The sequence below is a fragment of the Bos grunniens genome, chromosome 12, assembly GCF_055505025.1.
Source record: "Bos grunniens cultivar Pamir isolate PY7600 chromosome 12, Bosgru_T2T1.0, whole genome shotgun sequence".
Lineage (NCBI taxonomy): Eukaryota > Metazoa > Chordata > Mammalia > Artiodactyla > Bovidae > Bos > Bos grunniens.
Genome location: NC_141176.1, coordinates 79838656 through 79910744, shown reverse-complemented (window position 1 = coordinate 79910744; position 72089 = coordinate 79838656). Strand labels below are relative to the sequence as shown.

At 38.9% G+C, this 72089-nt stretch overlaps 1 long non-coding RNA gene across 1 annotated transcript; it reads right to left on the bottom strand.

The window, feature by feature from the left end:
* Nucleotides 1–14348: 14348 nt before the first annotated feature.
* Nucleotides 14349–60627, bottom strand: LOC147361966 (uncharacterized). Its single transcript, XR_015138412.1, has 3 exons — nucleotides 60434–60627; nucleotides 16347–16468; nucleotides 14349–15881 (listed from the first exon to the last, which is right to left on the bottom strand). It is a non-coding gene; the product is annotated as an uncharacterized LOC147361966 (long non-coding RNA).
* Nucleotides 60628–72089: the final 11462 nt, after the last annotated feature.

The window sequence follows — 72089 nt, the reverse complement described above, 5'->3', positions numbered from 1 at the left end:
CTTGTCATCTTTATGTAGCCTAACACTCTTCAGGAGCTTCTAGATTTCTTGCCTTGGTTAGAAAGGTCTTTACAACCTATATATTACTACATGAACTATGAATTTTGTTCTAGAATTTTATTTTTAAATTTAAATATTTTACTCAGCTTAAATTAATTTATATATGAAGTAGTGTAGCCATTTATTGTGATTTCCAGTTATGTGAGCACAATTTATTAAATAAATCATACTTTTCACAACGAAATAAAATTTAGCTTTATCACATATTAAGTTTCCCCATCAATTCCCACCCCACGTATTTCTTATTAAGGTTATTTTGTAGTATATTTTGGTATCTGATAAGAAAAACAGATCTTCATTATTCCTTTTCACATTCTAATTTTTCTCAGATATTCATTTTTTGTAATCTTAAATTTTGAAATTAAATTCCGAAAATAACTTGAGATTTTAAATGAAATTGCATCAGGCTTATATATTATAATCAAGATATTAGTTCTTCTATTTATTTTTATCTTTTTTTATATACTTCACTGAAAGTGAAGTCACTCAATCGTGTCCGACTCTTTGCGACCCCGTAGACTGTAGCCCACCAGGCTCCTCCATCCATGGATTCTCCAGGCAAGAATACTGGAGTGGGTTACCACTTCCTTCTCCAGGGGATCTTCCCAACCCAGGGATCAAACCCAGGTCTCCCACATTGCAGGCAGACGCTTTAACCTCTGAGCCACCAGGGAAGCCTAAAATATTTCTTTGAGACCGTTTTTTTTTTTTTGGGAGGGGGGCAAGAATACTGGAGTGGGTTGCCATTGCCTTCTCCAGGAGATCTTCCCGACCCAGGAATTGAACCCGGGTCTCCTGCACTGTAAGCAGACGCTTTACAGTCTGAGCCACCACCTTATAATTTTATTCATACAAATTTTGTGACTTTCTGGTTAAAAAAAAATACTTTTACCGGGGTCCAGCCTTGATGGATCCAGGGAATTCGAAGGGGAGACGGCTTCGGCGATCAGGATACGATAGAATTAAAGATATAAAGAGTGGTTAAATAAGGATAGCTCAGCGAAGAAATTCAGTAAAGAAAAGAGGCTGAATAACTTGGTTTACGTGGAAAACCAATAAAATTCCAAGACAAGGAATTTGCGCCATCTACATAGGCTGCAGGCGTCCTCCCATTCTCCCAAAGGAGAGGAGACACTAAGGCCTCCCCGGTCAGATCTTAGAAGCCCAGGCATAATTAGTAGGCTTGGCAAGCCTCCACGCTCCAGATGGGAATTCAGCCAGAAGGTGAGAGAAAGAACGACATGGGGAGACCAAGCTTCGGTGAGCAAGGCCAGCACTTTATTTTCCAAAGTAGTTTTTATACCTTAAGTTGTGCATAGAGGATAATGGGGGAAGGGGTAGAGTCATGCAAGGTCAGCAATTGAAGCCAGGCTTTCTTCCTGCAAACTTATTGTATGCAAAAGTTTAGGTGATTTACATCGTCTTCTGGCCAGGAGGCCTATTAACATTTTATGACCCTTTCTTCAGAAAACTTATTTTTCTCTAAAGGTGATTATTCTAAAGTCAGGCGCCACCCTCCAAAAGCATTAGATAAAGTTGCATTCCTATAGGGCAAAGGTGTGGTAGGCTATAACAAGAAAAAAATTAACTCAAGGGTCCAAGGTTACAAACATTAAAGCTAACTTACATTCCTATACACCAATTATATTAATCAATACACTCCCAGGGACACAGTAGGTAAGGGATATGGAAACTTAGCAGCAAACATTGGCCCCAAAAGTGAAAAACCCTTCATCAATACAATTTCTAATCAATCTTTTAACTGCTCAAAGGAATCTGTATTTAGACAGTTTAGAACATCTCATGCCTCTCATGGTTGGGAAGCTCTGAACAATCACATGTGGCCAGAAGAACTGTTCAGGCAGGCTAGAGAACTCCCAAAGGAGTTTGTGAACTAAAACACTCTTGTCATGCCCAGGAACTTTATTAACTGGAGTTATAAGTTAACTCTTTTTCAGAGAGAGGTGGTAGGGGACAGCCCCCCATAAAGTCAGACATGTAGGTGAGAGCACAAAGCAGTAAAGTAGGCAGACTCTGGTTTTGGGGGTAGATGCTCGAGAATTTCCAGGGGGACTCCTTAGGCTCAATCCTGCCTTTGCGTATGCCAAGCCTCCTTCCTCATGACCTTTGCCACGGGCAGAGTTCCTCACACTGGCTCCTGGCATACTTTACATTTTTTGTCATTCCTGTGACCGAGATACTTTCACTATTTCCACTTTTTTTTCACCAGGGAAGTCCTTTAATAACTTCTTTTTTTTTTTAACTATTTCCATTTTTAAGTGGCTATTAGTAGTATAAAAGTTTTTAATTAATTTTCTTAAAACTAGACTCTTTATAAAGTTCCCTTATCAATTCTAGTCGTGTTTACTAGAATATGTTAGGGATTCTAGGCTAAGAAAAAATATCTTCAGCAAAAAGACTTGTTTTCCTTTGTAGCTATTATTTTATTTTCCTGACATCTTGCATTTACCTCAACCTACAAAGCAACATTAAATGATAGCAGCAATAGAAGATATTTTTCTCTCTGTCCTGATTTCAGCACATGTGGATTTAGTGTTTTACTATTTAGGATGATGTTTGCTATTGGGCTTAGTAAATAATCTTTATCATACTGTAGTATTTTTGCTTTATTCCTATTTTGCTTAATTTTTTATGAGGAATGACTGCTAAATTTGTCAAAAACTTTTTCACAGCATGTATGCATTTTTCTCCTTTAGCTTATTAATGCAGTAAATTATATTAATAGTTTTCTAGATATTGAGCCATCCTTATATTCTTCAAATTAACCATAGTTGGTCATAGTGCATATTTTTAAAAATACATTATACTGCATTGCTGATTTCTAGCTGGTAACGTTTTGAGTAATCTAGTCCACAAGTATAATATATTTTCTTAAATAATCACAGGGGTAAACTATATGGAAGTTATTTAAATCCAGGAGTTTTCCATAACTTTTTAAGAGGCAAAATAAAGTGTAAACCCTACAGGAATAAATTCAAACATGTATACTTATAAAAAGGTTAAAATCAACAACAAGAACACAATTTTCAAATTGAGTTAAGAGAAGAATGATGCGAGAGGTTCTCAAAGTGAAAGCAAAACTGTTAGTTGTTCAATCCTGTCCAACTTTATGCAACCCCAAGAACTGTAGCCCAGCAGTCTCCCCTGTCCATGGGATTCTCAGGGCAAGAACACTGGATTGAGTAGCCGTTGCCTTCTGCAGGAGATCGTCCCAACCCAGGGATCAAACCTGGGTCTCCTACATCGCAGGCAGATTCTTTACCATCTGAGCCATCTGGAAAGCCCCTCAAACTTAGGCGTGGCTGAAAATCACTGGAAGGATGTGCTAAAATACAGATTGGCAGGTCCCACTCCCCAGAGTTTCTTATTCTGTAAATCTAGGGTGACACCTAAGAATCTGCATCTCTAATAAGCTCCTAAGTGATATTGATGCTGCTGGTCCGAGGACTACATTTTGAGAACCCAGTGAAAAATAGCAAACACTAACATTTATTTAATGTTTACCAAGTGCTAGGCAATGGCAACCCACTCCAGTACTCTTGCCAGGAAAATCCCATGGACGGAGGAGCCTGGTAGGCTGCTGTCCATGGGGTTGCTAAGAGTCAGACACGACTGAGCGACTTCGCTTTCACTTTTCACTTTCATGCATTAGAGAAGGAAATGGCAACCCACTCCAGTGTTCTTGCCTGAAGAATCCCAGGGACGGGGGAGCTTGGTGGGCTGCCGTCTATGGGGTCGCAGAGAGTTGGACACGACTGAAGCGACTTAGCAGCAGCAGCAGGCTCTGTTTTCATCCTTTGTGTACACCAGGTTGTTTATTTGATTCACGTAGTGATGAGGAATGCTGGTTATCAGATGTTAGGTTGATGCTTCAAAGTTTAAAGCCTCGAGTTCTAAGAGGTTAGCTGCTAAGAAGGCAGACAAACACCACACCTAATACCTGTTTACTGCTGCCATTTTATGTCAATATCTAACATACAAAATTAATGGAAAAAGAATTAAGAAGAGAAGGAATATTCATCCCTGTATGAACTGAGGATAAAAAGTATTGTAATGACTTTCAGCCACTGACTTTTAAATTCTGTGTAAAGGAAAATAAAATAAATCATCAATGTTACTTTAAATTTGACGTTAGGTATTATTCCATTTTGAATATTCACTAAATTACTTTTCACACATAGCTCGATATTAAGTAATGACTTAATATCGAGCTATATGTGGATAACGTTCTTTAATGATCTTAAAATATCTCTAAGGAGATAATGCTCCTTAAGGATCTTAAAATAGCCAAAAATTCAAATATTTCACGGTATTATATAAAAATCTCCTGTATATTTTTATGGTTGAAACTACTTGAAATGAAATAACTTGGACTTATTTCTTAGATATTAAACATTTGGAAGTACACCTTAATAAAAGAGATTCATTTAGGTTTTTAATTAGGAATTGGACAGGGACTTGTAGGATGTTATATAGAAGCACATCTGATTTACTTTTATGAGAAAACATTGGGGATTAGGGAATATGACTGTTGGAGTCCATTTCGACGATGCTGTGCTTTGGCAACAAAGACCCCTTTGTGGTCTGAGGTCCTCCAGAGAAGAGCTTAGCCCGGTGGTGCTGCCACGGGGGCTAGGGAATTTGATTTCTCTCCCAGATCTCTTTCCCTGCTTTGCACAGCTCAGCCTGGCACCTCTTCCCCATGACACAGGCACGCACACAATCCATCTCTCCTCAGGCATAGTTAAGGCATGTGCTTGTACCATCCTGAAAGCAGCAGTATTAGGCAAAAGTTTACATAGTGAAAGTGAAAGTTGCTCAGTCATCTGACTCTTTGCGACCCCAAGGCCTATACAGTCCATGGAATTCTCCAGGCCAGAATACTGGAGTGGGTAGCCTTTCCCTTCTCCAGAGGATCTTCCCAACCCAGGGATGGAACCCAGGTCTCCCACATTGTAGGCAGATTCTTTACCCAGTATTAAAATTCCCAGTCTTCCTCTTCACTCAGCTCCTAGGGTAATGGAGTGAAATATACAAACCTATCTTCCATTAAGAGAATGAAGAGACCTTTTCTGGCAAGCGTAAACTGTTCAAGAGAAAAACCTTAAGGATACTAAGGTAACTTTTGGAATTAGCATTTTCTTGACTATCAGTTCACTTCGGTTCAGTCACTCAGTCATGTGACTCTTTGAGACCCTGTGGACTCCAGCACACCAGGCTTCCCTTCTTGGCTATGATCAGTTAGCTCTTTAGAGTCCTGGATATCTTTGCTGTTATTTATATATTATTATAGCTTCCCAGGGCTTCCCTGGTGGCTCAGACAGTAAAGAATCTGCCTGCAATACAAGAGACCCGGGTTTGATCCCTGGGTCAGGAAGATCCCCTGGAGATGGAAAAGGCAATCCACTCCAGTATTCTTCCCTGGAGACTTCATGTATAGAGGAGCCTGGTGGGCTACAGTCCAAGGGGTCTCAAAGAGTCAGACACGACTGAGCAACTGAGCACGCACACATATATCATTATACCTATCCACCTAGATATTCTACTTGCGTTTTAAAAGATATCATAGTCAATGGCTATTTGGGAATCAGCTCTTTCACTTAATAAATTCTGAACAGTTTTACATTATATTAACTGTTAAATAATAGCATTTTTACTGGTTACATCAACATACACTATCTTTCCCTACCCATGCACACATTCTGAACTTCCAACCATCTTAGGTACACAGAGAAAGACAGGAAATAATTAAGGACTGAAATAAGAATACATTTTATTGATAAATAAGAGTGATTTAAGAGTTAAAGGATTAAGAGTTAAATAGTTAAAGGAGGAGAAGAGAAGAGGATACAATAAAGGATAAGACAGAAAGCACTAAGCGGTTCAGCTACTCAGAAAATAGCTCATTCCACTCTCTGAGATTGGCATTTAGCAGACAATGTCAACCTCAAGCTGTAGATGGCCAGCTTGGCCACTCCCTTCAAAGAATGAAGCCATCACCAAGGAAAACAGAACTGAGTTGCACAGAGAGAGAGAGAGTTGATAACTTGATTAAGCCCTGGATCTACCCATGCCTGAAGCTAGAGAACCAGAGGAATTTGCCAATCATATGAGCACAGACATTTCCCTTTTGGCTTTATATGTGAAATGGGTTTCTGTCACTTGCAACAAAATAGCACCTTGTCTTTAATTAAACTTCCACTCTTGTATCTCTGAACAAGCTAGAGAGACTCTCAAAACTACAACATACTTCTCAAATTCATCAATTCTTAGAATAATTGTAAATATTGTGTGAAGTAATTCACTACTTTTTCCTCCAAACACTAATGTCTCTCATGAAGGTAAACACCCATTAGAGCCAAAGAGCCCAATTCCCCATTCTAGACTGTGTTATTAAGTAACATGGAATATGTGGCCACATTTCCATTTCTCAAAGGCTCAATGGCCCTTCTGAAATTGGAAGGTGATTGTAATTTTACAGCCTGACATTGTGAATTCAGAAGCAGAATAAATAGCACTAAGTAACAAGTATCTTTTAATCTCTCTGAATGTAAAACTATCGCGAAATTGTATATCTTTAAGAGGATCAGAAGTGTCAGCTGCTCCTTGAAATTGATGCACTGGGGAATACAAGAATGATAAATCATCTACCTATCAGTGCTGTGGATCTTTCATCTGAATCACATCGAAGTGACTCAAAGTTCTGTCACACAGCTCCCTGCTCTTCCCTTCCCCGCTGATTATCTTATACTATTAGGACCTCACCAAAGGCAAAGATTCATTTGCTGATGGAGTGCATGACCGGCAAGTAAAAACACCCCTTTGGTCTTAGAAGCCTCATGTATCAAGCCATACACAGCCAACACACATTATCATTGCCTGAAAATCCCAGCTTTCCACAAAATATGCCCAGAATTCTCCCTACAGGAACCGTGATAGAAAAGCATCCAAGAAAGCTATCACAGGGGGTAGATTGAGCATTTTTTAGACAAGGACATGGCTCATCATCGTTCTTAAGTCAAAAGGAGTCAGCCTCATAATTCTTTCCACAATCTCCATCTTTTCATCAGGTTTGGGGCAGAAATAAATGCAATGAAAATGTATATTTTCAGGAAGGTATGCTTCCCAGGTGGTGCAGTGGTAAAGAACCCACCTGCCAACACAGGAGACCTGGGTTCAATCCCTGAGTCGGGAAAATTCCCTGGAGTAGGAAATGATAACCCACTCTAGTATTCTTACCTGGGAAATCCCATGGACAGAGGAGCCTGGCGGCTACAGTCCACAGGGTTGCAAGGAACTGGACATACACACACATGCATGCCTGAGCTTATTTATTTTAGGGTAAGTCACAATCTATTAATTGGGAATATTCAGTATATTCCGTACCCTCTATACCTTCGTTGATCAAAGGGTGACAAACCAGAAGCACGAACAAGAAGACCTGGGATGCTGCTAGCAATACACAGTTCAGGTCCCACTATGAATGTACTGAATTGGGATCCAGATGCTTGTATGCTCTCAGGTGATCTGTGTGCACAGTAAAGTTTAAAAAGCCCTGGTGTAAACGAAGCAAATCATGGAGGCGTCTTCAAAATATAATTTTGTTAAAAAAAAAAAGCAGATGATAGAAATTGGATGCAACAATATCCATTCTGAAATTTAAAAATTAAAGAAAATAAATGGTATATTGTTTAAAGATTCAGACTTATGCAATTAAAAAATAAATAAATTACAAAGCAATTTAGGACACTGGCAGCCTCTGGAGGTAGAAGAGGTACAGAGGAGGAGTAGGAAAGGTAGACAAGATAAGGCAAAAGAGAGTCGTTTCTAGTTCATAATTGAAAGGGTGAATATATGGGTGTTTTTTATAATTAGGCTACATATATTTGATAGCTGCATATCCCTAATAGCTCAGTTGGTAAAAAAAAATCCACCTGCAATGCAGGAGACCCCGGTTCGATTCCTGGGTCAGGAAGATCTGCTGGAGAAGGGATAGGCTACCTGCTCCAGTATTCTTGGACTTCCCTTGTGGCTCAGCTGGTAAAGAATCTGCCTGCAATGTGGGAGACCTGGGTTCAATCCCTGGGTTGGGAAGATCCCCTGGAGAAGGAAAAGGCAAACCAATTCAGTATTCTGGCCTGGAGAATTCCATGAGCAGTAGAGTCCATGGGATTGCGAAGAGCTGGACATGACTGAGTGACTTTCACTTCACTGTATATATTTTGTATATTCAAATATTACACAATAAACACTTCCTAAAGTGAGGAAACATAACCTCAACTAGAATGAAGATCATGCTTTGTAGACATAAAATAGCAGCTTTTGCACAAGCCAGGTATATGGGGAATTGAAAAGGATCTACAGCGTTGTAGGGCATTATGAAGCAAGAACAATGATTTAATCCAGGTGAGTAATTAGGAATGCTTTATTAATTAAGAATGGAAAGGTGATAACATAAATAAATAGATCAAATATTCATTTGTATTTATCTGAAAAAAATTTTTTAAAAGAAGTCCACCATCCATCACTAACATCTCTCTGAAACGAGAAGCAAATGGTATGTCTGGGATAGCAGATGCTTGGAGCACAGTCAGGAAGAGATATTCAAGAGATGCTGAGCCAGGTTATCCATCAGGGGCTTTTGGAACCAGGGACAGCTGTGAAGTGAATGGATTTTTCCAGCCAACAACGATGCCCTCAGGTAACCAGGCATGTGTTCCTTGTTTGCAATCTTGCGTTAAACAATAACACATTTAAAAAATTCATGCTCATAACAACCCTGAATTTTAACACTATGCTTGCAAGGCAAGCAACCTGAAGAAGCAAACATGTAGCCTCAGATTTTCATGTACCCCTCCTAACCTGCACACTGCTTCACAACACTGCTTCCAACTCCGGTGCCTCACAAGAAAGTGAATCTTCCAACCATGGATCCCATGTTTTTCAAAAAACTTTACACGAGAATTTACATATTCTTGAACTAAATAGAAACTAAGTAGATTTGCACTAAAAAGATGTAGGTTTAATTCTTGGCATCCCGTGGCATGGGGAAGAACATCCTTAGGTAAGCTGGTTGAGCCCACTGACCCTCATGTGTTCCTCACTGGTTAACTGAGTAAAGCAAGCTTTTTTTGAACACATGGATCCCATAGTTAATAGGCACAGATGTACTGGGTTGGCCAAAAAGTTCATTTGTGTTTTTTCTGTAACATCTTATAAAAAAAATCTAACGAACTTTTTGGCCAACCAGTATCTCCTGAAGTGTCTTTTCTGAACTTCACCTGCTTCATTATTTCTTAATCTCTAGGAAATTGACCTTGACCTTTACTACTGTTTGCTTGTGCTTCTGCCAAAGCAGACCCAGCTGGACTCCTGGACTTCTGACCTTGGCTGGACTTCCCCACTGCTAACTTTCTTTCTTTTCATGGGAGACTGACTCCAGAAGACTGCCCTCATCCTCCCACCTCTACTGAGATTCCCCCCTAGTGAGAGCCCCCCACTACCCTGTGACTTGGTAGAACCGGCTCCAGGTGAAGACTCATGGCAAGTCTTACCCCTAGACTCACTTGGGCAGACTGAAGAGGATACTAGGTGTGAAGGCATTTTGAAAAATTTAAAATAGTCACTGAGAATAAGAGATTTAAAATACAACAGAGATTAACATGTCCATAGAATTCATAAAATTTATTGAAATTATCTCCTAACTATGACAGAAATTGAAACTTCACATAAGTATTATCATGACCAGAGGCCTGAAGTCCAGATATGTCAGCAAGTGGAAGATGCTTATTGCAAATTTTCTTAAGCTTTTCCTGGAGCATTGATTAGATATCATTTTAATTGTTGTGCAAGCAAAAGACAAAAGATCAGACCTATCTGATGCTTCATGAAGAAGTGAAATGAAAGTTGCTCAGTCATGTCTGACTCTTTGTGACCCTGTGGACTATAGAGTCCCCGGAATTCTCCAGGCCAGAATACTGGAGTGGGTAGCCTTTCCCTTCTCCAGGGGATCATCCCAACCCAGGGATTGAACCCAGGTCTCCTGCATTGCAGGCAGATTCTTTACCAGCTGAGCCACAAGGGAAGCCCCGTGCTTCATGAGGGAAGTCCAAAAGAACTCACAGATCTAATTAACCTTGGAGAGAATCCAATACAACTCCCTTGCTTTCCAGTTTTGGAAATATACCTACAATTATATAATGGCTATCAGAACCAGAAGTAGAATCTAGGTCTCATCCAAAGACGAATTCCAGTCATTTCATGATGTCTAATAAATCCATCTGAATGCAGGCAATTTAATCACTTTAGCCTGGTGACACTATGCTGTCTTTAACACCATTAGGACACAACTTCCACAACGGCCCTCCGAATTCTACTGTAGTGCTAGAGTGACCTCATTGCTGGTCTTTTTCCTCACAGTTCTCTAAATTACTCTTGTGGCAATTTTCCCTGTTTGTTTCTGTTAGTACTGAAAAAAATCAAGCACGTCTGTGTTTATTCCTCACGCATGCAATACTCAGATTTATGGGAAACCGGCTGGTTTTCTTCTCAGAGCTCAAGGCATGAACCATCCTTAAAGATATAAATTTCCGTCCCTACACTGGAGTATGCTAAATAGAGCTGCCCTTAGGAGAAGCAGTACTATCAGAAACCAATATCTTTAATTCAAGAAGACGGGAATCTTATATTGAAACCATCATTTGTTGTATAAAGATATGGTGTCTGAATATGTGTGTTTTGCCTCTCTGGAATGTCAGTCACGTAGATCTCTTATTCCACCTCAATACTACCTCAATTCCACCTCAATACTAGCTGTTGCTTCAGAAAATGACTATCGTCTTGCAGTACAACAGGATAAATTTTGTTTAGGAAACAAAGCTTCTTTGAAGATAAGCTATAACAGACCTATCCTTTATATCACACTCCAGCTAAAAATACATCCAGCAGGTTTTGTGTTATATGATACAAGACAGATGAAAAACATAATTTACTGTATATTGATTACAAAATACATATTCTCCCACGGCTCTCTGATTGTTCAATTTAGTAGAAACCCACTTTCTATTTCACTAGTCGTTGAATGGAACACATCCTGAATTGTCGTCTCTTCTTTCTCTACACTAAGTCCCTTATGTTGAAGGTAATCGATCAATTGGTTTACAATATAATACCTGATAAATTACAGCTACACATCACTTCACTGATGGGAATAATAAACCTGGAATGGAGAAAGTAGATATTTTTTAAGTGAATAGAATATAAAGAAGGTTTCATTGGCAATTTTTGGCAAATATATCATCAAAGACTAGAATATATAGCCAAGAAGAAATGGTTCATTTCTTGAGGAAAACATATTTCATCACAGCCATTAACCACCAGGTAAGAGACATGTCAAAAAAGGAAATTCCTGTGACATATTCCTTTTGCAGAACCATGCAGGAGCAGATACTATGCACAAAACAAGCTTTGTGTTGACAGACAAAAGGAAACTGCCAGTGTAACATGCTGCAAGCGACTGAGAAGGCCAAGTCAAAGAATTGACAGACCCAGAAGCTTTGCCCTCTTACAATTAAAGCCACAAGAGCAAAAATTCACGTGTTAGGGAGTTGTAATTCCCTACCATTTGTTATACAATTTAACTATTTTTTCCAAAATATATTAGATCTCTTGCTGTTGTTTAGTCCCTAAGTCATGTCTGACTCTTTGCAACCCTATGGACTGTAGCCTGCCAGGCTCCTCCATCCATGGCATTTCCCAAGCAAGTGTACTGGGAGAGAAGCCATTTCCTTCTCCAGGGGATCTTCCCAACCCAGGGATCAAACTCTCATCTCCTACTTGGCAGGTAGATTCTTTACCACTGAGTCACCTGGGAAGCCCATTAGATCTCTTCTAAGAGTGAAATACAAATAATCTTTTAAAATTAAAATTAAAGTAGCACAACAATATTAGTGAGGTGACACCGAGAAGAAACCCCTAAGCACCAAACAACTGCAGACACAATTGAGAATTTCCAACCACTGCCAAATTGTGGCCAACACAAAATGAAAGAAATACATTGACTGAATGCCAACTACTATGCTTTTTTAAATTGAATTATATAGTACTTTGTCAGTTTCAGGTGTACAACATGGTGGTTCAACGTTTAAATACGTGGCAAAACGTCCACCATGAGTCCAGTAACCATCTGGCAGCATGCAATGTTATTACAGTATTATTGAGTATATTCCTTATCCTATATCTCATGCCCCTGTAACATTTACTTTATAACTGGGAAACTGTACCTCTTAGTCTCATTCATCTATTTCACCCAACCCTCCACTCCCCTCCCCTCTGGCAATCCCAGTTGTTCTCTGGATCTGTGAGTCTGTTTCCATTTTGTTTTGCCCATTGAAGCATTATTTACAATAGGCAAGATATGGAAGTAACCTAAGTGTCCATCAGTGGATGCATGGATAAATAAAATATTATATATATAGTTATATATATATTTATATTAGAAGTAATGAATTATTATTATAACTATTCAGAGAGGCAGCATAACATAATGATTAACAGCAAAAATTCTGGAGCCTGACTGCCTGGATTTAAATTCTATTTCTTTCATTTACTATTTATATGAACCTTGGAAAGTTTCTTAATCTATCTGTGAGTTTGTTTCCTTAATGCAAATGAGGTTAATAATGTTATTTTCCTTACAGGTTAGGAGAATTAAAGACATTAATATTTGTAACGTGATTAGAAAAGTAAGTAGCCATATACATGAGTATTAGTTAAGTAATTATATTTTAATGTTAATAAGATATACTTGTTTGTAAACAATACGAAATGAATTTTTTAAAATGTTAACTATGAAACCCAATTTGGCATTCCCAAGTATGACAGACCACTACTACCAACAACATGACATGTTCTACCCAATATAATTGTAAAGAGTAAAAGCAAAATCCCCCACTGAGATATCAAATAAGTTGTGAAAAATTACCTCAATGTTCCCAAACAATAATAAATAATACCTAGAAAAAGGTATGATAGTGGATGAGAGTGCAGCAAAAATGTCAAAAGATGTCAAAGACCTCCAAAAATTCTCTCTTCCATAAAAGTGATGAGAAAATTGACAAAAATGTCAAAAATAAATTTCTCAGAACTCTGCAAATTACCCAAATGTTCACAAAAAAGTGAAAAGTATTTCTTGAAGAAGAACAGCTGAGTATCATAAAAAAATTTGTGGCATTTTACTTGCCATCCTCTGCCCCCCAGGTCAGATTTGGGCTGAAAATCAGCAGCTTGGTGCACACCAGAGGAAAGCTGGAGCTCTTTCACTGCCTCATCCCCAAAGAGTTGTCCTTATTCACCTGGGATGGCACTTCCCTGGAAAACTCACTTGAAAGTCTGTCTCCGGTATTTGATCTGACTCAAAGCCCACTCAGAGCAAAAAAAACTCCTTCCCCAGATTCTTTTCTTTTTGGAATGTTTTTCAGTAGCAATTACAGAAAATTGTTCAACTTTGTGGCTGCCTGAAGTGGTGGACAACAACTGGGGAAAATAATATGCTAACAAAAAAACTAAAAGGATTTTAGATTTTTACTAAAAAAAAAAGAACACTAAAAGGATTTTAGCTTTTTGCTAATAAAAAACTAAAAGGATAATCTGGGGAAAGAGATGCCCACAGGGAATTTGAAAAGCTCCAACATATTCCTGAGAAACTAGAAGGCCAAGTACACGTGTAGGGCTGTGCATATGTCCAGGGTTGAATGTGTGCTCAGGAAACACACAGGAGCTCTCACTTCAGCTGATCTCTAAGCAAGCAGGAAGTGAAGAGTAAGGCAGAGATAGAAACTGCCTAGCTGAGTGGTGAAGGCATACCCCAACATGCACCTAGGCAAAAACTGGGAGGCTCATTCATTCCAGGAGTTTAAGGCAATCTCTGACCAATCATTTGCTGATGACAAAGCTGACTAGGTAGAAATTCAAGAAGAGGTACATGACAAAAAATACAGAGCTTACAGAATTCCTTCAAAAAAATCACTAAACAAACAACTACTACAACAAACAGTAAAAACAACAAACCTCAAGGAAGAGGGAGGGAATCTGATTTCCTGATTTGCCAGATTATATTATATAAATTGTCAATTTTCAATAAAAAGAAAGTGAGACATGCTTAAACAAGATATTCATTTATTTCTCTTATATACAAAATTCTCAGCTGACATGACAACTTTGTTTGCTGAGGGTGATGGGCTCAGGCTCCTTTTATCTCATTTTCCGCCATTTTCACATGACTCTAATATCATGACCCAAGCTGGTTCCTCCAGCCCCTAGCTGTTTTATCTGTGTTCCTCCCAGTAAGACGGACAAAAAGCAGTAAGGGGTGAACATACTTCTTGCGTTAATGGCATGATCTGGAATTTACACACCGTCCTGCTTACAATCCATCATACAGAATTTAGATCCACGGTCACATGTAAATGCAAAAAGCCTGAGAAGTATATCCCCCACCTGCCCAGCTAGGTTCTCTTCCTATCTAAAAGGAAAGGCAGATATTGGGGAAAACTAGCAGTCTCAGCCATACTATCACTCAAATATCCACTCAAGTTCCATGTCCCCCAAATAGCTCAAAGACTATTCCACCTTCCTTACTTTTCTGAGTCACTTTATCTACAATTAACATGACAGTTTGAAAGTCAGTTATTCTCTGATTATTTTGTATGTGTCCAGTATGTCTGTTTCTCCATTTATATCCTAAGGTCTTTGAGAATAGTATCCATACCCTCTGATGCTTTGACTCACTTCTCTGCCTTTATGGTACCTGGAAATATACTGGGTACTACTATACTATTACTTGATGGTTAAGATAAAACCAGGGATTCCCTGGTGGCTCAGACAGTAAAGAGTCTGCCTGTATGTAATGCAGAAACCCAGGTTCAATCCCTGGGTCAGGAAGATCTCCTGGAGAAGGAAACGGCAACCCACTCCAGTATTCTTGACTGGAAAATACCATGGGTGGAGGAGCCTGGCCCACTACAGTCCACGGGTCACAAAGAGTTGGACGTGACTGAGTCATGAAGATCATGGCATCTGGTCCCATCACTTCATGGGAAATAGATAGGGAAACAGTGGAAACAGTGTCAAACTTTATTTTTTTGGGCTCCCAAATCACTGCAGATGGTGATTGCAGTCATGAAATTAAAAGATGCTTACTCCTTGGAAGGAAAGTTATGACGAACCTAGACAGCATATTCAAAAGCAGAGACATTACTTTGCCAACAAAGGTCCATCTAGTCAAGGCTATGGTTTTTCCTGTGGTCATGTATGGATGTGAGAGTTGGACTGTGAAGAAGGATGAGCACCAAAGAATTGATGCTTTTGAACTGTGGTGTTGGAGAAGACTCTTGAGAGTCCCTTGGACTGCAAGGAGATCCAACCAGTCCATTCTGAAGGAGATCAGCCCCGGGATTTCTTTGGAAGGACTGATGCTGAAGCTGAAACTCCAGTACTTTGGCCACCTCATGCGAAGAGTTGACTCATTGGAAAAGACTCTGATGCTTTTGAGAGGGATTGGGGGCAGGAGGAGAAGGGGATGACAGAGGATGAGATGGCTGGATGGCATCACTGACTCGATGGACGTGAGTCTGAGTGAACTCCGGGAGTTGGTGATGGACAAGGAGGCCTGGCGTGCTGTGATTCATGGGGTCGCAAAGAGTCGGACACGACTGAGCAACTGATCTGAACTGAACTGAACTGAGTCACAGTCACTTTCACTATACTATTCCTTGATGGTTAAGATAAAACAGGTAAAATACCTGAAAAACACAAAATTACATTAACATTTCAATAAATATGTTCTACAAAGGTACTGAAAATGTGATTGCTGAAACTCATGAGTAAATTGGTAAGTTGTAGCTCCTCCAAAATACAGTTAAAGCATATACAAGGATTTGAATAAGGTTAGATAACCTATTACTTACATCATTGTAGCTATTAAAAAACCTAAGGTTAAAATTACAGTTGATTCATTTTATTCACAGTTGATTAATTATAAGACTTGATCAAAATTAAGCCGTCAATGTGAAACTTCAAAAGAAATTATTGATTCTTCTCATGAGCAACAGCCAATTAAAACAGTACAGTGTAAGACTGCTCTAGTTCTTAGTATTCTAATTTTGGATTTTTTTCCTCTTCGTTTTTTTTCTTTTTTTAAACAAAGAACATTATATAAAGACTTCAAATTAGCTCATGGCTTTTCCTATTCAATATCAACCACTTACCGAGTGCCAATCATTTTTCTGAATCTTCTTTAAAAAAGAGTTTTGCCAGTGGCACCGCACATGAAAAGAGATGATGAGATAATCGTAGCAAAATCTTACTCCAGCGTGCTGCCTTTTTCTCCCTGATGAAAACCCCATAGGACATTGTTATGTGGGGAAAGAACATGGTGATTCAAACACCGGAAACTGTTTCTTGTCACACAAACAAGATACAAGAGTCCCCAAAAGATGTGGATCTTGAACAGAAGAAGTTTAAGGAATTAAGACTGTCATAGGTCTTGAATTTCCCATATCTTACTGGCATTGCTATTTTTGGGGAGAAATTGAAATTGGAGCTTATTAGATAAGTAGCAGTATTCCAAGATGGATCTCCAAAGACATGGTAGCCTTGTTCTTAAAGTATCCCCTTTATTAAAAGAGTGTTCATTTTTGTTCAAGATAAAACTAAAGCAAAAGGCTATCAGAATCAGCTCATGCATTGAAGGCTTGTGAAGTCTATAGAACTCATTTTATTTTCCATTTCCAGAAACTGAGTACTTTTTTTTCCTTAGTTGACCACAATCCAAATTATTACCATATGTTTTTCAGTTATTATGAAAATAGCATCCTTGTATTAAAAGAAAGTAATTTGCCCATTAATCTATCACCTAAATATAACTGTCTTCATATTCACATTCTGTCCCAGCTTTGATTCACATTTTTCCATAGCTGTAATTGTAGTATAAATATAATTTTAATTATATTCTATATTCTTCACTTAGAATTAAAATAGAATCTGTGACATTTTCGTGTTAATATATAATCATCATAGTCGTAATTTTAATGAATGCATATATTCCATTTAATTAGCACAATATACTTAATCATCACTCTTTTCCCAGGACACTTGTAAAATCTGTCACCTATCTGAAGACTTGTGTTTTTTTTGAAAGATGGTGTTTGCTAAGCACCTAATGGAGGCTCCACATTATAACAGAAGTGGTATGAAGTACCCAAAAGGCTAACACATGGTCCCTGATTACAATCAATTTATAATAACAGCAGACGAGACAAAAGCAGAGGATAAAACTCAACTGAGACTTCATGGGGAAGCTAGATCCCTGGAACTACTGAAGCAAGGCTTCTCTGGGTAGGCTGAAGTTGTGTGGAGCCTGGAAATATGAAGAGCCATAGAATTTTCCAGGAGAAAATAGCTGATCAGGTTTACAGAGACTAGTTTTCAGCATAAATCTAGATGTGTACATTCAACGAAACAAAATAACTAACCTCTACACGGCAACTATCACAAGTTACACATTTTCACGTGGTTTACTGTTTTGAATCCTTACAACATCTGTTATGAGTTAGATAAGGTAACTGTTTATATTAGTCCCATTTTCTAAATATGAAAACGAAGGTTTAATTTGCTAAGCATCAAACAGGCAGGTTTGGGTACATGCTCAATAAATGTTTGCTGGATGTGGAAGGTCAAAGCCAATCAGTGGAAAATTAGGTGATGGAATTAGAAAGTGGCATTATGTTCCTGGCAGCTGGCCTGTAAACTGGGAGTAGGGTAGGTACCAGACAGGCTACTCTTCTGGGTCCTGCCAGCAACTGAGGGCATCAAGGCATGATGGAACCAGTGGGCAGATCCCATCAGAACCAGGCCAGCTCACTCCTACCCCGCATCCACAAGGCTGTATCTAGGCTGTGTTTAACAGGCACAAAGAGACTTTACAGATCTAATTTTATGTGTGTTTGGGAATTAATTCAGAACCACTACCACAAAAAAAAAAAAAAAGAAGAAGAAGGAGAATGTTACTGGCATTTAGATTATTTAACTTCACAGCTACTGACATTTCAGAAAAGCTATGATTGTCACCTTGAGCCTTACATAAAAGCTAGGGAAAACAAAGGAACATGACTTCAGTAAACAAAGATTTCAAAGAAGAATGCTTTTAACCAAAATGATAGCTTATGGATGCAGTCCTTTTACATAATTTTTACTCTAGATATATAATCCATTCTTAACATCATGTAGATAACTAGAGAAAGTACAATGTGATACTCTTCCTTGAGAAACATTATTCTGTTGATCAGTAATGTTAATAAGAAAAAAAAGAAATGTTAATAGGAATGGGGGAACATGAATACACAAAAACACTCTGAAAATGAGAATGAAAATGCACTGTCTTCTGCTGTATGACTCCAATTCCCCAAATAATTATTGGTAGGGTCCATTGCCATCCAGTTGTGTAAACAAAAATGAGCCCAAGATAACACCCAAAGCTCAAAGAGTAATGACAAAGGTGGAAGAGATGGTCTAGTCAGGCATGAAATTGATTTTATAATAACAAATATCTGTTGCCTTCCTTGTGCATAAGTAAATAATTCTGAAGCAGGGGGTAAAGATAATAAAAACAAAATCATTAACTGCTTCCACTAAATCAAACACAGAGAGAAACCCATTGTCATGCTGACCCCAAAGCCTGTTTAATAGCAAATTAAAGCAATTATTTTCATCAAGACACAGACCTTAATCATAGGTACCTTCAGAGCTACAGGAGACCTTGGCTGGTAACTTTGTTGGGAATAGCCTTTCTACTATATCCCTCAAATTTACATTGAAAACACAAATTTCACTGCTCATATGAGGCAGAAGAGGAGAATAGTAGGTCTTAAACCTAGTGCTGGAGCTTCAGCTGAATCATAAACCCCACAATTTGACCTTTGAAGGCTGACTTAAGATGATGTAGTCTAATTCTTTAGTGTTTTTTTTTTTAAGGACTAAGGTAACTAATTGCAGATGGACATTTAATATCAGCTTTAAAACGTCACTTTGAATGTCATTATGTCATTTATGTTCCCACAGCTCAGCTTGGTTGACTAGAATGTAACTCTACAAAGAGCAGAATTTCTGGTTCAATGCCCAGGTGGGTCAGTTGACTTTACTCAGTCTCTTGGCTTCACAGCTCATTTTTCCATCCAGCTATTTTCAAATATGAGGTTTTTATCTAAAAGGAGTCACAAAAGAGACCTGGGGAGTGGGGAAAGAAATGTCAACATTACTTTTTCAAAAAAATTTCAGCAATAACTATAGGGAGGCTCTAACCACATGACTTCCCAATGGTTTCCATCCAGTTCCATGAGTACATATGAAGTAAATATCTAGTGTGTTTTGTCTTGCTAGCACCCTACTCTTCTCCTCAAAGCTATTCTTCTCCTTGCCCCAATGTAGTTCCAGGGATACTGCCCTGGTCTATATTATGACCCAATCTCCTGGTCTCAGCCAGCTGATTAAGAAGTTGACATCTTTCCAAATCTACTGCTGCTGCTAAGTTGCTTCAGTTGTGTCTGACCCTGTGCGACCCCATAGAGGGCAGCCCACCAGGCTCCCCCATCCTTGGGATTCTCCAGGCAAGAACACCGGAGTGGGTTGCCATTTCCTTCTCCAATGCATGAAAGTGAAAAGTCAAAGTGAAGTCGCTCAGTCATGTCCAACCCACAGTGACCCCATGGACTGCAGCCCACCAGGCTCCTCCATCCATGGGATTTTCCAGGAAAGAGTACTGGAGTGGGGTGCCATTGCCTTCTCCATTCCAAATCTGAGCCAAATGGAAATCCTTGCCTGGGATTTTTGAAACTGGATTCAAAGAACATCTATAAGTCTGTCATTCTTAATGATGGAAGCAGTCAGATTTGGGAGAAGGCAATGGCTACCTACTCCAGTATTCTTGCCTGGAGAATCCCATGGACAGCAGAGCCCGGTGAGCTACAGTCCATGCGGTCACAAAGAGTCAGACAGGATTGAATGACTAACACACACAGAGTCAGATTTAGATTTAGGAGCTGCTGGCGGCCATGGTTTGCCCTGCTATGGAGGAAATTTGGCCTTAGTGAAAAGCAGGTAGGCCCCACAAAAATAGAAGTAGAAACAGAAGGTAGATGTGAAGGGCCTGACAGCATTCCATCCCACTCCACTCTGGTTGTGGCTGATGCTCAGCTCCATCTGTGGCCTAGAACTGTTTTATTTTTTAGCTTTTCTTGGATTCCAAATGCTACAAAATTCCTTTGCTTTGCCTCAGTGAGTTTGAGTTTCTGAGACTTGCAATCCAAATAATACATATATACTCACTTAAAGGCAATAAATTAAAAATAAGAATATCATTTTCAGTTCTGGCACTGACTCCATGTATCAATCTAAATAGGAGGTTATGCTGCAGAACAAAGAACCCCAATCTCAGGAGCTGAAGATAACAGAGAATTAGTTGTATGTGATCATGTGTCTTCGTTTGCTTAAACCAGTCCTGGTTTATGCGTCTTGCCTCAGCCAAATCATTAACAAAGCCTCTTCTAAGTGTCAACAGTGATCTGGTTTGAATGAAAAAATTGTGTGGTCACATTATGTACTTCTCACTCATTTTATCCATCCATCACAGAGACTCAGACCGACACAATGATCACTCTCTGGAACACGACATAGTAGAAGGAAAAGAAATGTCTAGTATCTTAAACTAGCAATTAAATGCTCCAGACTAAAAGTATCATGTCTCCTAACAACTCATTGGCCAGAGCTGGTCACAGCTGCACCTCCTGGCTTGGGACCAAGAATGCAAATTATTTGGTGAAGAGTATTGATTACAATAGATCCAAACTCTAACTCTGTCCTTACTGTATATCAGCTTTCCTATTTGTAAATCTATAATTCTTACTCATTTTTTCTAATGGTTTGTTATGTGAGTCCTGAGATTAGACCAGATTATTTTTATTTGTGCTTCCTTGTCTAAATGCATCTCTTCGACAATGTGCACTATTTTATTTGACAATCATGGGATGTCAGTTAGTTAAACACAGTGCTAATTGTTGAAGGATAACACAATGATTAAGACATGATCCCTGCCCCCAGAAACTTAAAGCACTTTTTAGTATTCTTTAGAGTATCTTTTAGTTCATTGTATCAGTAATTTATTAACTGATTCTTTTAAGAACTGCCAGAGTTAATGTCCCCAAGGTATGGTTCACTCATCTGGTAAGACCTACTATAGAAAATCCCTATGCAAATTTGACATAGCTTATTCTTCCAATTTAAGTTTAACTGTATAGCTTACATTCTTTTGCAGTGAAAACTCTGATTTTAATTAAACAAGCATAATACAGAAAATACTAACATAAAACAGTTGCTTTAATAGTATCATAGATTGTATGTAAAGTCTCTTAGATAGAATTTATTTTTCATTATAGCCAGTAGAACTCCCTCCCTACACTGAATTTCTGTCTCCAACTACTAGGGAACTCAGAACTTAACTTTCCTTATCATGACTAAATATGTTCCTATTCCTGTTACTTAAAGTTTAAACAGGAATTGGAGAGGAGGAATTTCTATAATTCTTGCCAGAGATGCAAAAGCAGAAAATGTGGGTTTGGAACCACAACTGGAACTTGAAGTACATTTTCTTGCAGAATATTCTATAAGATAGTGAGCTATTATATTATCGCTGTTACATTTCAGCAACATTATGGGTGAAATGGGCTTTCATGGACCAGTATAGAGACCTCAACACCATTTATAGGCAGAAATATGTTTTAAATTTCAAGCAAGTAAGTTATACATTAACTTTCAGAGTACTATTTCATAAGTTGGTTTATCTGAATGCTACAGGTACTAGGGAGGATAATTGAATTGAATGCAATGCCCAAATAAAACCTCTGCTGTAAAGTTGAGTACTCTTTATCATGGTTGTGTTATATACTTTCAACACCTAGGAGTCAATCATTTAACTAACACATACTGAATAGCTCCTATGCTTAAGAGAATATTCTAGGTGCTGGTGTATGCAGTGAGCAAGAGAGAGAGAGAGCAACTTGAAACCCTCTCTGCTCCTTTCTGTAGATTCTCTGCATTGCAGACAACAGCCTCTGAGCCAGACTCTTCAGCCCTTCCCAGCATGGTACTAGGTTAGAGTCATCCAATAGCAGATGCTCACAAGAGATGTGGACATCTTTGGTGGCAGCTGCAGGAAGACTCATGGGCAAAGGCTAGTTTCTGAGAACCTCTAAGATGAGCAGTAGCAGTTCCCATTGAGACTGGGAGAAGCAGAGACAGTTTCTTTTTGGTTCCTGAAAGTCAACTGCACCCAACCATCTGTTTCCTTTCCAAGGTGTGGTAAGCCTCTAGTTCCTTGTGTAAGGCCTTCCTATTTGGATAACTAGGTGGGTTTTGTTGTCCCTACTGCAAATGAGTGATCAGATCAGATCAGATCAGTCGCTCAGTCGTGTCCGACTCCTTGCGACCCCATGAACTGCAGCACGCCAGGCCTCCCTGTCCATCACCAACTCCCGGAGTTCACTCAGACTCATGTCCATAGAGTCAGTGATGCCATCCAGCCATCTCATCCTCTGTTGTCCCCTTCTCCTCCTGCCCCCAATCCCTCCCAACATCAGAGTCTTTCCCAATGAGTCAACCCTTCGCATGAGGTGGCCAAAGTACTGGAGTTTCAGCTTTAGCATCATTCCTTCCAAAGAAATCCCAGGGCTGATATCCTTCAGAATGGACTGGTTGGATCTCCTTGCAGTCCAAGGGACTCTCAAGAGTCTTCTCCAACACCACAGTTCAAAAGCATCAATTCTTTGGCGCTCAGCCTTCTTCACAGTCCAACTCTCACATCCATACATGACCACAGGAAAAACCATAGCCTTGACTAGACGGACCTTTGTTGACAAAGTAATGTCACTGCTTTTGAATATGCTGTCTAGGTTGGTCATAACTTTCCTTCCAAGGAGTAAGCATCTTTTAATTTCATGGCTGCAGTCACCATCTTCAGTGATTTTGGAGCCAAAAAAAAAATAAAGTCTGACACTGTTTCCACTGTTTCCCCATCTATTTCCCATGAAGTGATGGGACCAGATGGCATGATCTTCATTTTCTCAATGTTGAGCTTCAAGCCAACTTTTTCACTCTCCACTTTCACTTTCATCAGAGGCTTTTTAGTTCCTCTTCACTTTCTTTTTTTTTTTTAATTTTTTAAACTTTACATAATTGTATTAGTTTTGCCAAATATCAAAATGAATCCGCCACAGGTATACATGTGTTCCCCATCCTGAACCCTCCTCCCTCCTCCCTCCCCATACCATCCCTCTGGGTCGTCCCAGTGCACTAGCCCCAAGCATCCAGTATCGTGCATCGAACCTGGACTGGCATCTCATTTCATACATGATATTTTACATGTTTCAATGCCATTCTCCCAAATCTTCCCACCCTCTCCCTCTCCCATAGAGTCCATGCCATAAGGGTGGTGTTGTCTGCATATCTGAGGTTATTGATATTTCTCCCAGAAATCGTGATTCCAGCTTGTGTTTCTTCCAGTCCAGTGTTTCTCATGATGTACTCTGCATATAAGTTAAATACACAGGGTGACAATATACAGCCTTGACAAACTCCTTTTCCTATTTGGAACCAGTCTGTTGTTCCATGTCCAGTTCTAACTGTTGCTTCCTGACCTGCATACAAATTTCTCAAGAGGCAGATCAGGTGGTCTGGTATTCCCATCTCTTTCAGAATTTTCCACAGTTTCTTGTGATCCACACAGTCAAAGGCTTTGGCATAGTCAATAAAGCAGAAATAGATGCTTTTCTGGAACTCTCTTGCTTTTTCCATGATCCAGCGGATGTTGGCAATTTGATCTCTGGTTCCTCTGCCTTTTCTAAAACCAGCTTGAACATCAGGAAGTTCACGGTTCACATATTGCTGAAGCCTGGCTTGGAGAATTTTGAGCATTACTTTACTAGCATGTGAGATGAGTGCAATTGTGCGGTAGTTTGAGCATTCTTTGGCATTGCCTTTCTTGGGATTGGAATGAAAACTGACCTTTTCCAGTCCTGTGGCCACTGCTGAGTTTTCCAAATTTGCTGGCATATTGAGTGCAGCACTTTCACAGCATCATCTTTCAGGATTTGGAATAGCTCAACTGGAATTCCATCACCTCCACTAGCTTTGTTCATAGTGATGCTTTCTAAGGCCCCCTTGACTTCAGATTCCAGGATGTCGTGATAGGGAAAGGCAAATACAGTCCCTGCCTTTACACGCTTACATTTTCATGAAGACAGTCATGCAACAACCGACCACATTCATAATTATGTAATGTTAAGGTGTGCAGGTTGTCAGAGCTCTTGGCTGAATTTTTAGAATTGTGCAAGCCAGTCATTAAATAGGCAATATTAAAAATGAAACCATATAAATTTTCAATTAATTCTATGAAAAACAAAAGGAATAAATACCTTAAGCTCACCATGCTCTAACTAATTTACTGTTTTCTACACTCTTGAAACTACTTAAATATGTATTTTCACCTTTATGGTGGAAATTCTACATCATGACTTGCTACTGTACACCTTCTCAACTCTACTTGCCATGACATCACAGTGGTAGCTTGATACCACTGAACTGAGAACATTTACATCACTGAAATGAGCAAACACTACAAATCAAAGTATCTCCTATCTAACAGAGCTGGTTGTTAAACATTTACCAAAACACCACAAGTAACTGTGATAAATACCAGAAATATAAGTACATATTAGCCCAGAACTGGAAGACTCTTCCATAACCGGGGTTTCAAGGAAATGCCCAAAAGGAAGTAGTATTTGAGTTGAGCTCTAGCACTGGAATGGATGAAGAGAATTCTAGGGCAAGGAAAAACATGAGTGAACTCTGAGGAAGGAAAGATTTGGGTCCTGGCAAATGGCTGAAAAGTTGATAGGGAGAGACCTCAAAGAGACAGAGCCTGTTATTTAGCTTCATTCTGTCCAGACTTCCTTTCCTGCCAGTCACCGTGGTCTGACTTACTGTGCTTTTATGTCTGCATTTCTTTTCCCTGTTGCCCAGCAGATAATTCTGGTGAAGACAGAGATCATGTCTTCATCTTCCCCTTGCCAGGTGCCTACCTCAGTTTCTTCCATCCTCCGAGCATATTTCTAAATGAATAACTGGATGAATTCTCATAACGCTAAATTCAGCAAACATGAATAGCTAAGGTCCCAGAAATGAAGACAAAATTCATAATTCAACTTTTTAAATTAAACCAAAAATAGGTTTTATATGAAAAAAGACAATCAAATCTATATAAGTACTATTTATTTATGTTAGAAAAATTAAAACTGAACAAATAACTTAAAAATATTCAGTGTTAAAGGATGATATGATATGTATATTGGTCTGCTTGGACTGCCATCACAAAATACCATCAACCAGAAATTTACTTCTCACAGTTCAGGAGGCTGGAAAGTCCAAGATCAAGTGCTGGAAGGTAAGTTTCATTTTGAGGCCTCTTGGCTTGTAGGTAGCCACCTTCTCACCATGGGCTCATATAACCTCTTCTTTGTGCACAAGTAGAGAAAGAGAGAGATCTCTGGTATCTCATCCTCTTTTATAAGGAAGCCAGCCCTGTCCATTGGGTCATGGCTTCACCCTCAAAATCTCATTTAATCTTAATCACCTTCTTAAAGCCCCTCTTTCCAATATCACATGGTGGGTAGGACATTAACATGTGGATATTGGGGGGTGTGGAGGGACATAATAAATCATTTCTAAAATTACATCAGTAATCATGATAGCCATTACTGTATAGAGATATGACATTCTCTCTTACACAAAACTGAAATATACCAACTTGAAATTCATGATTTAGTTTTTACACTATACATACTAATAGTACATATTTTATATTATATATAACACAAAATTTTTGAAGTAATACAACCCTACACACACACACACACACACACATACACACTTTAAAAGTCATCCATGAAACATGTCCCTTCAAAGCTCCAGCTGAGCAGACTGACCACAAACAGCATTTCTTTCATTCCAACAAGCCAGTGGTCCTTTGGCTGGTAAGCAGAAATATCAGAAATAAAAGTACCCCGTGTACCACACTTGGCTTTAAAGCCTGGGAACATTCCTGGATTTATTTTGTGACTATTGTCCTATTCTTTCACTGTTCAGTGATATTATAACTTATAATTGGTTTTATATCCCATAACAGTATCATGCATTGAATGGTGAGGCTGTTAAATGCACCCCTCAAATCAAACACCATGGAGTGAAATTAAATGTGATTAAAAGCTATGAAAAGGGTCAAGGTTTATTTATGCATGTGTTATTTTTATGTTATTTGATATACATAAAAAGTATATTTAAAAGTAAAATTACACTAGAAATGTGGTAGATTTATGAAGTCTGGGAACGCATCCCCTCCATTACAATTTATTACAATAGGAAAATTAGTTTTGAATTATGTGTGTTTCAAACAATGCAATGTCTTTATGAATCTATTCCTCACATAAAATGTGACTGCCTCATGCATACAACTGAGAAGCATGGATATCTTGTTAACCCAAATATGGGGAAGGGGGGAGTCATTATGTCTCTTTTCATGAAACATTTGTACCTGCCTGTTCAGAAATGTACATCTCTGCAATTATTTAAATAATCTGTAATAGAAAAATTGTGTCTATTTCCTTGAAGTAGCACCAGGAAGGAACTGACAAAATAGCATCAGAAATACTAGACCCAAAGGAAAGTTGTCTTTAACTCTAGCTCAGCTTTTGTTCTAAAGTCATTTGATATGTGAGACACACCTCCTTCCAGATTCACTAATGTGCAATTTTGCCAAGAAGCAAGAGGATAAGTGAGATGATCTGATGTCCTCTGCAGTCTGATAAATGAAGGTAATTCTTGGCAGCTCAAAATGTAGCTATGTTAGATTTTATCTTTTGTTGTGTCTACCTCCTCTGCTCTAATCAACTACCTCAGCCACTCAGAGAATCACTTGATAAGCCTTCTTGGTCTCTGACTCCCTGCACACAGTCCCTTCCTCCCAGCAAGATTTATCAAAGTGCAGCCAAGGGCACCTAGACTGTGATCTTAGGTGAATGGTAAGAACCCAACTCTACCTGGTTACTGTCTCAAAGCCTGATTTTCTCTCTTTTCCCAAACTGTCCCATTCCTTTGGGCTCTTTCATGGCCTAAATACCCAGAATCTGCTGTATCTCCATTCCTTCCTGTAAGTACGGTCCTCACACAATCACTGCAAAAGTAACCAATCTCCCAGCAGAGTTACACACACACATTCAATTTTTGATGCTTCAGCCTACACAAGTTCTCACCTCAACTGGAACCATCTTGCAAATGTTACAATACAGCATTCACAAAATCAGTTTCATACTCTGAATTTTACAAAACTGTTTATATTAGCATGAAGAAAATTAAGAGATGCAACCTAATAGTTGAATTCATCATGGTACTAGAGCCAATCCCATGGTATTACACAGTGCAGAGCATTGACAAAGCCCTACAGATTTTTACTAACATAAAGATATTCAGGTAGTCAGAAGGGCAGATTTTCTTCTTTCCTGCTGAGAAAAAAGCAGAAAGGAAAACACTTAAGTAGAAACCAGAGGAGGTTTAGTTAGATTTAAAGATTTCAAAAATGTTATATAGGATTAGATGAAGAAATCTAAGATACCCTGTTGATGGATAAGAAGAGAGATGTCTGTCTATCAGGAATGCTTAGAAAACACAACTCAGGAAGTGAGACTGACAATTCCTTTGAGGAAGGCGCCGTACTTATTTTGTTCACTTCTGATTTATCAGTAATGGAAATGTGGGTGTCAGTTAGACATCTATCAAACAGACGTACAATAAATATTTGTTGAATGAATGAAAGCCTAATCAAAATCTGAGGTCAAATATGCTAGTTATAGTGTATCCATTTTAGCCAATCCTCATAACTATTGAAACTGAGAAAGATCTTAGAAATCTCAAGTGATGTGCCTTTAGTCAAACAGGGAAATAGAGCAGACTGGAAACTTGAGTCTCCAGTCCTAAGCTGTGTAAATTAAACAACCAGGAACTCTGTCCAAAGAATAAGAATTAACAACTTATATTTTCTCTAGAATATCAGATGAATCAACATATGAGTGCCTTAAAAAAAAAATGAGTGCCATGAGCCCCAGTAATTGGCAGTAGATTCAGATCAACCAAACTAAAATACTTAATGTCCAATATTAGCCGAACAGTACTGTGGTATTCTCTAAAACATGCTTATTTTGTAAATTTCCATACTATTCTGTGAAGTAGGGATTTTTACCTCCATTTTAGAGATAAAGAAAATGCCACTGAGAAGTTAAGGAAACTGCCTCATGTTCCTCAGTAGAGACTGGAAGCCAGATAGTTTGATTCTACTTCAGTTCTCCTTCTACTATATCTTGAGAAACCATGGAATTCACTGAACGATTAAATGGGATGACCATCTATCCCGTCAGCCACGTGAAGACGCTCCTTGAGAATGAAAGAACCATGGCAACAAGCTCAGCTGGCTCTGCCCTGGGCAAAGTTGGAGGAAGATCACCCTGGTCCTTTCCCTGGATCTTTCCTCCAAGACAGCATGTCTGCAAGTTCCCCGTAATCTTAATCATTCCATCAGAAATCTCTACTTTTGGATCAGTCTATGTGTTTGTAATTCTTAAGATTCCTAGGTAGAATTTTTCACACTGCATGCTATATAAAAGTATCTGGAGTGTTTCAAGGAACCCTAAGTGAATTAGAGTCAGTAGTGTTATGGTGCGCTAATTAGAATTGTTGAAAGAAAGTCAATTTCTATTCAAAATTTCCAAGCAACAGTAAACTTTTTTTTTCTATTTAGGGTGATATCAATAGTGATTTGCAGGGGGACTGAGAGAGGAAAGGGAATAGGTTAGATGTTGAGACCCCAGTTTCCTACCCAGCACCACAATGCCATTCTATATTTATATAGTGGCTTTGGGTTGGGAACTTGAAAAGAGGGGGTTATTAGCTAAGTAACTTCTCAGTGAATAGTGGAAAATGTCAATTCTCACTTATTAGTGCTTAATTAGAACTTCTTAAAAGTTATTTTCAAATTTCAGCATTTTGAAATGTCAACTTGTAACACTTGCAAATATTTTTTTTTGAAGCTGTGCAAACTAAGCCTTATAACTTCACCTTTTAGAAATAACCCATGGTGACACTGGGTAGCTTTGGAGAACTGGAATGCCTCTCATCTCCCCAGAGCTCACTTCACTGTACTCTAAATTAAAGCTGAGAAAAGGGCTTGAACTGGAGTTCCATAGGTGTGAGCTCAGAGTCCATCAGTTTACTTTCTGTTGCCAGCCATCTAGGAGGGTCAAGCTCTACTTTATAAGCAGGGCATCTTTAAAGAGAGACCAGTCATTCATTATTTGTTGGGGCCAGAAACAGAAGTAATCTAAATGGTTGTGGTCCATGCGCCATGTGAATTATCCCTCAGGTGTGGACAAGCTATTCTTGCCTGGAGAATCCCAGGGACAGGGGAGCCTGGTGGGCTGTTGTCTACAGGGTTGCACAGAGTCGGACATGATTGAAGCGACTTAGCAGCAGCAGTGGACAAGCTAGGACTATTTGAAACACTTCCCTAAGAATCTGAGGGGTTTTGGTAACTAGGGAGAAGCTGGCACTTTGATGTACAGCCTTTGGAGCTCCTTTCTGTTGTGAGTTTTAAAAAATGGCTGTGCATGAACAAAAGGCACCATTTCCTTCCATGATCTTTATTCTGGAGACTTCATCCATCTCCTCATCTCCACACCTCTTCCAATATTTGCAGTCCATGGAGCCATAGTGATATCTGTATGAATGTGGAAGATGATTCCTAACATTTTTTACTAGGAGAAACTGCATTATTTGAGGTTTTAAAAAATTATCATAAAACACATACTTTGTGTTCCAGGTATGATGTCCGCTCATCTACATTCCCTCTGATCACCTAGATGAAGCCACTAACTTCCCAACATCCAGCTAGAGGTGAGGAGGAGGATGAAGATGTATATTCTACCCTGGCAGGCTCCCAGCCTCATGAGGTGACCCACAAAGTGGTTTCCATTCCTCGGGAAACCAGGCTCCATCCTGAGCCCTGAAATGTGGCTGTCACCACAGTGAATTCCCTGACCCCTCACTAACTATGAGCTCTTTGTCAAAGAAGCTGTTTTTCCTCTTGGGAATGTCTTCAACAAGGCAATACTGTAAGTCATAATGAAATATCCAGGGACTTCCCTGGCAGCTCAGTGGTTAAGACTTCTCTTTCCAATGCAGTGGGTATAGGTTCCAATCTTGGTCAGGCAGCTAAGACCCTACATGCCTCAGGGCCAAAAACAACAAATTATAAAACAGAATTTTTGGTTACATTTTTGTTACATTTTGTTATTTTTTTGTTACAATATTGTAATGAATTCAATAAACACTTTAAAAATGGTCCACATCAAACAATCTTAAAAAAAAAAAAAAGAATGAAATATCCAGACATGGCCCTGGGTCAGTGGCTGCTCTGTTGTCCAGATCTGTGGTTTGTAAGCCAATAGTTGATTCCATGTAGTTAATGTCTGATCTTGGCTCCTGCCATCTATAATCTACATCAAGTCTTTTGTGATTCATTACATATTAAGAACTAGCCAACAAATGTATAAAAAATAATCCTCATTTTCTGAAAGCTCACAGCTTTTTTTAATAACCTGAGCTATATTAATAGTCTTATATCTTAAGGAGAAAGCTAGAAGACAGGTATACCAAAACATCAACATTTTTAATCAGGATCTAGTATTCTGGTTATATATTAAAGAATTGATTTATTTTCCACTGTTTTTTTATTAATGTGGGAATTTATATCCATTTTGCCTCTCTCTGTGAAAGTTAAGAAAACTGTAGAGTGTGGACTGGGGAAACTTCTAGTCAAACAATTCTGAACCTGAGGTCCTTGAACTTTCAAGGGGTCCAGGGATGGAAACCAAGAAGTACACTAGTTTGGATAGGGGAAAAAAACATCTTTTTCTCTACCTCCAGTGAAAATTTAACATTTCTTTCAATTATGAATATAGACAACACATCAGCACAGTATTAGTCAATCCTGTGGCTGAGTCACCTGTAGAATTTGCATACATTTTCATAACACATTAGGCTGTAACATCTGTCTCACAATACCAATTATACTCATCATTATTTCAAATTCATGGTACTTAAAAGACATCTACCCCATAACATACTTTTATTTTGTATAATTTTTAAGCTTTTTTTAGCTTAGCTTTTTTTTAGAATTTAATAATTTATAAAAATAATTTTTAAATTTACATTTTGTTAAGGTATAATTGGCATGTAACTTGTTAGTTTTGGGTGTACAATATAATGATTTGATATGTTTATATAGATAAAATTTATATCTAGTTAACATCCATCACTACAGCTAATCACAAATTATTTCCATGTGATGAGAACTTTAAGATCTACTCTCTTAGCAACTTTCAAATATTCACTTCAGTATTATTAAATTTAGTTGCTCACTTTGTACAATTTTGAAAATAATTTTTCAATACATAAGGATTTCTTTTGTTATCCTCTGTAGTTTATTTTATGTATTTGAAAACATTATTCTGAGAAGTCACTGCAGGCTTCTATAGACCAATACAGAGATCTGAGGTATAGAACAGGTTAAAAATACTGGTAGACATTCATATTTAATAATATAAATAAATGCAGGGAGCTAATACACAAAAAAGTTTCTATACTCAAATGTTTAAAAAAACAATAATACCATGGGACCTATTTTGAGTTAATTGCAGATTTCAATTCTCACTAGTTCTACTGATTTTCAGAAGTATTCTTTCTTGGAAGTTGAAGAAAAAGAGACCCTCCCAACTCTCTGGTCTATGCATGGTACAGTAGTGGGTGGGCTGGAGAAGGTTACATTTCTGCTCTGATCGGAGAAGGCAATGACACCCCACTCCAGTACTCTTGCCTGGAAAATCCCATGGATGGAGGAGCCTGGTAGTCTGCAGTCCATGGGCTCTCGAAGAGTCGGACTCGACTGAGCGACTTCACTTTCACTTTTCACTTTCATGCATTGGAGAAGGAAATGGCAACCCACTCCAGTGTTCTTGCCTGGAGAATCCCAGGGACAGGGGAGCCTGGTGGGCTGCCATCCATGGGGTTGCACAGAGTCAGACACGACTGAAGTGACTTTGCAAAACCCACGATGGGTAAAGGAACACATAACTGACCATCCTGCTGGCCAGTCTGCAGACACTGCTTGCCGAGAATCTTTTCTTGTATTCTTTGTTGCCTGATTTTTCATTTCTTTAATGTGGTTAAGAACCAAATTACTTACTGTGTAAGGAACAATTATAACCAAGGTTTGGTCATAATTTCCTTGATTTTTCCCAAACAAATAACCTGTTACCCTCAGTCACAAGCCACAGAGGCAGAAATATGTAATTAGAATCCTCATGAGTTTCAGACTTCACCAGACATTTAAATGTAGAAGGAAATGTCAACCCACTCCAGTATTCTTGACTGAAGAACCCTATGGACAGAAAAGCCTGCTGGGCTACAGTCCATGGGGTTGCACAGAGTTGGACACAGTTGAAGGGACTTAGCAGTAGTGACTCGATGGACGTGAGTCTGAGTGAACTCTAGGAGTTGGTCATGGACAGGGAGGCCTGGCATACTGCAATTCATGGGGTCACAAAGAGTCGGACACGACTGAGCAACTGAACTGAACTGAAGCAGTAGCAGCAGGCACTTAAAAGCCTCTATCTGACTGTTAAGCCCAAAATTCCAGATTAAGACAAAAAGTCCCTCTGCCCCCAAGAATTAAAACAAAACAAAACAAAAGACATTTGCCTTCTGTTCATCCTACTTTTATTTCTATTTTTCAGCAACTAAAAACTTACCTTTTTCTCCGTCACCTTCACTCAGTAGAGTCAAACAGTTAAACGGCCCTAATGTCCTGGGAACGCAGGTAGCTAGTTGTGATGCTGACATCTTACTTCTAAAACATGCTTGGATTACAGCTGTGCTTCGCTGTTCTGATGACCTGCACTCACCCCAAATAAACACCACAAGGGATAAATCTCCCCACTGTCATGGTTAAGTACACTTACTTTTTAAGATGATTTTAGGACTTCCAATAAAGCTTCATAAGTGCAGTTGATCCTTCTCTTGATTTCTTCTATGAGAAATTTGGTTCAGGTGTCCTGTGTACTTGGTGTAAATTTCTAACATGTTCACCAGCCCTGGCTGAAGTGCATGAGTCTAGTACCAAAAAATCCCTCTTTATTTCAACATTGAAAAACCCCAAGGACAGGTTTTCCCTATAGATCCACAGCCTCTACATATTTCTATCTCCACACCATTTACTGAGCTTCGAAGAACAACATTTCTAAAGACCTCAGAGTTGAACTATTTCATTCTCCTGGTTTCACAGACAAGAAAGATAGTCCTTAACAGCTTGAGCAACTCGTGCAAAACCATTCAGCTGCCAGAGCTCAGGAAAACACCCTTCTGTGCTTTTTCCACTTCCCCATGCCATCTCCTTGCCCTCAACTTAGAACCACTGTGTTTTCTTTTATTTGTGCACATTTCATACAGAAAAAATTTATTAAGGATATTTACTAACATTTTAAAAACAGTAGCATATACCCAACGTTCTTTTTTCATTCACAGGCCCTATCACTTTTTTTCTTCAACTGGCACTCTCCTATAGCCTATTTTAGCCCCATTTGAAGCCTACCGTTACTTACAAATATATACGTAAAATGCACTACTATAAAGTGTTTATATTAGCTTTCCAACTACTAAACAAAGAATCAATTTCTGCTATATTTTATTAAAACTTATTGGTATTTACTAACAAATTTCTGTGAAACTGAATATAAAATTTTTTGGATACACAACTCAAAGATATTTTGAAAGTAATGAATTTGTTAAATCAAACAAACTTCAAGACATCATAATATGCCCAAATATGTGAATTTCTTTTCTTACAATTAAATCCCATTTGGCTTTTACTGTAAAACCCAGGACATCACCCATTGTAAATGGGATTAAAATAAGAGGCAAACAGACTAAAGTCTTAGAGAATTCACTCAATGAAAAGAAAATATTTAAAAAGTCATTCAAGCTGAGATCCTAGCAAAGTAGCAATCAAGTGATTTAAATAAGAACATCAAAGAATATTCACACATAGTAGTAGTAAAGGATCTGCTTTGGTTTTTCCACGGTCCCAGTGCCAGGGGCCCAGGTTCGATCTCTGGTCGGGAAACTAGATCCCTCGTGCTGCAACTAAGACCTGGCACAACTAAATAAATAAAAAAAATATTTTTTAAAAAAATAAAAGGCTCAGATTCTTGACTCTTTTCATGTATGTAGAGGGCTCAGATGGAGGCAATATAATATAGCCATCACCAAGTGAAGGCACCACTAGATGATAATATTATGGAAATATGGATAATATCACTACATATCCAAATATTATGGAAATATGGATAATATCGCTAGAAGGCACCACATAGATGATAATATTATGGAAAATATCGCTACATATCCAAATCATGGTTTAATACAGCCATCAGCTTAAACTTCACACTGTAATATAAATGTTATTGGAACTAATAAACAGGAAACAAAAATTTAGCTCCCCTCTCTATGACTACTCTCTGACAGAGAGGCTAGTCATTGATTATTACTCCCAATTAAACAACTGTAGGTAGAAAAAGGAGATGGATGGAAAAATCCAAAAATTAAATGATCAAAGTTGAGAGTAGTGTGGACCACGTTACTCTATAAAAACATGAGCTAGAAAGAACCAAAGGAAAATTAAAAGGAAAGTAGCCCTAAACAACACAAGAGATTCATGCAAAAATCACTCAGCTCCTAGGACTGAGGAAAACACTTTTCTGCGCTTTTTCTCCTTCATCATGCCATCTCCTTGCCCTCATCTTAAAACCACTGTGTTTTCTCATATTCATACACATTTAATACAGAAAAGGTTACAGTGGTTGTTTTCAGGCACTAAAACACAACCTTCATAATTAAATTAGAAAGTCTTCAATATAAAATATTTTCCATCATTCTTAAAGTATAGAAGAATCCCTTTATACAGTTCAAACCACAACCGGATTTCTCTAGACTTTACACCCAATCAGTCCCAACATTCTCTTATTTTTCTATCCTAAGATCTTTAGAATCCTACCTCAATCCTCTTCCCAAAGCCACTGCGGCTCCAGAGAGTATAGCGTGCCCTCCCCCTTGTATGTCTACTTGGTGGGCTTAGCTCAAATATGTCACCTTCTGTTAAACAGATTCCCCGTTTTAGCAGAGTGCTTCCTCATTCATGCACCCACAGTGTTTTGTACAGGCTCTACAATGCACTCATGACCATGTAGATTCTCTCTTTCCAATCTAAAAGACCCTGTGGGGAGGAGACCACATCACGTCCATCCCTGTTTCCCAAGTTCTTAGCATAGTAACTAACATAGAATGGTTATTCAATTAATGGTTGATAAATTAATGGATATAGTTAGACCATCATTCATTCAACACTGAATAAATATATATTTAAGATCTGCTGTATGTCAGACACTGTGTGGGATGTTGGAGATGTACTTTAAAAAGGCATGATCTCCATGACAAAGATAGTCCAGTGAATCGGAGGGGAAAGGAAAATGCCTACACCGAGTGCCACTAAGAACAGCTGCTTTGACATAAATGATTTCATTTAATCCTTACTCTGACTGTATGAAAAAAGTGAAAGTGAAAGTCGCTGTGTGAGTCCGACTCTTTGCAAGTCCATGGATTGTGAATTTTCGAGGTCAGAATACTGGAGTGGGTAGCCTTTCCCTTCTTTAGGGGATCTTCCCAACCCTGGAATAGAACCAGGGTCTCCTGCATTGCAGGCAGATTCTTTACCACCTGAGATCTATGAGGAGGTATCAGTCCCATTTCAGAGACAGGTTCTGAGAGCTTAACAAGGCTCATATAATCAATCCCAGAGTCTGAATACAGTTCTACCTCATTCCAATGCCCACACCTCTTTTCTTCTGTGTCTTTTTATTTTTCTAACATTTAAACTTCTTGGGTTCTTTGTTGTTGACTTTTTAAAATTTGACATGATGACTGGAAATTTGATAATAACATGACCTTGCTCATCCCACCCTGAAGCAATGAGACCACTCTCCAGGATTTAGGAGCTGTTGCTGCCAGATTCTGTGCTGTCCTTTCAATTCTATGAATGTTTCCATTTTCCTGCTTCAGTCAGAGAACTCAACAATAGACATACTGGAGCTCAGCAGGTAAAGAATCTGCTTGCAAGGCAGGAGACAAAGGAGATGCAGATTCAATCCCTGAGTCATGAAGATCCCCTGGAGGAGGGCATGGCAACCCACTCCAGTATTCTCGCCTGTAGAATCCCATGGACAGAGGAGGCTGGCACATCCATGGGGTCATAAAGAGTAGGACACGACTGAAGTATCTGAGCACACACATGCACGCACACACGCACACACGCACACACACACACCCACCCATAACAGTCTCATCCAGACTTCAATAAAGAACTATCATTCAAAACCTCTGGGTCCTGAGATTAGACCACTGTATTTAAATGATATAGTAGACTGCCAAAAACAAAGTTTAATATAACCGATTAAAATATTGATGATAGCAATGACAATACTAAAAATAACAGAAATGATTGCAGCAGCATTCCTGAAAAACTCAATAGTGCTCAAAGAATAAAGCAAAGAAAAATTACGTTTGTCTCTTGCATTCTTTATACCTGATAAAATACTGGATCTTCCAAGAGAGAGATTTCTTCTTTAAATCTCCTAAGGAATGTATTTCCTACTGTTCTTCTCTCTATCACCCCAGTGCTATCTACCGGTCTCCCTTCTTTTGTTCTTTTCTTTACTCTTACATGTATGCCTGTGAGCATTTCAAGCTTAATATCACTAGCACCAGATAATATGTAGAAGTTTTACTTACATTTTTGCTTACAAATATTTACATAGTTCTTGCTCAGTATCACACTGTTGCAAACATTTTACCTGTATTAATTAATTTAACCCTTGCAACATAGCTATGAGGTAGGTACTATGATTATCTCCATATCATTAATGAAGAAATTGAAGGGGAAAAATTAAGTCACTTGCCCAGGGTCACAAAACTGATGTGGGCAGAGCAAGGATTCCAACCCAGGCCATCTGGCAGCTACAGTCTTGGCTCTAAACACTAAGCTGGTCTATCTCTCAGATAAATATGCTAATCCATGTAGCAATCCTGGAAAGGAATATTAATATGGATCACTGGGAAACTGCAAATAGTATCTGAATAATCCTTGGCTTTGAAGCTGAGAGCTTTATATTCCAGGGGCTACTGCAAGACTAATAGACACCTCTAGTGGATACAGAGGACGTAGATGGGGAAGGCTCTTCAGAAACCAGGGAGATTAGATTAGGAGAGGGGAATCCTCTGGTCTCTTGATGAATCTACTAATCTCAAGGTCCTAGTACCATTGCTCAGTTAAGAACAGCCAAGTGATGCCAAGCATTCGCCTCCAGAAAGATCACCAACACTTATTGAGAAAGACCGTCCCCAGGAAGATGTCCACTCATGCCTAGAATGTAGTTATGACATTAATTCAACAGAAACAGGAAGTGTTTTTGAGAACCACTCCACCTTAAACGAGATCCCAAATAATCAACATCAGCCCCGAATAGAGTGACCATCTATCTGTTCTTCTGGGACAATTCCAGATTTCAACTGTGATTCGGGAGCAAATATTCATAGCACATTCTTTCTCTCTGAAAAGCATAATGGTTAGAGTGTTAAAACACGTTGCAACCCTCACCAAGCATAACCAAGGGTTGGGTGTAACTCAACACATCCAGACCAGAATTATCTCTGCTGTTGAACATATACAGCGTACATAAAAATCCCTAAACTTACCATATCTGTTTCATGACTCTTCATCTAAAATTCCATTCAACTGCTAAATCACTTGTACATATCCTGACCAGGGAAAATAATAATAAACAGTACTTCTTAACAACCTGTACAAAGACCCATAAAGGGAGGAACGTCATGGCCCCTGCTCTCCAGGTGTGTGCCATCCTCTGGTTGAGAAGTGGCTGAAGTGCCATTGCTGGCTCAGCCCACAGTCTAAACCGTGTAAACACACCACTCAATCCTCAAAGCAGCTCTGTGAGAGAACAATCAGCACTCTCTTTTTAGAAAAAGAGAAAAACTGAGGCTCAGAGGTCACTGTTGAACTGATAAAGTAAATTAATAATTTGGACACAGCTGAAATAACATGGAATTTCTAGGTCCTATTACTACTGCACTTTTGAGATGATAGAATGTTTTAATATACACATGACAAAGTCTTTGAGATCCATACCACCCTCTCCTTTCATTTATTATACAGTGAAACTCCATTCCCTCTCTACCACCTATTCCACATAGAGATTACCTGGCGAAACACCAGGCTACAATATGGCCTGATGGCAACAATATTGTGTGTACAGGAGCATTGCTGTGTTTGCATACTTAGTTGCTTTCTTCTTTTCTGTTTTTATCCAGAAGAATAGAAGACAGAAAAGTGAAAATTCTGATTGTGGTACCAATACAATTTATAAAATGTGTCTTGTCATTAAGCAAGCCAAAAGCAAGACATCAAAAGCTCATGACACATGAGCTGGTCAATTATGAGCTTATTTGTGAAGGAAATAGCATTATTCCATGACATCCAAGACATGATGGAAATTAGGTCAAACACTGTGTCTACAATTTGAGGTGTGAGGTAAAGACAATGGTGATATTCGTAAATTTGTGGATTACAGATCAATATCAGGAAAGCATTTAAGTGATTCAGAAATTGCTAGAGCTGTTGATATGGATACGGTTTTCTACAAATTTCTTATAAAGGGAAGAAAAATACTCAGACCTTTTCTGAGCAAATTTTGTATAAAAGTTGGTAAGTCCACAGTCAAGGCAGCATCATAATTGCCTGCTGAATCCCTCAACAAATTACAACCAAAAAGCCTGCCCCACTATTAAAATACATTTCCTCTCTCTTCTAAAGTCATGCCAAGTAAATTGAGAGACCCAAAACCTCAGGTAGAAAATTATATCTTAAATACATGCACATACAGGTAGTCAATATTAAAACAATTTTTGTATGTTAGACACATATACATTGTAAAATTTAAAAAGAAAACCCATATACCATACATGATGCCTTAGTTAGGATTTTACAACATTTTCATTTCTGTGGGATTACTCTCCACAACTCCGTACTCTTAACTTGCCAGTCTGTGTTACTCAACTTTTTAACATGACTTTCATTCATGTTTTCAACAAGACTTTCTGTAATAAGATAAAATGAAGTGAAAATTGTTTGCTTTCTCAGCAATCCTGTGGTAGAGGAGGTCCCGCTGCCCTAATTTTGACCATAGCTCCCTGCGGGTAGAGATTCACTTATCTCTCAGCCTGTTCCAGTGCCTCACCTGTTCTAGCTTGGTGGCAACTTATTAATTGCCTCCTGAATACATTTTTAAAAGAGTCTAAAAAGTTAAGGATCTTTACAAAAGCAAGAATCATAGGATGTCTTTTCTAACCTAACTTTCACCATTTACTCTGACTCACTCTTCCTGCAGTTGGTTTTTAAACTGTTGAAATCCACTTGCAATTCTTGCTGAAAGTTGGCTTTCTTATTCACTCTATGGAGAAAGCTACAAGGTCAGGATTTAAGCTAGTCAGCTTTTTTCTTTGGGTCTTCAGAACACACAGCCTTCGCTTTTCTAGAACAACTTGAAGTCCCTTCTTCTAAAAGCAATTTTTCTTTTCCTTTGAGGCAAAAAGAGCCTCCTTTCTTTGGTTTCTCCAAGCTAAACAGTTTCTGAGCTTCTCTCTGGAGTCTGTCCATCCCTTTGAGGCTTTCCACTTCTTTATACCTTAGAGGCCCCAGATGACATCACTTTCTTAGACAGATCCCAGCTTTGTTTTTCCGGCAGGAACTGTGAAGATTAACTACAAATTTCAAAGGGCCAGGCTTTCTGGAAATCATAAGGTAAATCCATAGGACTAATCAGGAGAGCTGTCCATGGTATACTTAAAAGGAAAAAGTACACCACAGAATAATATGCCCTTTTGTAGAAAAAATATATTTATAGTAACTTATATACATCCAGAAAATGGGAGGATACATTCCGAATGATGGAATTATGGGCAAGACTTGCCCTCTTCACTTTCTAAAAGTATACAATGATTGAAATTTTAATAATAAACACACTTTTGCATTTAAAACAGAAAAGAAGGATGATTAGGCTTTTCCAGTATGTGATGTTTTCTTTATGAAGGCCCTGCCCTAGAGACCAGGTTTCCCAAGTGGCTCAGTGGTAAAAAAAAAAAAAAAAAAAATCCACCTGCCAATGCAGGAGACACAAGAGATGCAAAGAGTCAGACACGGCTGAGCACACACACATGGCCCTAGAGACCAGAGCTACAGCGATAAATTAAATGCGGGCCCCGCTATTACTTTGTAAGTTTTCCAGCCTTTCCCTCTCCTCTCTCCTCCTCTTCCTTTTCTGTCATTCCCTCCTAACCTCAAATCCCTGGTCATTGTATTAGGTTGGTGCAAATGTAACTGTGGTTTAGGAGTCAATTTTAAATCATTATAACCAGGCTCAAATACATGTTTATTAATCAAAATAGAAACCATTACAATCAACACATTTTTGCCAATGAGAAATAAGCTTATTTATTCCTGTAGCATAAAAATCCATGCTTCAGGATTTGACCAACTCTTGAAAAGCATTTTCTGCCTCCTGCTGGCTGTGGAAGTGTTTTCCCTGCGAAACATTGTTGAGATGCTTGAAGAAGTGGTAATCAGTTGGCCTGAGGTCAGGTGAATATGATGGATGAGACAAAACTTCGTAGCCCAATTCATTCAACTTTTGAAGCCTTGATTATGGTGACATGCCATCAGGAGTAGTTGTGCATAAGAATTAAGCCCTTTCTGTTGACCAGTACCAGCTGCAGGAGTTGCAATTTTCAGTATATCTCATTGATTTGCTGAGCATATTCCTCAGATGTAGAGGTTTTGCTGGGATTTAGAAACCTGCCTGGAAAATCCCATGGACGGAGGAGCCTGGTAGGCTTCAGTCCATGGGGTCTTTAGGAGTCGGACATGACTGAGCGACTTCACTTTCACTTTTCACTTTCATGCATTGGAGGAGGAAATGGCAACCCACTCCAGTATTTTTGTCTGGAGAATCCCAGGGACAGAGGAGCCTGGTGGGCTGCGGTCTATGGGGTCACACAGAGTCAGACACGACTGAAGCGACTTAGCAGCAGCAGCAGCAGCAGTGGATCAGATGGGCATCAGACCACCAAATAGTGACCACGACCTTTGTTTGATGCAAGTTTAGCTTTGGAAAGTGCTTTGGAGCTTCTTCTTGGTCCAACCACAGAGCTGGTCATTGCTGGTTGTCATATGAAATCCACTTTTTATCGCATGTCACAATTCAATTGAGAAATGGTTCCTTGTTGTTGCGTAGAATAAGAGAGAACAGCACTTCAAAACAACAATTCTTTGATTTTCCATCAGCTCATGTGTCAACAATTTATCGAGCTTTTTAACTTTTCCAATTTGTTTCAAATGTTGAACAAGCATGGAATGGTTGATGCTGAGTTCTTCGCAACTTCTCATGTAATTGTAAGAGGATCAGCTTTGATGATCCTCTCAGATGTTCATTGTCAACTTTCGATGGCCAGCCACCATGCTCTTCATCTTCAAGGCTCTCATCTCTTTTGAAAACTCCTTGAACCACCCCTTGCACTGTACGCTTGTTAACAGTTCCTGAGCTAAATGCATTGCTGATGTTGTGAGTTGTCTCTGCTGCTTTGTGATCCATTTTGAACTCGAATAGGAAAATCACTCAAATTTGCTTTTTGTCTAACATCATTTCCCTGAGTCTAAAATAAATGTAAAATACACAGCAAGTAATAAGTCATTAGCAAAAAAAAAAAAAATAAAGTGAGAAATGCACATTTAAATGATGTATAACATAACCACATTTAAGGATGTCTTCCAATATCAAACAGCAAAGTTTAACAATGCAAAACCAACATGACTTTGGCACCAACCTGAGATATTTAGGGGGACTCAGTTACCTTTGCTCACCTTGTCATCTGTCAACCTTCTCTCTCAGGGTCTCAATTTGCAGCATCAATTGGTTTTACAGGGCATTTTTATAGACAAAGTCCACTGCTTCCCAAATGGAATTTCTGGGGTCCGCTGTTAAGATCATATATTTCCTCCCTGCTATGTTATATTTGAAATGGCACTGGGACACCAGTGTACAAAAGCTGCTAGTTGAAAATGGGAGGCAGCGGGATGAGATAGAGAACAGAGTTGAAGATGAAGAGATCAGCAGAGCAATGAGATCAAAAGTTGTCTTCAGGGCAGAGAGGAGAGAGAAGACGCAAGGGCGCTGACCCTTTAGAACACAGGTGGAAGGAATGCAGCCAGAAATCAAGAAAAATTTCAAGAAATACACAAAAGGTTATAAATGTATTGTTTAATAGAATAGGTAGCTACATCAATTAAACTGGATGACAAATGTCAGGATGAGTCTTGCCAAAGATTTCAAGATAACTACCACTATAGCCTGCCTTAGAAAATATACATGTGTGTGTGCTTGGAACAGAAATATAGGCAGCCCTCACCTGAATCAATTCTTTTCTAAAAATATGTTACGCAGCAATTTTTGGCGGGATGCAAGCCTATCACACTGTTACTTTAATTGGGAAAATTAATATGTTCCCACCTCATCCAAACACCCATCCAGTTTCCCCAAATATCAATAAAACACCTGCAAACATCCATATAGCAATCCAAGTCCACCTAAGATTTCTGAATGATATAAATTAGATCATTTCAAACACCAATTACCCAATTCTTTAACACATAATGAAGTGTTTGGAGGGTATGTTTGCATGCAGTACATAAGGAATCCCTTTTTAGAGTATCAAATGGGAATTACGTTTCATTTTTACATGTGCAAAGAATACATACTGTAATGTAAGTAGACATGACATAATATGTTAGAGATACTAAAGATCCTATCTACATTAGACCCTGGTTGGAAATGCTCCCAGATGCTGGCAGAAAGAAACTCAGATTCAGGAAGGGGCCAATACACCGGCAAAAGGGTGAGGAAGATCCTTAGAGAAAAATGCAAAAGAATTTTTTGGCTATGCTGGGTCTTGGTTGCAGCCTGTGGGATTTTTAGTTGCAGCATACCAGATGTAGTTTTCTGATCAGGGATCGAATCCAGCCTACATCCATTAGGAGCATGGACTCTTAACCACTGGACCACGAGGGAAGTCCTGCCAACACTTTTCAACAACCTGTGCAAAGACTACAGCCCCCTCACTCGACATCTCTGGCCTGATCTCAACAACAACAAATGGTTTTCATTTTACACGTAAGGCACATTGATTATGGTGAGATGTTGATTCAGAGGGTGAGTTTAGGGGAAAAAAGGACCGCAAATCCTTATGGCAAATATTTGAATAATGAAAGCTTACATACACCTGTGTACTTCAAAGGGAAAACAAGACTCTAGAGAATTAGATACCCTTAACTATTCTCATTTTGTATCAATTCTGAATTAAATCCACATTTTAGGCTTTTCTCTCTAAGGGATTAATGTTACAGAGTTGACATAGAGTGAGCACACAGCTGGAAGGTATGTTGGAAACACAACTAACCCTATTATTATACCTAAAGAGATTACATAAAATTAAAAGCTCCCTCAAATTCACTACATATACTGAAATATTAAGCCGTAGTATGTAGTTTAGATTCCCAAATTCAATAAAATTATATACCAAAGATTCTCAGCTTCAATCATATTAAGATATGCTCTGTTACAGATGAATTGATAAAAGAAATGTGATGCACACATGTGCACATGTGTGCACACACACACACACACTGGAACATTATTCAGCCATAAGAAAGAAGGAAATCCTGGTATTTGCAACAACATGGATGGACCTTGAGGGCATTATGCTAAGTGAAGTAAGTCAAACAGAGAAAGGCAAATACTATACGACCTCACCACTTACAGGTAGAATCTAGAAAAAGCTGAAGTTTTAGAAAGAGAGAGTAGAATGGTGGTTGTCAAGGGCTTGTGGGTGGGGGAAACAGGAGAGATGTTGATCAAAGGGTACAGACTTCCAGGTATAAGTTGAATAAGTCCTAGGATGTAATACACAGCATGGTAACTATGTTTAACAGTACCGTATTGTATACTTGAAAACTACTAAGAGACCAGATCTTAAATGTTTTCACCACCAAAAAAAAGATAATTATGTGAGGTGAGGGCTTCCCTGGTGGCTCAGTGGTAAAGAATTCTCCTGCAATGCAAGAGACACAGGTTAGATCCTTGTGTCGGGACAATCCCCTGGAGGAGGGCATGGCAACCCACTTCAGTATTCTTGCCTGGAGAATCCCATGGATAGAGAATCCTGGTGGTCTATGATTCATAGGATCGCAGAGAGTCGGGCACGACTGAAGCAACCGAGCATGCACGCATGTGAGGTGATGTGAACTAACCTTATTGGCAATAATCATTCTGCAATATTTATGTGCATCAAATCATCCCATTGTATACCTTAAACTTACAAAATGTCCTATGTCATTTGTATGTCAGTAAAGCTGGGGAGGGGAATAGGCCATGTTATGTTATTATCTGATAACACCTACTTGATGCTGGCAGTTCAACGTCATTCACTTCAAAAGAGGAAGGAAAAGTAGCGAGGGTGGGAGGCGGGGGCAGGGTGGGGTTGGCTGCATTCAAGCAGGTGTTTCCCCTACCCAAAAAGTCCTGGTAAGCAGACACCCTGCCACCAACATGAAAGGACTCAAGTACTGGGGAGGCGACCTGCATGCAGAACGAGAAAGAAAAGTTCTTCTGCAAAATTTTTCTTGAAAGTTAAGATTTTAAACATTACTATAGGAAAAGGAAGTGTCTGATTCGTTTTCCAAAATGTAGCTTTCTCCACCAGGGAGTAATGAAAGACAGAGTAATCTCTCTAAAATCTGTCTAAATCTCTACACATCCTCACAAAAATGGGAATACTTTGCTCTAGATTTTTCTTTTTTATGCAACCCAGGCCTCCAGGTTGGTTTTTAGCAGACACTAAGCAAAATCAATTACCATTGCCAAGAAATAGTCCCACTGAAAAATTGTTTTTGAAGCCTGTCACATCTTTCACACTATCTGGCCCATAAAGTTATAAATCCTCTCCCAATAGAAATCATTCCATCGTAAGGAAGAAGCTAAAGTTCTGTGCAGCTCACTCTTCTCCAGGGATCCAAAGACAATTTCACTCTTCTGTTTTTAAATATCTTGAAAATTCCTTACATTTGCTTAAAAGGGCAGATTAAAGTTCCCTATACACACACACACACACACGGGAAATAACAGTGAGTTTAGATAAACTACAGGGGCAGCTTCTGTAGTAAATATTTCAATCAAGTCTATATTTGTAAATCTTTTCTGAAGTATCTGCCTTAAAATCATGTAATCTAAAAACCAGGGTACAGAAATTGACATCAATAAGCCATATCATCTCTCATTCCACAGGACTGCCCCCAAGCCAGAGCAAAAAGGTAGCTGCCTAACCATTTTCTAAAATAACCACTGCAAATGTCCTTGATAATGTATTTCAATGTTTCAACCTATTAGGATCAAAAAAGTTCATCCTGATAGCTAACCCAATTTTCTTCAATTGCAAAATAATATCATTCTCAGGCAAGGAGAAAAGAAATGAGCAAAGATTCTGAGTCAGAGGACTGACTATATTCTATATTTGCTGTGTGACTTCATGCAAGCTGTGGGTCTCTGTTTCCCAACTATGAAAAGAAATTACTGGACTAGATTGCATTTAAAGATATGGTACTGCTCTGAGGGAGAGTAACTAACTGGCTTGTACAAGCCAAACAGAAGTCATTCATATATGTATTATGACATATATAAATCATATTTTAGAGAGCTTTCCTTTACTTAGATTGACTAACCCTAATTCTTTTTTAATATTTCCTAAACTCTATTCAGTGTGTTTGTTCTTATAGAGAGCAGTATTTTTGACATATTAACTGATGCAGTTTTTCTGTCTAATCAGTTGATCCTTCAACCACAGGAATTTGAATTGTGTGGTTCCACTTATATCCAGATTTTTTTTTTCAATAGTAAATACAACAGCACCACACAATTCCCTGTTGGCTGGATCCAGGGATGCAGAATCCCAAGAAATACACAGGAACCATAGATAAGGAGATTGGCTATAAGTCACATGTGGATTTTTAACTGTGTAGAGGGTCAGCACCCCTATACTCTTCCCCAAACCCTGCTTTCCAGGTTCAGCTGTATTTCTTATTAGCCCAGGACATTCTTCCACTCCCATATTATTGCAATCTAGGAGACAGGTAGACATTTGGAGAGAGTCAAAGAAGCAAATTCTTGGACTTTTGCATCTAAAAAGCCAAGGAGATAGCATGCATAAGAGACCTACTTGAGAAAAGAATACGCTGTTTTCCAAACCAACCAGGAGACTACTACAATTTGCACAGACTGTCTAGGAACCCTAGATAAGTCCAGGGTTCACGGGATAGATGAGGAAGTGGGGGACCTAGACCCCTAATCCTTATAATCACACAAAGAAGATTTGGCGCAAACCGCAGGGACCAACACATAGGTCCATGAAGAGGACCAGGATGGACCTTCATGTCTTGGCATCTGCAAGGTCCCTAGAAATTAGTTGGAACATATGAGAAAGCAGAAACCACAGACTAACTGGGGAAACTTTGGATTGACAGCTATTACCCTGAATTGTCAAAAGACTTGAAAGGGAAAAAATTAAGTTACATCTGTTGGAGGCCCTAAGGCTTGGGTCTTAATGCCACACCATTTATACACTTCTCTGACTGATTCAATTCTCTGAATCTTGCATAAGTAGTAAGGTCCAAACTAGACATGATGACCAAGGAGCTGGCTCTAAGTCAAGTCCAAAAATCACTTCATTGTTTGCAATGTCATGTGTTGATTGCAAACCATGACTGAAAGCTCTATTTCAATCATCTGAGATGATTTAGCAATAACACACAAAATTAGCACCACAGTAGCTGATCTCATTCATCTAAGTGGCTTATGGAGTAAAATTTCACCACTGCTGGAAGAGATTAAAATTAATGTTCAGTACATGCTGTGACTTCCTAGCATACACAAGTGAATAACATTTAAAGTTAATAGGTATTAGCAGCAACAACAATTTTATTTTCAAACACAGCTATACCTACCTTAGAGAGAAAATGCAATATATCCAGATTTCCCTTGAGGGAACTGACAACAGTTCATTATCAATGTCCAGAATATACCGTATTTGGCAGACTTCTGTTAAGAGCCACCCATAGACTTCAATCCCTAGCAGAATGCACCTCAATAATTAGCACCAGAGGCTTCACATTTCAATTCCATTTCTTCTAGTAAAAATTTAAAACTAGCTTATAATCCTTTTCCCACCTGTAAATTACCTAGAATGAGATTAAGAACACACTTCATTTTTTCCCCTTTGATTAATACCAAAATAGAATACTTAACAACTCAATTTGCTTTGTATTGTGATAGGAATAAGCATTTCTGATTCATTACAATGACATCTCCTATTGCTGCCCCCACCTCCCCACCCGCTGCCAACACCTGGGTAAAACTTTTAGGAAATCAACTGCATCAGTTAAAAGTAGATCAGCACAACCTGATTGCTTTAACATAGTGGTCATAATTTTTTTTTTAAATCCCTGCACTCTGCAATTGCTCCAAGGATTTGTATTACAGAACTGATTCTGATATCATAAATTCATTTCAGCATAAAGTTATTAGAACAAAGTGATCACTCTCTCAACCCTCCTCCCTATTCAGTACACCTCAAAGGTTTCTAATGTCACAGAGCTGCAGTTTAAGAATTTGCAAGATTGAATTCATATCACTGCAATCATAATGATGGAGGCTAAAAAAAAGATTCCTACCACTCAGAATAATTACTGTTTTTTCATTGACCCTGCATGTAAGAGTGATGTAATTTCCCCAAAGGAATTGTTTAAAATACTGTGCTAAAGTTCAGACCAGCTTTTTAAACCCGCTTTATTATCTCCCTACATTCATTTGAGTTTGAACAAATTAAGATTCTCAAGGGGCCCTTTTTCACTTTGTTTATCCTGAAGGCCATAACTCTCATATAAAGGCTTATCGGAAGGAGATAATGACATTTTCAGAATCTAGGCAAACTTCTCTTCTCTGCCTCCCCTAAGAAACATGAAAACTTTTTAAGGGACTGGTTGGTACAGCTAAGCCAATTTATTTTTAAACCTAGGTTCTCAGAGAAGTCAAATATAAGCATGATAATATTAACCAACTTGACAAGTACCCTGGGGAAAATTTACACTCATAATTTTTTTAAAGAGCATCTAGTATCTTCCAAAGAACTATTAATCTGTATGGAAAGATGCTCATACTTAAAATAAAAGCTGTTGTGACTGGATGTAGCTGAAAAGACACCACAGTCCCACCCTCATGATGCTCACAAATTTAAATGATTGTCTAATTACACAAGCAACAGCTATTAGCAGCCTTGTCAATTATTTAAAAGTCTGACAGCTTTGTTGTTCCAAAAAGGGCTATCCTATTCCCAAAAGGCCAGTCAACAGACTGGTATCACCAAAGCAGTTTAACAAAAATTACATTAATCAAAATAATTCAACACGTGGTAGATGGAGATACCATACAACGGCTGAGCATTAACAGCCCAGCACCTTAAGAACATCAACGAAATGCCTTTTAGGATCACATTCAAGAAAGAATCAGCCAGAAAAAATGGAACTTTTACCACTAACAATTATCATACAGATTTTCACTGTCCAATACGGTAGCTACTAGCTACATATGACTATTAGCACTTGAAATGCACTCAGTTCAAATTAAGATGTGCTATTAATGTAATATACACACTGGGTTTTGAAGACAGTACCCCAAAACACCCAGGATATAAAATATCTCTTTACTAATTTTTGTATTGATCACACATTAGAAAGATAATATCTTAGATAAAATGATTTAAATAAAGCATAGTAACATTAATTCCAACTTTTTGTTTTACTTTTGTTAATGTAGCTACTAGAAAAATAAAAATTATCTAAGTGACTTGCATTTGTCATTGGTATTCTTTTTCTCCTGGACATGGCTGGTATAGAGGACAAGTAGCATACTGGTACTTGTGTGAAAAATTCACAGAGTGGCTGACCTTTAAAGGATCCAGAGGACTCTGAAGATGGAATTAGGAGGAGAGAAAGACATGTGCCAGAAAGACGCTGGAATATTAAATGCTAGGGGCAGAGGAGAGATTGGCCTGGAAGCACATTTGTGGAGTTTGGACATTTGAGTTGAGATAAAGTTCTGAAGTCAGGCAGAGGGGGACACACACTTTTCCTAACTTCTCATCTCACTTCTGCTTTACAAACTCGGTGTGAGAGATACCACAGGGAAGTACAAGGTAAGATTATAACATCTTCAATGGAAAAGCAATAAGTTAAGATTCCATCTGCCATTCCTGAAAGTAATCTTTGGTAAATGATTTATCATGTCTGCCTCGAATTACCCTATGGTCCCTTAATATTACGTAATTTCTAGAATTTTTAAGGTCAATGTTATCTATTGACTTTGAGAATTTCCTGCCAATAAACATGTGAAGACTCTCACATACCAAAGAGATTGATACTACTCTAGGATCATGGTCAGCCAATCTGCAGACAAACTTCCCGGCCACTGGTTGAAGCTCCCATCTCCATACCAGCTAGTTTAAACATTAAACTCTCTTTGGATATTCTTCCCGACTCCACCTGCACTCTCATAAATGGCTTAATTCCAGTCCCATAGAGACAACCGACAAACCTACATCTAGCAAGCCTTTTTTTGCTTCCTTTCTTCGTTACGCTGGTGAAGGTACTGATAGCAAGACCTTTGAATAATGACGCTTCTGAGGACCTAACCTCCTTTTTCTTTTCATCCTAAGCCAGTAGTCCTAAAATGTTTATTGTCATGTACCTGCTAAAATGATTTTGAAAAATCTTTCTAATATTTTTAAGTTGACATCCAAAAATTACCATCTAATTTGGTACTAGATATCATTGGCAACGGATATAATTGCCTCTGCTTTGTAAATTTTGTAGCAACATTAAAAAGTACAACAGGTACTTCATTCTTTTAAATATGTCCAATGTTTAAAATGTGTGAAATCACTAGTGATTTTATTCCCACCTTCATCCAGTTAAAAAAATACATGAATAAGCTCTTCTTTAACATCAGAAATTGCTATATCATTCTTTTCAGTCTTGGAACTTATTATTCTGTTCTATTGTGCCAGCAAAATTTCAGTCTGATGTGATATATTTTATGCTTGAAAGTCTTTTATTGATCACCTTATCATACATCTCTACAAAAAAATATGTTGGTAAATTTAATTTTTTTAATCTCCTGGAACCATAAGTTTGTAAGTGATAACATTTTTCTTCTGGATTGAATTCTCATTAAATTACCATTACATGCAATTGATAAACACAATGTAACATATTTTATATTTTGACATATTTATTAATTATATCAAAGAGCATTTATATGGAACTATTAATTAATTAAAATGAGGTTTTTTCAATTATTCCATGGGTCCATGGATAATATAACTTATTGCCAGAATTAGACAATGTTCTACATCAGGTTTGTTTTTCATTTTTCATGGACGTGCCTAGAACATTCTTTACATAAATAGGTAGATAGAAATGGAAGGATTTTATTACAGCAATGTCACTCAATTTTTTAAACTCCTGAGTTAAATGCCAAAAACCAAATAGTCACCTAGCATTCAAAATGATTTTTGATAATCTATCAGCTGACATTTCTATTAGACATTCCTTTCATTTCATGAAAGGCAAAAAAAAAAAAAAAAATTACTGGAGTTACAAAAGAATTCATACCCTTTTTTACCCATTTGGGTTAGTCACTTTCTCCATATAAATGCTCTTGCTCTTACATGGGGCTCACAGAGGAACCAGGAAGAGTGAGGATGAAGAATGAATTGCAGGTCTCCCCTTCTTTTGTCAACGGGAGAACCCTGTGAAAGGAGATGGATGTAAGAAGAATCTACTTGACCACAGAAGGCTTCTCAGGAACACTGATCTTGGGAAGACAACATATGGAACTTGAGGACCTAACAACTGGATTCGCTTAAAATTACACTATTTGTGTCCCACAGAAACCTTGGAGTCTTTATGCAGCACAGGTACCTCAGTTAGAAGAGGTACCTTCAGTACCTACAGTTGTAGGCCGTTCACTGATTCCCATAACTTCACCTACAATATGCCTAAATGCTGATCACTTTCAAACATACCTCTGGTTAGTCTACTTTCTTGAGATTCAGAAACACCCACCTACTGACCTACTGGCCATTCTACCTCATCAGCATTTCCTAACCCTATCCACTTGCCTTTATCCCCAACACCCACCCCATCCTTGCCCAAGAAAGCCACCACGCTTTCTTACCTGGATGCTATATTAACACCCTCCCTCCCTCATCTCCCTGCATCCAGGTTTATTTCCTTGTCACTCATTCTCCACACTACAGCTAGAATAGTTCAAAGCAGGGGGTGTCAACCTCCAGGATCTAATGTCTGATGATCTGAAGTGGAGCTGATGCAATAATAACAGAAACAGAGTGCACAATAAATGCAATGTGCTTGAATTATATCCCAAGGCCACCCCCCACCCCCAGGCCCTGGAAAAATTGTCTTCCATAAAACTGTTCCCTAGTGCCAAAGAGGTTGGGAACCACTGGTTAAAAGGATAAAAAAAAAAAAAAAAAAACTGGACCACATTCTGACCCTCCTTAAAATCTTTAGAGGCATCCCAGCATTTAGATTCAAGCACAAACGCTGGGAACGACTGAAGGCAGTAGGAGAAGGGGACGCATCACTGACTCGATGGACATGAGTTTGAGCAAGCTCCAGGAGTTGGTGATGGACAGGGAGGCCTGGCGTGCTGCAGTCCATGGGGTTGCAAAGAGTCAGACATGACTGAGTGACTGAACTGAACAAATTCCTTTGTTATTATGCACAAAGTAATCCAAACCCATTCTCAATCCATCTCCTGGGCATATCTCTGCCACTTTTCCTAACACTCTAAGCTCCAGCCAGTCTGGAGCCAGTTTCCATTTTCCAAAGGCTCCAGGACCTAAACCTATACACATGCTCTTTCCTCTGTCCTCTTTGCCTGCTGCTGCTGCTGCTGCTGCTAAGTCATTTCAGTCGTGTCCGACTCTGTGCAACCCCAGAGACTGCAGCCCACCAAGTTCCCCCATCCCTGGGATTCTCCAGGCAAGAACACTGGAGTGGGTTGCCATTTCCTTCTCCAATGCATGAAACTGAAAAGTGAAAGTGAAGTCACTCAGTTGTGTCCGACTCTTCGAAACCCCCTGGACTGAAGCCTACCAGGCTCCTCCGTCCATGGGATTTTCCAGGCAAGAGTACTGGAGTGGGGTGCCATTGCCTTCTCTGCATCTTTGCCTGACTCCTACTTAAATGAAAGCTTAGTTTTAATTATAACTTCCTCCAAGAAGCCTTCCCTGATCTCCATGAGGTAGAACCCACATAGATGAATGCTCTCCATACTCTTAATTCCTCTAAGCTGCATATATCATATGTCATTGGAGCAACCTGTTCAATGCTTCGTTTCACCTTGAAATTTTCAACTTTATACTGCAAGAACTGTATCTACTTTATATACCTAGTACTGACCCTGAAATATCTTCTATATCTAGTACTGTGCCTGAAATATTATGAGTGCTACATAAATGGTTGGTCAATAAGACATCTACTTATTAATTCATAACTATAATTTTATTATAGGTATAGTCATCATTCCTTGACCCAATTATTTGTATGTAATTCTCCTTTATCTCATGAAGGCAAGTTCAGAGTTCCTTTCTGATGACTCAAAAAAAGCATCAAATATTCCAAAGTGACTAAATATAGAGATCTAAGCACCAAGAATTTACCTGTCTATTGTGTCAAAGATGCTGTAAGGGAAAAAGCCAGTTTTCTTGAGAGGACCCTGACTGTAGCTTTCACCACTATCCCATTTAGATATAATCATGTCAGTCACCAACATGGACCCAGGTAGGAATATTATTGATTTAAAGGTTTTTCTTCCTTGAATGCTCTACCAAGATTTAAAACAGAAGTCATTAATTTCTGACAAATTTCCATATGCTATATTCATGTCTGCCTTGCCTCCTATATATAAAGTCTTTGTGTGATAACATTCATTATTTTTATCTGCACGCTCACAGTAATTGACTATTAAGTATTTCAAATTTCTTTTGTACAGTAAAAACAAGCCAAAACAAATGTATAATTGGCTTTAATAAAACAAACGAGTGCATTGCAAAAAGTATTGTGTTTGCTAAGAATACAGTTAAATTGTATTCTTTAGCAGTGTTTGCCTTATTAAACCACCCATTACGATTGCCTTTATGGATAGCATCTTTCATATAAAGTAGTGTAATATGATAAGCCAACTGCTGCTAAATGATTGATTTCATTTATGTAGCCAGATGAAGGGATGTCTTTCATATGAACACTGTAAGGCATAAGACAGTCATCAGGGGAATTCTGTGATAACCAATAAGCATGTCATGAAAATAACCTTCCTCTTAACCATTTCCTTGGTGTGTACTCATGGACTCACTCGGTATGTAGTTACCGAGGACCTAATATCTATACAACCTTTCTCAAGTTTAATGCCTTCGTGTTTTCTGTACCATACTCTCTTCTAGGTAGTTTTGTGAATTCTATTTTTGAGTCAGGTTGCCCAAAAGATTTTTAAGTATAAGATCTCCCACAAAAGTTAGAGAATACTGAGCTCCCAGCATTTTTTCCCCAGACCTTTCCATTGCCCTCCTTCCTCATACCCGCAAAGATATAATCATTTTGTCATTTTTCAAGTTCTAAACCTCACTGTTACATTTTCCGTTTCCCATATCGTGCTGCCAATCCTTACCACTTATCCTGTGTCACCCAGGCATCACAGCAATCATCTTACAATCTGGATCATTTTTATCCTTTCTTTTCACATCATCGGCACCAAATAGAATCAACACTTGGTAAACAGGCATCTACTCATTCTGTTCACAAATACCTATTGAAAACACACTATGTACTATGCACAAGCACTGTGCCAGGAACGGGGTAAAACAGGGCCCAGAGGAGGCTTTGGTTTTATCCTTGAGGGCTTCCAGCCTACCAGACAAGACACCCAACAAACATGCAAATATACATAATTAGAGATTATAAGTGTTATTAAGAAAACTAAAATAGTTCTGGGCTGGAGAATAATAATGACAAGAAGATCAACTCTTGTCAGAAGGTTAGAGGAAAGCCTCTTGGAATTAACTACATTTAATCTGAGATCTAAAAAAATGAAATCTCAGTAGCAAACTAGATAGAGGCACACAATGAGGTAGGGATGACAGACCAAAGAACCTTCTTGCCCATAGTATAGAGGCCACAGTTCATCCAAGCAGCAAAATGAGATTTAACTTTAAAAAAGCAAGCACTTTTGGCTGAAGAATGAATGAAAGGGGGCAAGAGTGGGAGCAGGGACACTTTGGGGACTGCGGCAGTGATTCAAGTCAGAGACTGTGTGATGTGGCTTAGAAAATTGATGACAGTAATGGGCAGTAATAGATGGTTCTGAGATATATAGAAAGTGAAAGCTATAGATCTGGGTGATAAATTGGATGTGAAAGGTGAAGGGACAAAGTAAGGATGACTCTCAGTGTTTTTCTCAAACAACTGGGTATATAGTGGTGGTCCTTATAGAGACACGGCAGACTGAAAGAAGAACAAATTTGGAGGACGACAAAATTCAAGATTGCATTTCAGACATGAGAAACTTGACAAGCCTGTAAGACAATCAACTGGAGATGTCAAGATGGCAGTGGGAGACAATGTTAAATTTATGGTTACAGAGTGAAATCTGTAAGAGAGAAAGTATAGGGAAAGAAGAAGGGAGAGAGTCCCACTTTTGATGGGCAGGAACACCAAAATTTTGTAACAGAGGAGTGAAAAATAATAAAGGGAGAGGAAAAAAAGCAGAAAAAAAAAAGTCCAAAGTTAAAGAAATCAAAATGAGATTGTATTTCAGGAAGGGAGTGCTCCAGAGAATCCAGTGCTGAGTGAACTCTCAGATCAAAGAGAGCAAAGATGAGGCCACTGAATTGGGCCAAGTGAAGGTCATTTGTGACCTTAAGAAGAGCAGTTTCAGCTGAGTGTTCAGTTAAACAAGACTGGAAGTAAAGCACTAGAAATTGTGTAGACATTTATTTTAAAGGAGGGCGATTATCAAGAAAACAGGAAAGGAGCAAATGATTGAGCAGAATAGGGGACCCAAGCTTTTCAGTCTGATTTTACTCACTGATCGGGAAGTGAGGAAAATATTAATGAGGCAAGGTGAAGGGAGAAGGCAGAGAAGAAAGGCCTGCAGAAGGAAGAAAATTAGAGCTAGAGTCCAATGGAAAGTAAAAGTACTGAAGTTGACAGGAGGAGGGATGCTGTGTGCTGTGTGTAGTTGTGGAGACTCTTGGGGACTCGGAGTGTCTTTGAGACTCCATGCATGGTAGCCTGCCAGGCTTCTCTGCCCATAGAATTCTCCAGGCAAGAATACTGGAGCGGGTTGCCGTTTCCTCCTCCAGGGGATCTTCCCAACCTAGGGATTGAACCCGCGTCTTCTGCATCTCCTGCATTAGCCGGTGGATTCTTTACCACTGCGCCACCTGGGAAGCCCCAGAAGGAGATTATTTCCCCTATAACACTAAGAAAGACGTATGTACGTGAGTGTACAGATTTGGTAGTACGAAGATAAATAAGCGTCTCCCTGATGGCTTCTGTCTTCTCAATGAGGTTAGAAGCAGGGTCACCAATCACAAAAGACGCGTGAAATGTTCTGAGAGATTTGAGGAGGGCAGGTGATAGGAAACAGCCATTCAGAAAGTGGGAAAGTGAGTCTGTAGAGAAATACAGTAAGAGAGCAGCGGATCAGTGGTGGACTATTTGAGGTTTGTGATCATGCATTTAAAAATAAAGTTATACCAGGCTGCCCTCCTACGTGTTTTTTTAATCTAGGAATATTCAACTGCTTAGACACGGGGAAGGAGACAGTGAATGGCATAGTCATAGGATCAGAATTTTTCTCGAGATGAATAACAGAGGGAGAAAGGTAAAAAAAGTTGAGGGATTTTTCAGGAAAGGTATTTGGGTACACAGTCATGGACCCTCAACTGGATAAGGAGGAAAATGAAGAGAGTACATTGGAGGTGATGGGTGGACTGTGAGAATGTATTCAAACAAGAGATGCTTGTTTCAAAAGGTAGAGGAACCAAGCTGGATGAGTGAATGGATGTTACAGACACTGAGGAAATAATACTGACGCGGTTCAGGGAGGGGAATAAGACTATGAAAATTAGGAGCTAAAACTTCCAATGAATGAAGATGGGTGACCAGAAGATCAGTAACAGATGACAGCATGGACTTGGGGTGAAAGCAGTCTGTCTATTTGGTGTAACACTCAAAGGATCAGGGGTTTTGATGTTGGGAAAGGGAAGGCTCAGTCTAAAAACAGTAAGCCAGAACAAGGGGGAAACAGCCCATGCCTCCCCATGCCTTTCTTTAAAAAAAAAACAAAACTGTTTTGGTCTTTGTATAGGAACAGGAATTTATTTGCCACAAAGGATGATCCTACCACACCTCTTCTGGAATCAGGACATGGCCTCCTCTTTCCTGATTCTATGTTTGGCCCCAAAGCTGTCTCTCCTATATTTGAGGTACTTGGCCTATGAGTGAAAAAGCAGTTTCCGCTTGATGGGGCTATAATAGACCACCTTCAGACATCAAATGACTGTGTACCATACACAGGATGAATTCTTATCTTGCAGATCAACCACAGGACTTCTTAAAAGGCAGATTTCAGACAGTCCTTCCTTTACTATACATTTTTCTCTTAGGAAACATAATGATAAAATATTCAATATTCATCTCCACACATTCATATAAATATTTCTTGCCATGTTGTACCAACAGTTGGGTTTAGAAAACTACATCTTTTCCACTTGGTAGCCTATCATAAAGATTTTCCAACAACATTAAATCTTTTCTGCAACACAATATTAACAAATGCATTGTATTACGTTGGATAAATCAGCTGAGATTTAGTTAAGCAATGCGCTTTCATTGTATGTCTAGGTTGTTTCCAAATTTGATATAATAAATAAAGCTGTAATAAACACCTATAGGCATAAATCTTTGAAGACATCTCTAATTATCATTGCCTATAATCAATCCCTTGAAGTAGTATAATGTAGTAACAGAAAATGGATGCTTTCGGGGTTTTTGAGACATATCATCCAATCATCTTCAAAGAAAGTTTGTACAAGTAGCATCTAGGGCTTCCCTTGTACCTTGCCAAGCTTGTCAATAGTATTTGTATTCTTTCTTTCTATTTTTTATTTTTCTGTAATATGTATTTTTAAATTTTTATTGAAATATATTTGATTTACAATGTTGTGTTAGTTTCAGGTGTACAGTAAAGTGATTCAGTTATATATATATATATTCTTATTTTACGTTCTCTTCTGTTATAGGTTATAACAAGATACTGAGTATAGTTCCCTGTGCTATAGAGTAGGTCTTTATTGGTTATCTGTCTTATATATAGTAGTGTGTATATTTTAATCCCAAGCTCAATTTACCCCTCTCCCTCCCACCCTTTGGTAACCATAAATTTGTTTTCTATGTCTATGAGTCTAATTCTGTTTTATAAATAAGCATATTTGTGTCCTTTTTTTAGATTCCATATATAAGCAATATCATAAGCTTTATGCACAGCAAAGGAAACCATAAACAAAACAAAAAGCCTACAGAATGGAAAAAAATATTTGCAAATAATGTGCTGACAAGGGATTAATCTCCAAAATATACAGACAGCTCATATAGCTCACTACAAAAAAAAAAAAAAGGCTTAAAAAATGGGCAGAAGACCTAAATAGACATTTCTCCAAAGAGTATACACAGATGAACAAAAGGCATATGAAAGACATTCGACATGAGAAATGCAAATCACAACTATAATGAGCCACCACCTCACAACGGTTAGAACAGCCACCGTCACAAAGTCTACAAATAATAAATACTAGAGAGAGCGTAGAGAAAAAAGGAACCCTCCTACACTATGAAGAAGAGTATGGGGGCATATATCTGAAGAAAAACATAATTTGAAAATATACATGCACTCCTACATTCATTGCCGAGCTACTTACAATAGCCAGGAAACGGAAGCAACCTAAGTGTCCAGTGACACTTAGGTTATGAATGAATAAAGAAGACACGATACATATATGCAATGGAACCCTATTCAACCATAAATAAGAATGAAATAATGCCATCTGTAGCAACATGGACGGACCTAGAAATTATCATACTAAGTGAAGTAAGCCAGAGAGAGAAAGACAAATACATGATACGTCTCTTTATTTTAGCAGATCAATATGTAAGGACCCAAAAGGAAGGGTCTTGTTCATAAGTCAGTCTCCATTCCAGAACCTGGGAGGCTGGCATGACTTTCCATTCCAACACAGAGTAGGGAACATCTCCTGTACTCACCCTACCATGCCTTTCTCTAGCTTCTTCCTGCTCCTGTACCCTGAATGCTAATTATCTTCCCTGATGTCTTTTTAACTTTGCACAAAATCCCCCCAAAGCTCCCTGGATTAAATTTAAATGCCTTCACAATTTTTATTTCCTGTTTATTGACTTGCTTAGACCCTATCTCTAACCTCCTAGATCCAAGTCATGATTAGCTTGCTTCCCAAGCTCTCCAAATACCCTACTCCTGTCAAATTTAATTTCTGGATTAAAGCTCCCAGGTAAACACAAATTTCTATCATTTCATCTTCTTCTATTGTTTCTCATTATCTCTTTTATTGTTTTCCCAATTTCCTCTGTCTCTTCCCTCTTCCTCATAACTGGTATCACTTTGATTTGTTAGGTATTTTTTCCAGACCTCATCACTGAATCTCTTTCCATTTCAGATTTATTGTGCTAAAATTCTTCAAACTGTAGTTTCTTTCCTAGTTATTTCAAACCCTGGATAATAAAGGGAATGCTCTATATTTGTCAAGTTCAAAAATAACTTTCCCCACTGGCTATTGCTTTCAGTAGGACAGTATTACTACACAAAACCCAGGAATAAAAAGAACAAAGAACCAATACTGCAAATTGTAATATCCTAACCATTCTGGAGACATGGTAAGCCTTTTGCATGTGGTATGTTTTATAGCTTCAAAAGAAAGGGGTCTGTCTCTGGATGGGATTTTATTCCTGAAAGCCTGACAGTGGCCCCACTTGGGAAGTTAGAACTTCATCTATTGTAATTTTCTCTTTTCCAATTTGTAGGAAAAAGAAATATTTCCATGGCACAATTCAAGGATAACATATTACCTAAAAACAAACAAACAAAAACCCCACTACTTAATAAGGGAAAACAGATATATCCATCAAGCAATAAGTTATTTTGCTTTATCATTCAAAAAAATGCATGTTTATCAAAATTATGGACTTTATTCTTTACAATTTTCTTGTTTTTTATGCATAAAATAAATAGGCCTCTTCTTTGTCCAACCAAGACCTTATACGGTATGGAAGATATGGGACCTAAATACCCCAACACATCTGCCTTGGGAACAGGTTTGCGGATTTCCTTCCAAGTATCTTTTTTTTACCTCTAGTCTCAGTCAGAACCCCAAGACCAGTCAGCAGCATCTCTGCCCCTTTCCCTTGCTGTCATCTTTCAGCATTGCCCCCAGCTAAACATCTTTAGGCACCAATCACTTCTCTCATTCTCATCTTCTTAAGGCTCATTCCTTCCTTCTCGTTCCTACTGATTCTTCCCATAGCCAATGCCCATCCAATCATTTCCTCTGGGTCCTTTGGAAACACCCTGCTCCTTGCCACACACTCACATTCCTGTCTTCTCAAGCTCATGTTAGTGTGTTGATTCTTCCTTACCTTAAATAGACCCTGCTTTCTGAGGATTTGTTTTCCCTATTTAGCAGGAGCCTGCTCATTTTCTCACAGCCATCCACAAGCATTCTTGAGTACAGTTTTCTCTGCCATTTCTGAACCATGACTTCTCCACCCTGTCCCACATTTCTTCTCAGAGGCACGTGGCGTCTGCCTATCCCATCCCAGCCCCATCACCTCATTACTGTGATCCTGTGATCAATCTCACAGCTAATGAGGGTGTTGGCATCCATCTTTCTCTAGTTCGCAGCTGTGCATCTATCTGAACGCTTCTCTGACAACCCATCCTGATGAAAGGTTGTTGTTGAACGAAAAGACGCCAGGATTCTTGGCCCCCGGAGGAGAAGAATTCAATCCGGGGCCAGAGATGAGGCTGGATCACTCAGAGCTTTTGTGTAATAAAGTTTTATTAAAGTATAAAGGAGATAGAAAAAGCTTCTGACATAGGCATCAGAAGGAGCCAGAAAGAGTATCCCCCTGCTAGTCTTCAGCTGGATGTTATATAGTCACTAGCAGTCTGTTAATGAAAGAAAGGAATGTCTTAAAACTCAGAATGGTACCAGGCCCCTCGCCCATAAGATGCATTTTGGGATAATCTTGGCACCAAATGATTCATCCTGGGCCATAAAATGATTAACTTGAATCTTGTAGAAGGACAGATTACCATACAAATAGTTTCGTTTACTTAGATTAGGGAAACAATATCTGAGTATAACATACTGGTTTGTCAAGGAGGTTCTGAGCCAAGAGGCAGAACAGACTTGAAGACAGAGTCTGGAGTAAATGCATAGCACATTAGCATAGCTTAAGACAAACATTTCCATAAGAAAAAGACATTGGTTAACTCTAGGTTTGAGAATAGTTAACTTCAGGTAAAACCAGGTGGCATTATGGCAACACAGTATTTTAAGAGAAAACTCCTTTAAATTTGTATAGAGAAGAAATAAAATACCACTAGTTTGTTTCCTCCTACCGCTTAAGAGAGAGAAAAATGTCTGACACTTGCAGGCTATTTCCTCCCTTTGGAGACCCCTGGCCTTCCTGCCTGTTACCCTCACTGACAGCCACTGTTGGATACTGTTATCTCTCAGGCTGCCCACCTCCCTCATCCCACTCTGTGAGTTCAGACTCTCAGAACACTGGCATTCCCCTCTCACTCTTGCACCTTTAGCCTTACTGCTGTGGTTTGGGGTGTAGTCTTAAATTACACTGTCTTTTATAACATTGATATTAAGCAGTTGACTTTTTCTCCATCTGAATGAAAAGTTCCTTGAAGGCAAGAATAACACTTCATATTTTTGATGTGTCCATTCCATCACTAAACACATTTTATTCTCTGCGTGTAGCACAGTGTTTCATGAAATGCATTAGAACAGGGTCAACAAATGGGCCACAGACCAAAACTGGCACACTGCCTGTTTGCAAAGGACTCACAAGCTAAGAGGTGGTTGTGATAACGAATGAACCAGGTGGTCAAGTGATAAAGAATCCACCTGCCAATGCAGGAGATGCAAGAAACATGGGTTTGATCCCTGGGTTTGGAAGATCCTCTGGAGGAAGCCAGAGCAACCCACTCCAGTATTTTTGCCTGGGAAATCCCACGGATAGAGGAGCCTGGTGGGCTACAGTCCATGGGGTTGCAAAGAGTAGGACAAGACTGTGTGACTGAGCATGTATGCACAGCTAAGGATATATATTTTTTTTATATATTTCTAATTGATTTCTAATTGATTGCAAGGGAAAAAAAAGAAAAGAAGAATATTCATGACCTGTGAAATTATATGAAATTTAAACTTTAGCATTTCATAAATAAAGTTACATTGGCACACAGCCATGCTTATTCACGTGTGTATTGTCTATAGTTGTTTTCACGTCACAACAGAAGAACGTAGTTGAAATAGGAACCATATGGCCTGCAAAGCTCGAAATATTTACTATTTGACTCTTTACAGAAAGTTTGCTGGTCTCTGCACTAGAAAGTTGAAGCAACTGAATTAAATTCATGGATTATTGAAATATTCACCCCAAATATCTCTCCCTCAAAACAAAACAAAAATCACACCAAAAAAAAAAAAAAAAACCTCAAAAATAAGTAAAGAAAAAAAGAAAAATAAATGATGTCTTCCCTTAGAGTCCCCAGTTGCAATACTGTCCATGACATAATCTGATACTGTGAGATCACAAAGCAATCTGAATTCAGGAGAGAAGGTCATGTCCCTGGATCATTTTGCACCAAAGTTTCCCTTTGCACCAAAGTCTCCTCCCTTTGGGAAGAGGTGAGAGCACCCTCCATATTCTTTACCTAGACAATCCATACTGAAATTAATGCAAGAAGACATAAAAGAGCTGTGTTTCCAGCTGTTGAAACCCATGTTGTACAGAAGGAATATGAATCATGGATTGGAAACAATGAGGCTTCTTTTCTAATTAATCATTTTTATGCACTTGTCTTTCTCACTGCAGCATAGAGATCAGTGAGGGGGGAAAAAATGACCCAAAAGAATGGAAACTTCCATAGCTGCCTCATTTTCCTGCAACACTATGAATAAATGAAAGTTAAAGCCAGTGGTGTCAGAGCACAGAGGTACTTTGATCAAACAATGGGAAATGCAAAACTTGGAGACTTGACTCAGTAGTTAATAAAGTGCTGCCTTTACCCCACTGTAACATCTGTACTTGTCCAGCCATGGCCACATAGGTGCCAACGCACTAACTCAATCGGTTTCCTACCTGAAGTCTCAGCTTAATTAGGACCATTTATCAAAATGACACCTGTTTTGGAGGCCGGATCAAATTGATTACTGTTGTTCGGGCTGGATCTCCGCAAATGCTGTTAAGTACCTATTTTTAGAGCAAAAGATGGGTAAATATTTATCCCAAAGATGGTAGTAAATACAGTATGTTGACAAGAAAAAATATATCTGATACATGAAGAACATCCATACTTTAAGAGGAAAGCCGTATTTTTACTCTTGCACTGAACCTGCAAAATGTGGGATTCTGCAAAATCAATGTTTCACAGCTTTTCTTTCAGAGAGGTTGGCTAAAAACATTTCTGGTTTATATCAAGGTAAAGGGACTAATCCCAACAACCAGGGATTTAACTAAACATAATGTTAAATATAATAAAAATATTTATGCAGCACACTAGCCAGATAAAGTCACAATGGGGCACCAGGAAGCCACTGACTGTCTACAGATTAATCAATTAATCTAAATGATGTCAAGATGAGTTGGCTTCTAATATTCATTGGTAAAAGGCTTTACCTGTGATGTACCTGGCAAAGATATCATTTCCCATCTTAGCTTAATATTTCATTTTACTCTCTGCATGTGCCATAAATATGCATTCATACCAAGGTGTGTACCATAGATTACAGCCTCCAAGCACATAACTGTGCCATTGTATTTCTCTTAAGTAGGAAAAGGCACTCTATATGACAAATATTGTAACTATAACATGTGTTGTTTCATTTAAATGGTACATGTTCAAGAGAGAGTTCACATTTTTTTTTTGACCAAAATAAAAAACACGACAACAAAACGAAAGATAATGTAATGTCTTCATTTCTTCATCTAAATTCTGAAACTGTTCAAGGTAGTTCCCCTCTGAAACAGACATAAAAGCCAGCTGTTACTTGCTTTTAAATGCTTGAAAATCTTTAAGTTAGTCCATGAAATCCATTTTTAAGTGTCTCATTCCCTCTTCAGTTCAGTTCAGTTCAGTTGCTCAGTCGTGTCCAACTCTTTGTGACCCCGTGAACCGCAGCACACCAGGTCTCTCTGTCCGTCACCAACTTCCGGAGTCCACCAAACCCATGTCCATTGAGTCAGTGATACCATCCAACCATCTCATCCTCTGTCGTCCCCTTCTCCTCCTGCTCTCAATCTTTCCCAGCATCAGGGTCTTTTCAAATGAGTCAGCTCTTCGCATCAGGTGGCCAAAGTATTGGAGTTTCAGCTTCAACATCAGTCCTTCCAATGAACACCCAGGACTGACGTCCTTTAGATGGACTGGTTGGATCTCCTTGCAGTCCAAGGGACTCTCAAGAGTCTTCTCCAACACAACAGTTCAAAAGCATCAATTCATCCTTCACTGAAGTGACACTTTTGGTTGTGTCTTCACTTAAACCGCATGCCCAGGGCGAGTGAGGGTGAAACAGAAGCCCAGAGACTCAACCAAAAAGGACTTTCCAAGATCAGCCTGGTAGCGGCAAGATAAATTTTATAAGACATTATCTCAGGATTAGCCACAATTAATGATTCCATGCTTATAAAGTACTTCTTTGCTCTTTTAATTTTTCCCCAGCTGAAATACATTTTCTCTTATTTCTTAAATTTTAAGATACTTGATGAAAGTGAAAGTCACTCAGTCATGTCTGACTCTTTGTGACCCCGTGGACTATACAGTCCATGGAATACTCCAGACCAGAATATTGGAGTGGTGGCCTTTCCCTTCTCCAGGGGATTTTCCCAACCTAGGGATCAAACCCAGGTCCCCTGCATTGCAGGCAGATTCTTTACCAGCTGAGCCACCAGGGAAGTCCAAGATACTTGATAGTCACTTAAAAATAATAACAGTATCACAATAATATATAACTAACATAGAAGTAAAATAATTTAAAATGTAAAAATAATGTATAAGTAAAAATGACACAATAATAATTTCGGTTGTTCACAAAGACATGAAAACAAACAAACAAAAAACTGGGTAAATAGAATTTCCAGGCAAAGAGCTAATAAGAAAGAAACAAACTAATCAATTTATAAGCTGATCACTTATTAAAAACAGGAAAATGAAGTTATTTTAATGAAATGTTCTATCAATGATGTACTCATGCAACTAGGAATGGATGTGTAAGAACTTTAAGATATATTGCTTTGCCTTTTCCAATATCACTTCTTGCATTAAAAAATTAAAGGTGGACACATCTAACATAATTATCGAAAATAGTCCTATCTAGGCAGTGAGGAAAGCATTAAAAAGTACTGATGTTCATTTCCAGTAAAAATGTGCCACTTTTGGAAGAAACATGACTTTTAGAATGTTAAGTCTTCTATTTTTAATTTGTGGACTTCGGAAATTATTCCATAATTCAAAAAGAGAGTTCCAAGTCCCAGAATAAACTCATTGTTTGCACCTCCTAGTGGAGATAATCTGTAATGACAGCATCAGTGTTCCCACTAGGTATGTCCCCAGGATGATTTAATTAGGCCAAACTCCATTGGGTGCCGGTTTACTTCTTAAACGGCCTTGTATATGGGTATACTTGTCAGGTACAAGCAATTAAATCTCCTGTCTACACAGGATGCCTGTGATCAAAATTCACATTGTAAGCTCCTAAAATACTTATGATGCTTGGAGGAAATGTTTTATTCCTAGTGACTCCCTCAATTGCCGACTTACAAGCTAATATATTGCTGTGCATAAACCATGCATTCAACTTCAGAATAATTCAATTACCCTTTAGAAAAAATTAAATGCACTTCCAGTAATAAGGCAAACATGCTCCACTTAAACAAACATAAAAGTTTGCCCAAATTATTTAAGAATGGCCTAAAAGAAATCTAAGTAATGGATGACTGGATGATGGAGAAGATATTCATCTCTAGGGAGTATAAGATTCTCACCAGAAGAACCCTGTAGGAAGATCACTAGTCTAGGGAAATTGTTTTTTGAAACAATTACCTGGCTCTGCAACCTTGGGCTAAGCTAATCCTATCTGGCTATCTCTAACTCTGTATTCTTTTATCCTAAAACAAAGATAATTTATATTCCGCCTAGAACATAAGACTGTGAACATATATAAAAATGAAAACTTTTCTTCTTAATTTCTAATACATGCCAAACATTTAATCTCAGGTTTCTCGTGTTAAAATTTAGTGCAAGCCTCAAAGTTTCACTCTTCCTTGTCCAAACCAGCAGTGCTCACAGTTATGGGGCTCTGGAGTCTCGTTTGCCATCGTTAGCCTTCAGAACCACAGCGTAACTGAAAGCACCATAGAAGCCAATATCCTGACATGGAAATCAGAACATCTTGAAAACCCACAGGTAACATGTAAAAGGAGCTAATGAGCGTGTCTCTAGGATACACAGCTTGCTGCTGTTGGGCTGAGTCGTGCTCTTAGGTATTCAGTTAATTTATACTCTGCAAAAAAAAAAAAAAGGGTGGGGCGGGGAGAAGAGAGGAGAGGGGAGGGGAAAAGAAAGAAGAATAAAAATAATTGGACTATTCTGCTTGAGATTATATAGGGAAAGGAAATGTGTTAGTCACTCAGTCGTGCCCAACTCTTTGTGACCCCGTGGACTGTAGCCATCCATGCTTTTCTGTCCATGGAATTCTCCAGGCAAGTACACTGGAGTAGGTAGCCATTCCCTTCTCCAGGGGATCTTCCCGACCCAGGGATCGAACCCAGGTCTCCCATATTGCAAGCAGGTTCTTTACTGTCTGAACCACCAGGGAAGCTCATATAGGGAACTAGCTTCCATCTGAAAGACAGACTGGAGTCTTTGGACTAGATATCCAAAGGTAGCATTTTTTTTTTTTTAACCTTCTATGGTAGCAGCTATTAGGGTCAGTTATATAACTATTACCCATATATTCATTACATATACACTATTGTCGGAGAAGGCAATGGCACCCCACTCCAGTACTCTTGCCTGGAAAATCCCATGGCCTAAGGAGCCTGTTAGGCTGCAGTCCATGGGGTCGAGAAGAGTCAGACACGACTGAAGCGACTTAGCAGCAGCAGCAGCATACACTATTGTAGTGTATATGTTATTGTATCATATGAGCCACCTTCTTCCCTCTTTAACCATTCCTAAGTTAGACACAAATAAAGGAATAACTTTTCTTTTTTTTTTTTTTAATTTAAAGGTTTTTCCCCCTGAATTCATTCCAGAAAGAACATCCAAGGGGTTATTTTGTGACACCACAAATTATATGTATTTCGTCCTGAAAGCAATTGCTCTCGTTCCATTCATAAATGTCAAGACTGGAGATGATTCTGGGATTCAGGCCCCAACTGAGGCATCAGAAAGATGTTCCATGTACTTCCACCTGCCAGCACCAACATGGAAATTACCTGAATGGTGTTGGGGGTGGGTTTGAGCCACTGTACGGCCAGCCCTATTGCAAAAGGAATTGGAATAGACTGTCTTGTTCTAAAGTTGGGTGCTGTTCTGAGCAGTGCGCCAAGGATGCCTATATGCCATCACCTGGGCAACAGGCATCTGCTGAACAGCCACTTTTGATGACGAAAGAAAGGTGACATTCTCTCCATTGCTACTTCTCTTCTCCAACTTCACTCATGATTCATCTCATTCTTGTCCTGGCTGGATTTCATACCTAACATACTAACACAAAAAATTCAACCAGGAAAAAACATTTTTTTTCTTTGAAGAAATAAACATTTCAAAACAATTCTAGCTTACAACAATAAGTGGCTACTTAACATGTAAAAATGTCCTACAGATCACAAACAAATACTAGGGAATATTACCTGGTTACATTCTATTTCTAAACCAAAACACAGCACACCTGCAATTCTGCCATTTCAAGATATAATGGTGTCACAGAAGTTCCTTTTTGAGGAGGGTTGACACCTTTTACCAAATTCATATCCATAAACCTACTGAAACAGATACACAGAAAGAACTACAGGAAGAGATGTCCCCTCTGCAAAAGAATTCTAACATTAAATTGTGTAAGCTACACCAGTCAGAGGGGCCACCATCAAAAAATCTACAAACAATAAGTGCTGTAGAGGTTGTGGAGAAAAGGGAACCCTCTTACACTGTTGGTGGGAATATAAACTGATACAGCCACTATGGAGAACAGTATAGAGATTCCTTTAAAAACCTAGAAATAAAACTATCATAGATGACTCAGCAATCCCACTGGTGGGCACATTGCCCTGAGAAAACCACAATTCTAATAGACACATGTACCCCAGTGTTCACTGCATCACTATTTACAATAGTTAGAACATGGAAGCAACCTAGATGTCCATTGACAGATGAAGGGATAAAGAAGCTTTGGTGCATAGACACAGTGGAATATTACTCAGCCATAAAAAGGAATGGGTGTGAGTCTATTCTAGTGAGATGGATGAAACTAGAGCCTATTACATAGAAAGAAATGTCAGAAAGAGAAAAGCAGACATTGTACATTAACACATATACATGGAATCTAGAAAAATGGTACTCATCAACCTATTTGTAGGGCAGCTGTAGAGATGCAGACGTAGAGAAGAGACTTGTGGAGATGGGGTGGTGGGAGAGAGAGGGTGGGACAAATTGAGAGAGTACCAGTGGAAAACATACCTTACCAAACGTAAAATAGATATCCAGTGGGAATTTGCTGTATGATGTAGGGAGATCAATCCAGGGCTTTGTGATGCCGTCTATGGGGTCACACATAGTCGGACACGACTGAAGCAACTTAGCAGCAGCAGCAGCAGAGGGGTGGGAGAAGGAAATGGCAACCCACTCCAGTGTTCTTGCCTGGAGAATCCCAGGGACAGGGGAGCCTGGTGGGCTGCCGTCTATAGGGTCGCACAGAGTCGGACACGACTGAAGTGACTTAGCAGCAGGAGCAGCAGAGGGGTGGGATGGGAAGGGAGGCTTAAGTGGGAGGGGACATATACATACCGTGTATACCAACAAACGATTCATGTTGATATATGACAGAAACCAACACAACATTGTAAAGCAATTATCCTCCAATTAAAAATAAATTTAATAAAAAAAAGTGTGTAAGCTAAAACATGCTTTAAGATAAATGAGAAATTTCTGAAAAGAATGGATAGAAAACCATGATATGAGGTCTCAAGTTTTAAGCTGCCTAATTATTCATCTAAAATTCACTAACACACACAACAGTTCTCTATACACTCATTTTGATTATTCCATTACTGATTCAGTCACTGGGACACTTACTAGTTGTTAGGCCTGAATAATACACTTCTGTTTAAACGTGAGTGCTCTAAGAATGAAATCCCCCAGAAATGAGGAAAAAATAACTAAGTCCGTTTACCTGGTAGGAGTTCAGTGGGCAATTTTCATTAAAAATACCTAGGCATGGGTGTCAGCTATCACTGATCTTATTAACTTCTGGCTTAGATATTGACCTTGCTTCAGCTATTTTGCCTCTGGTTTTCTCTGAGCTTTACTACAATACGTGCTTTAATTTCCTGTGTTATTAATCTTCAGCCCAGGGAAAATGAAGCTGATGTACCATAAGAAATGTTGCTCATCACCTTTCCACACCAACATCTGTAGCATCTTCTAAGGCCGGGAAGTTATTAAAGTCCATTTCAAGACCATTACTCCTTTGTCTTAGGTGATTTGTGCCTTGTTAGAATGGAAATCAATTTATTCCCTGTTACATCATAAAGTGCTAAGAGGAAAATCATATTTACTTCAGCATCTCCAGATTGTCTTAGGAAGTTTTAAATAAGGAATTGAGATTGGTGTTTTACGGTTGCCCATGGAAAAATAATCTTGATTTTATCCCATCATGTTGTCAATTTCACCATCTGTATTTCAGAATTTTAAAGTCAATGTGCTACAGTTTACTGTGCAACCATCTAGAATCAATTATAAAATTAAAAATAACAATTTATTATCCTAAAAGGAAAATTTCATATTATAACTAATTTTTTTTTTTTTTCCCATCTTGAGGGAGAAACACAGGTTTGAACTGCACAGGTACTCTTAGATGTGAATTTTTTCACTAGTAAATACTAGAGTACCACATGATCCATAGTTGGTGGAATCTGTGGATAAGGGACAGATACGAGGAATCGCAGATACCAAGACCCAACATAAAGTTATACTCAAGAATTTTGACTGTGTGGAGAGTCGGCAGTCTTAATCCCTCGGGTTCAAGGGTCAACTGTAATCGCTGTTTTCAATCATCCATGCTAAACAGACAAATAACTGAATACAAGGGACTGTGTCAAATCATCTTTGTATCCATCTCCCCCAGTACTTCCAATCTGCCAGGTTGCTTACATCTCACAACCTGTTGATAAAAACTCCAGCTATCTGGAGTTCTAAGCAGGTAGATGTCTATGGTCGTTTTCCCTCTGGCCCATGAGATTTTTGGAACCACCTCTTACCTTGCTAGACCCTGAGCCACAGTTACCCAGGCCACTTCTCGCTAACAGCACCATATCTCCTCGACTGCTGCCTGCTAAATGAATTCTGTTTAGTGCATTCACCTGAGTCCGTTCCTCCAAATTCTAACCCCCACCATAATACTGCGGTTCAATGGAATGTGGATAACAAACTCACTTGACAAATTGAATTTATTGGTAGCTGTCATGAGCATTGTTCTTTGTGTCTGGAACACTGTACTATTTAAGACCATCACAATTCCTATCTTGAACGCTATAGATGGGACTAAACCATGAGCAATGAAACTAATAAGTGACAATTTCAGCAAGTAGTGATCACCTAGCAAGGTTCCAGGATTGACATCACTTTGCCCTGACCACGATCTGAGTAAGGGTCATATTTGCCCCACACAAAGAGAAGGTAATTTGATTATTATTTCCCCCAAACACTTTCTCTGACCCCAACTGCTTTCCAATCAATCAAAAGGGAAGGGTGTCACTAACTACTTTCCCATTAAAGAAGCAGCACCTATTTTCTTCCATTTAAAAAATAAGAAGTTTTTGCTTTGTTTTATGGTGGGGGAGGGCAGGAGGAGGATTTGAGACACAGGCAAGGCAAAGTTTCTTATTAGCTATTGTTGTCTGTTCATTTCAGTCTAACATATAATAATATTTAAAACATTCCAATGTCAAAATCAGAGAAGGCAATGGCACCCCACTCCAGTACTCTTGCCTGGAAAATCCCATGAACGGAGGAGCCTGGTAGGCTGCAGTCCATGGGGTCGCTAAGAGTCGGACACGACTGAGCGACTTCACTTTCACTTTTCCCTTTCATGCATTGGAGAAGGAAATGGCAACCCACGCCAGTGTTCTTGCCTGGAGAATCCCAGGGACAGGGGAGCCTGGTGGGCTGCCGTCTATGGGGTGTCACAGAGTCAGACACGAATGAAGTGACTTAGCAGCAGCAGCAGCATTGTTAAAATATTTTAAATTAAGCGTATGGGTCAGGATTGTAGCAGGCACTAGAAGAAGCCCTCAGGTCCAGTGATGTGAGGGAGGCTGAGGAAAGGAATTTCTTACAGAGATGAGGCAGGAGACGGGACAAACAGAGAAAGCACAGGGACTGCAGGGTCCTGAGACCTATAACTTCTGGGCTGTCACCTCCACTAGACTGAAGGGAAGGAGATGCGTTGGTTACTGCCACTGGAGTGAATGGAAGCATGGACAGGGCTGACTGATGGGCAGTATGGCCTTGGGTCAAGGGGCACAGGCAGTCCATGACAACCCTTGACTTCACTGTTCTCCCTTCTCCATCTCTTCCTGATGCTCCCCACTGGCCAGATTCATCAGTAAGCCAGAGGCAAGGAACGCCTTGATGTGGGATGCACAGGTCAGCTTCCCAGGTGTGGTGGACCAGATGTGTGTCCCCACCCCAATCCATATGTGAAGCCCTAACTCCCAATGTGATGGCATTTGGAGACGGGGTCTTGGGGAAGTAAGTAGCATTGCATGAGGTTGA